Source organism: Dama dama, chromosome 2 (assembly GCF_033118175.1).
Source record: "Dama dama isolate Ldn47 chromosome 2, ASM3311817v1, whole genome shotgun sequence".
NCBI classification, from domain to species: Eukaryota; Metazoa; Chordata; class Mammalia; order Artiodactyla; family Cervidae; genus Dama; species Dama dama.
Genome location: NC_083682.1, coordinates 23,761,723 through 23,833,811, shown reverse-complemented (window position 1 = coordinate 23,833,811; position 72,089 = coordinate 23,761,723). Strand labels below are relative to the sequence as shown.

The window sequence follows — 72,089 nt, the reverse complement described above, 5'->3', positions numbered from 1 at the left end:
CTATCCCATGCTTGAGGGTGGTTTCTTGTGTGGGAATGTCCCTATGCAGTCTGTGAATGTCCAGTGGCTTTGCTGGGAGAACTGGATCTGAAGTGAGCATGGACTATGTCTTCTCCTGGACTGTGATGGCAGCCACTGTATTGGTGGGATGTAGGATGGAGTTGGTGGGACAAGAGCCAGAGCCAGGAGTGAGCAAGGGCTTCTCCAGTTCTCAATGGCTGTCACTACCCTATCAGGTTCAGAGCTGTAGCCTAAGGAGGTGGTACAGGAACCTTGAGAAACTGAGTTTCTCCTGCATTTGATGGCAGTCAGTATTTGGGAGAGGACCAAGGCCTGAGAGATTGGGTCTATATTTCTATGCTGGTTTTTCCCCAGTGTGCATGCCTTGGTTAGCAATTTTTTCCCCCAGTGTGGTGAGTGACTTGTTAGTGACTTTTTGCCAATTTCCCCCAGTGTGCATGCCTTGGGTGGTGACTTGTTAGCGACTTTTCCCCCCACTTTTCCCCCCAATGTGCTTGCCTTGATTACTGACTGAGTCATGGTGGAGGGGTTGGGGCCACAGCACAGAACTGATGGAAAAGGATGTGCACTCTGGTGACAGTATTCTCTTTCCTGGACCCAACTTCATTCCTCCTGGAATGCCTGCAGAGACATGAGCTGACAGTGGCTCAGTTGCAGCCTCAGTGTCCAAGTCACCTCCCACCCCTCCAAGTGTGCACACTTGTTAGCTATGGTATCCTCCCCTTTAGTGGGCAGCAACCACAGGAGCATGAGAGGCTGGGGCAGGAGCTCAGTTAGGGCTGGGTAGAGGGGATGCTGGGGTGGTCCTTGCCAGCTGGATGGAGTCTCAGGTAGTTTTCAATCTGCTGCCTCCATGCTGTGATTGGGAGTGAGCAGATCTGTCACATGCTCTTCAAGAGCAGGGTGTCAGTTACTTGCAGCATTCACGTAAATCTCCACTAGTTTTCAAGCCAGAAAGGGGGCTTATTTCCTGTTGTTAAACCCCAGGGCAGGTGTGCCTAAACTCTGGCCCCAAATCCTTGCTCCTCCAGGAGGATTCCCCAGCCTGTGATATGCCTTTCCTCTTCTCTGCCCCAGGTGAGACGTATAGGTCCCAACCATATTGCTTCTCTCCCCTTCCTGGAAGACTCCATATGGATCATTCTTTATACCCTTCATTATAGAACAGCTGTTCTGTTCTTGCCCACATGGATTTCAGCAAGAGTTTCTCTTATATAGTTGTAATGTGTTGTGTTTCCTGAAGCAGGGTGAGCTTTGCATCCTGCCAACCTGTCATCTAGAACTCCCTCCTCATTTTTGTAGTTTAGATTGCTTTAGGAAATCTCTGTGCAGAGGATAAGGCTCAGGTGAAAATTTAAAAATTTGGTCTTTTTGAGCATGTATCATTCCAAGTACACACACAGGGACTTTCTCCTTATCTCTATATATGCTTCTTATTTTTTTAAAAGTCCTATCTTTTTAATAGCAGAGTTATATTCCATGTGTATATGTATCACAGCTTCCATTCATCTGCCGATTACATCTAGGTTGCTTCCATGTCCTAGCTATTGTAAACAATGTTGCGATGAACTTTGGGGTACATGTGTCTCTTTCAACTCTGGTTTCCTTGGTGTATATGCCTGGCAGTGAATTGCTGGGTCGTATGGCAGATCTATTTTGAGTTTTTTTAAAGGAATCTCCACACTGCTCTCCATAGTGGCTGTACAGTTTGCAATTCCACCAACAGTGTAAGCGGTTTCCCTTTTCTCTGCACTCTATCCAGCATTTATTGTCTGTAGATTTTTTGATAGTGGCTATTCTGACTGGCGTGCGATGGTATCTCATTGTGGTTTTGATTTGCATTTCTCGGATAATAAGTGATGTTGAGCATCTTTTCATGTATTTGTTAGCCATCTGTATGTTTTCTTTGGAGAAATGTCTGTTTAGTTTTTTGGCACATTTTTTGATTGTCATATATTTTTTGGGAATTGAGCTGCATGAGCTACTTGTATATGTTTTAGATGAATTCTTTGTCAGCTGCTTCATTTGCTATGATTTTCTCCCATTCTGAAGGCAGTCTTCTTACCTTGCTTAGAGTTCCCATTGTCGTACAAGAGCTTTTGAGTTGAATTAGGTCCCATTTGTTTATTTTTAGTTTTATTTCCATTACTCTGAGAGGTGGGTCATAGAGGATCCTGCTGTGATTTATGTCAGAGAGTGTTTTGCCTAAGTTTTCCTCTAGGGGTTTTATAGCTTCTTTCCTTGCCTTTAGATCTTTCATCCATTTCGAGTTTATTTTTGTGTATGGTGTTAGAAAGTGTTCTCATTTCATTCTTTTACAGGTGGTTAACCAGTTTTCCCAGCACCACTTGTTAAAGAGATTGTCTTTTCTCCATTGTATATTCTTGCCTCCTTTGTCAAAGATAAGGTGTCAATAGGTGCGTGGATTTACCTCTGGGCTTTCTATTTTGTTCCATTTATCTATATTTCTGTCTTTGGGCCAGTATCATACTGTCTTAATGACTGTAGCTTTGTAGTAGAGTCTGAAGTCAGGTAGGTTGATTCCATCAGTTCCATTCTTCTTTCTCAAGATTCCTTTGGCTATTCAAGGTTTTTTGTATTTCCATACAAATTGTGAAATTATATATTTTAGTTCTCTGAAAAATACCATTGGTAGTGTGATAGGGATTGCATTGAATCTATTGATTACTTTGGGTAGTAAACTCATTTTCACTAAACTCATTCTTCTGATCCAATAACATGCTATATAGTTCTCCATCTATTTTTGTCATCTTTGATTTCTTTCATCAGTGTTTTATAGTTTTCTATATATAGCTTTTTTTTTCTTTAGGTAGATTTATTCATAAGTATTTTATTCTTTTTGTCTCAATGGTGAATGGAATTGTTTCCTTAATTTCTCTTTCTGTTTTCTCTTGGCATATAGGAATGCAAGGGATTTATGTGTTAATTTTATATCCTATAAATTTACTATATTCATTGACTAGCTCTAGTAATTTTCTGGTGGTGTCTTTAGGGTTTTCTATGTAGAGGATCATGTCATTAGCAAACAATGAGAGTTTTACTTCTTTTCCAATCTGGATTCCTTTTATTTCTTTTTCTTCTCTGATAGCTGTGGCTAAAACTTCCAAAGCTATGCTGAATAGTAGTCGTGAGAGTGGGCACCCTTGTCTTGTTCCTGACTTTACGGGAAATGCTTTCAGTTTTTCACCATTGAGGAAAATGTTTGCTGTGGGTTGATCATATATGGCTTTTATTATGTTAAGGCATGTTCCTTCTATTCCTGCTTTCTGGAGGGCTTTTATCATAAATGGATGTTGAATTTTGACAAAGGCATTCTTTGCATCTATTGAGATAATCATATGCTTTTTATCTTTAAATTTGTTAATGTGGTGTATCACTTTGATTGATTTGCAAATATTGAAAAATTTTTATATCCCTGTTATAAAGCCCACTTGGTCATGATGTATGATCTTTTTAATATGTTGTTGGATTCTGTTTGCTAGAATTTTGTTGAGGATTTTTGCATCTATGTTTATCAGTGATATTGGCCTGTAGTTTTCCTTTTTTGTGTTATTTTGTCTGGTTTTGGTATTAGGGTGATGGTGGCCTCATAGAATGAGTTTGAAAGTTAGCTTTTCTCTGCAGTTTTCTGGAAGAGTTTGACTAGGATAGGTGTTAACTCTTTTCTAAAATTTTGGTAGAATTCACCTGTGAAGCCATCTGGTCCTTGTCCTTTGTTGGATTTTTTTTTTTTTACACTTTCAATTTCCATGTGTGTGATGGATCTGTTTTGATTTTTTATTTCTTCCTGGCTCAATATTGGAAGGTTACACTTTTCTAAGAATGCATCTATTTCTTCCAAGTTGACCATTTTATTGGCATATAGTTGCTGATAGTAGTCTCTTATGATCCTTTGTATTTCTGTGTTGTCTGTTGTGATTTCTCCATTTTCATTTCTAATTTTGTTGATTTGATTCTTTTCCCTTTTTTCTTGATGAGTCTGGCTAATGGTTTGTCTATTTTATTTATCTTCTCAAAGAACCAGCTTTTAGTTTTGTTGATTTTTTCTATAGTCTTTGTTTCTTTTTCATTTATTTATGCATTAATTTTTATGATTTTTCCTTCTGCTAACCCTGGGGTTCTTCATTTCTTCTTTTTCTATTTGCTTTATGTGTAAAGTTAGATTATTTATTTGATTTTTCTCTTGTTTCTTGAGGTAAGCTTGTATTGCTATGATCCTTCCCCTTAGCACTGCTTTTACTGAATCACATAGGTTTTGGGTTGCCTTGTTTTCATTTTCATTGATTTCTATGCATATTTGGATTTCTTTTTTGATTTCTTCTGTGATTTGTTGGTTATTCAGAGGTGTGTTGTTTAGTCTCTATATGTTTGTATTTTTAATATTTTTTTTCCCAGTAGTTGACATCTAATCTTACCACATTTTGATCAGAAACGATACTTGAAATGACTTCAATTTTTTTTAAAAAATTTACCAAGGCTAGATTTATGGCCCAGGATGTGATCTATACTGGAGAATGTTCCGTGTGCACTTGAGAAAAAGGTGAAATTCATTCTTTTGGGGTGAAATGACCTATAGATATTAATTAGGTCTAACTGGTCCATTGTATCATTTAAAGTTTGTGTTTCCTTGCTAATTTTCTGTTTAGTTGATCTATCCATAGGTGTAAGTGGCGTGTTAAAGTTTTCCACTATTATTGTGTTACTGTTAACTTCCCCTTTCATGCTTGTTACCATTGGCCTTACACATTGCAGTGCTCCTATGTTGGGTGCATATAATTTATAATTGTTATATCTTCTTGGATTGATCCTTTGATCATTATGTAGTGCCCTTCTTTGTGTCTTTTCATGGGCTTTATTTCAAGGTCTATTTTATCTGATATGAGCAATGCTACTCCTGCTTTCTTTCAGTGTCTATTTGCTTGAAATATCTTTCCCCAGCCCTTCACTTTCAGTCTGTATGTGTCCCTTGTTTTAAGATGGGTCTCTTGTAGACAGCATATATAGGGGTCTTGTTTTTGTATCCATTTAGCCAGTCTTTGTCTTTTGGTTGGGGCATTCAACATATTTACATTTAGGGTAATTATTGATAAATATGATCCTGTTGTCATTTACTTTATTGTTCTGGATTCGAGTTTATAAACCTTTTCTGTGTTTCCTGTCTAGAGAAGATCCTTTAGCATTTGTTGAAGAGCTGGTTTGGTGGTGCTGAATCCTCTCAGCTTTTGCTTGTTTGTGAAGCTTTTGATTTCTCCTTCATATTTAAATGAGATCCTTGCGGGGTATAATAATCTAAGTTGTAGGCTTTTCTCTTTCATCCTCAAGTATGTCCTGCCATTCCCTTCTGGCCTAAAGAGTTTCTGTTGAAAAATCTGCAGTTATCCTTATGGGGATCCCCTTGTGTGTTATTTGTTGCTTTTCCCTTGTTGCTGTTAATATTTTCTCTTTGTGTTTGATCTTTGTTAATTTGACTAATCTGTGTCTTGGGGTGTTTCACCTTGGGTTTATCCTGTTTGGGACCCTTTGGTTTCTTGCACTTGAGTGGATTCCCCATTTTAGGGGTGTTTTCAACTATTATCTCCTCAACTATTTTCTCATGGCCTTTCTTTCTGTATTCTTCTTTTGGGATTTCTATGATTTGAAAGTTGAGGCATTTAACATTGTCCCAGAGGTCTCTGAGGTTGCCCTCATTTCTTTTACTTCCTTTTTCTTTTTTCTTCTCTGCTTCATTTATTTCCACCATTTCTATTTCTATCTTCTACCTCACTTATCCTATCTTCTGCCTCTGTTTTTCTACTGTAGGTTTCCTCCAGAGTGCTTTTGATCTCAGTTATTGTATTATTCATTATTCATTGACTTTTAAAAATTTCTTCTAGGTCCTTGTTAAACATTTCTTGCATCTTCTAAATCCCTGTCTCTAGTCTATTTAGCTGTAACCCCATTTTGTTTTCAAGATTTTGGATCATCTTTACTATCATTATTCTGAATTCTTTTTCAGGTAGACTCCCTATCTCCTCTTCTTTTGTTTGGTTTGGTGGGCATTTATCACATTCTTTTACCTGCTTAATATTTCTCTGCCTTTTCATTTTGTTTACATTGCTATGTTTGGGGTGGCCTTTCTGTATGCTGGAAGTTTGTGGTTCCTTTTTATTGTGGAGGTTGCTCCCTGTGGGTGGGGTTGGACTAGTGGCTTGTCAAGGTTTCCTGGTTGGGGAAGCTTGTGTCAGTGTTCTGGTGGGTGGGCCTGGATCTCTTCTTTCTGGAGTGAAGTGAAGTGTCCAGTAGTGAGTTTTGAGGTGTCTATTGGTTTTGTGTGACTTTGGGCAGCATGTATTTTAATGCTCACGGCTATGTTCCTGCATTGCTGGAGAATTAGCACAGTATATCTTGCTCTGGAACTTGTTGGCTCTTGGGTGGAGCTTGGTTTCAGTGTAGGTATGGAGGCTTTTGGATGAGCTCTTGTCGATTAATGTGCCCTGGAGTCAGGCGTTCTCTGGTGTTCTCAAGTTTGGATTTAAGCCTCCTGCCTCTGGCTTTCAGTCTTATTCTTACAGTAACCTCAAGACTTCTCCATCCATACAGCACTGATGATAAAACATCTAGGTTAATGGTGAAAAGATTCTCCACAGTGAGGGACACCCAGAGAGGTTCACAGAGTTACATGGACAAGAGAAGAGGGAAGAGGGATATAGAGGTGATCAGGAGGAGAAGAGGGGAAATCAAAAAGGGAGAGAGCAATCTAGCCAGTAATCAATTTCCTGTGTGCTCTCCACAGTCTGGAACACCCAGAGAGGTTCATGGAGTTACATAGAGAATAGAAGAGGGAGAAAGGAGATGGAGGTGACCAGGAGGAGAATAGGGGCAATCAAAAGGGGAGAGACCAATCTAGCAAGTAATCAGTACCTTAAATATTCTCCACAGCCCAGAACACTCAGAGAGTCACAGAGTTAAGTAGAGAAGAGAAGGGGGAGGGAGGAGATAGAGGTGACCTCTCTCTATAGGGGGGAGAAAAGCGAGAGTCAAAAGGGGAGAGAGAAATTAAGCCAGTAATCACACCTCAAAGTAAAAATGGGTACTGAAAATTAGATTCTTAAAGGTACAAAATTGATAATACATACAAAAAAGCAAAAATTAAAAGTCTAGAGTAGAGGTTAGATTCTCAAAAATACAAAGTTAAAAATACAAAAAAAAAAAAAAAAATCAATCACAAAAATTATAAACTAACTCCGGCGGGGGGATGGGCTGGGCCGCAGCCAGCTAGCTCTCCTTTGGTTTTTGCTCAATCCTTTGTTCTGTGAGCCAGCCAGGCTGTGCCTTGTTAGAGCTTTTTTTGCGGGAAAGTTCTCTCTCTCTCTCTCTCTCTCTCTCTCTCTCTCTTTTCTCTTGAGCTATCCTGCAGTTTGGATTGCTATCTCACAGTTAGCTCCTTCAGATTGTCCTCAGGGCATTCAGGCCTGGTCCTTACCCTAAGCATGCACCCCGCACCTCCCCCGCTTGCTGGTGACAAACATGAGAGTCTGGACTATTTCTCCGCTGGGAGCTGTGGTTAAGGGACGTATTCTGTGGGTTTTTTTTTTTTTTTTTTCTTCCCTCCAGGTTATGTTGCCCTCTGAGATTCCAAAACTCCCCACACACGCACTGTTGAGAGGGTTTCCTGGTGTTTGGAAACTTCTCCTCCCTCATAACTGTCTCCTTGGAATGGGTCTCTGTCCCTAACTCTTTTGTCTCTCTTTTGTCTTTTATATTTTGTCCTACCTCCTTTCGAAGAGAATGGGCTGTCTTTCTGGGTGCCTGGTGTCCTCCACCAGCATTCAGAAGTTGTTTTGTGGAAGTTGCTCAGCATTCAAATGATCTTTTGATGAATTTGTGGGAGAGAAAGTTGTCTCCCTGTCCTATTCCTCTGCCATCTTAGGGCCGCCCCCATGCCTTTTTCAATTATGCTTTTTTCAGGGTACATTCCCAGTCGTTGGACTGCTGAGTCGGTGGTAAAGAACCTGCCTGCCTGCCAATGCAGGAGACATAGATGTAGGTTCAATCCCTGGGTCTGGGAGATACCCTGAGGAGGACATAGTAACCCGTTCCAGTGTTTTTGCCTGGTGAATCCCATGGACAGAGGGATCTGGTGGGCTACAGTTCATAGGGTCACAGAGAGTCAGACACAACTGAAGCGACTTAGCATCCATGCATCCACTAGGTTGTTTTTTCCCCAGTTTTAAAAGAAATCTGCATACTGTTCTCCATAGTGGCTATATCAATTCATGTTGCCACCAACTGCGCAAGAGATTTTCCTTTTCTCCACATCCTTTCCAGCAATTATTGTTTGTAGATTTTGATGATGGCCATTCTGATTGGTGTGAGGTGATACCTCACTGTAGTTTTGATGTTCATATCTCTAATAATGATCTATGTTGAGTATTTTTTTCATGTGTTTATTGGCCATCTGTATGTCTTCTTTGGAGGAATGTCTGTTTAGGTTTCCTGCCCATATTTTGGTTAGGTTGTCTATTTTTCTGACGGTGAGCTGCATGAGCTGCTTATGTATTTTGAAGATTAATCTTTTGTCACTTGTCTCATTTGCAGTATTATTTCCCATTCTGAGGGTTGTCTTTTCATTTTGTTTATAGTTTTCTTTGCTGTTCAAAAGCTTTTAAGCTTAATTAAATCACATTAAAAAATTTGTTTTAATTTCCACTAATCTAGGAGGTGGGTAAAAGAGGATCTTGTTGTGATTTATGTCAAAGTGTTCTGCCTACATTTTCCGAGTTTTATAGTTTCTGACCTTAAATTTAGGTCTTTAATTTGGTTTTCTTTTTGTGTATGGTGTTAGGAAGTGTTCTCATTTCACTTTTACATGTAGCTGTACAGTTTTCCCAGTACCACTTATTGAAGAAACTGTCTTTTCTCCACTGTATATTATATGCTTGCCTCTTTTGTCAAAGATAAGGTGCCCATAGGTGTGTCAGTTTATCTCTGGGTTTTCTAGCTTGATTTGCTGTTCTATATTTCTGTTTTTGTACCAGTATCATACTGTCTTGATGACTGTGACTTTGTAGTATGTTATGAAGGGAGGAAGTTTGATTCCTCCAGTTCTACTTTTCTTTCTTGAGATTGCTTTGGCCATTTGAGGTCTTAGGGAGGAAGGTTGATTCCTCCAGTTCTACTTTTCTTTCTCGAGATTGTTTGGGCTGTTTGAGGTCTTTTGTGTTTCCATAAAATTGTGAAATTTTTTGCTCTAGTTCTGTGAAAAATGTCATTGGTAATTTGACAGGATTTCATTGACTCTATAGACCGTTTTAGGTAGTATATTAATTTTCACAATATTGATTCTTCCAATCCAAGAACATGATATATCTCTTCTTCTTCTTTGTGTTGTCTTTCATCGATATCTTATAGTTTTCTGCATACAGGTCTTTTGTATCCTTAGGTAGGTTTATTCCTAGGTATTTTATTCTTTTTGTTGCAATGGTGAGTGGGATTTTTCCTTAATTTTTCTTTCTGATTTTTTGTCATTAGTGTATAGATGCAGGGGATTTCTGTGTATTGATTTTGTATCCTGTGACTTTACTAAATTCATTGATTAGCTCTAGCAATTTTCTGATGGTATCTTATTTGCAAAGAGTGAGAGGTTTACTTGTTTTCCAATGTAGATCCATTTTATTTATTTATTTTTCTTCCCTGATTGCCATGTATAGGACTTCCAAAACTTTGTTGAATAATAGTGGTTAAAGTGGCTACTAATTGTAATTGTCTTCTCTTGTTCCTGATCTTAGAAGAAATGTTTTCAGTTTTTTACTATTGAGAATAATGTTTGTTGTTTTTTACATATTGCATTTTAAAGAACTTTATGAAGTCATTTTAACAGAGAAAAGCAAATCAAAGGGAAAATCCATTATCCCTCCACCACCACCAAAAAAGAAAAGAAAAACCCTCAACACTAAAATAATAAATGTGTATGTATTATTAGATATTTCAGATATAACAGAAGCATTTGGGAAAGTCCCCAGTTTCAAAAGTTGTTTACTAGTAAACAAACTCTGCTGGACCTTCCCCATTGGCTCCTTCAGATCCCCACTCCTTTCCTCTGCAACTTTCTTTGGACCCCTCCCTGAAGGTTGGCTTTTGTGGGCTACATCAGTGGCTTCCTGGTTACCTGGTGTCTACTTGGGAAGTGTCAGGGGAGGCACGAGCTGAGAGGGAAAGAGGGAGGGGCAAATTACATTCATGGGACTAAGACATAGAAACCACTAGATAAAACAGACAAGGAACAAGAATATATTGTATAGTAATATATGAATATTTAAGAAATCAGGATGGTGAAACTGGGTACTGTGATGTCAGTACTCATGACAATGAGAACTACCACCTCATTGACATAGGTGCTGGTACAAGAGAGTTGGAGGAGTGGGAGGATTTCACACAAGTAATGGTTGGTGACATTAACACTGCAGAAGGTTAGTCTAAGGATGCACCCTGTGTGGGCAAACACTCCAGCAAATCCTATCACATATGCAGCCAAACAGAGCACCAAAGAGACCTGATGGGACATGGACCTTATACAGCAAGGGATTACAGATGGCCACATAGCAATCATAGGCCATTGAGATCAACATATAGCTCTGAGAGATGACAAAAAAGAGAAAGAAAAACAGCTGAGTCATGCACCCCACATAAGAGATGGTATTCTTCCTGAAGACAAAGTTCATCAGCATCTTGGGGGTGAAAACAGAAGAGTAACAGAGATCAGTGAAGGACAGGTTGAAAAGGAAATAGTACATGGGGGTGTGAAGGTGAGAATTTAGACCAATAAGAAGGATCAAGCCTAGGTTGCCAACCATGGCGACAACATAGATCATTTGAAACAGGTAATAGAGGGGTTGCTGGATGGTCTGTTAATCCAGCAAGAATAAATTCAATCACTAAGGAGTCCTTTATAGCCAGCTTTCTAGTCTCAACTTTGGAAATCTGTGAGAAGAGAAGAAAATTTCATTAGTAGGGAACACAGCTCTGTCCTTACAAACTAGCTTTTATATGAGCTTTATTTATGAGAAAAAGTCTCAGACTGGCAGAAATCATGTAAGTCCTCCTCTGCTTCATAGTGTCTGAAGGCACACACATCTCAACATTTAAATCACTGTCTTTTTATTAAATTTATTTTTAATTGAAGGATAATTGCTTTACAGTATTGCATTGGTATCTACCAAACATCAACATGAATCAGCCATAGGTTTGCCCATGCCTTCTCCAATGTCTTTTGTTTTCATGAGTTGTATGGGACAAATAATAGCTCTAACTTTACTAAAAAGATAGAGGGATGGGATAGCTGAGGAATAAACCTAACTGTTGATGAGTTTCAGTAGTAGGAATGTATCCCCATCACTCCAACCAACACATCTGACCAGTCACTTTTTCCCTACTCAAGTTTCCATCACTCTAATAGATATCTCAGTTTCCCTGTGGTGACCTTCAAGAAAGAGAGAATTCATATAGAGCAGAGGTCACACCAATATTCTGCTTCCTGGAAGGAAGTTTTTAACAGTCAATATGATTTACAGATACTCTACTACAAGATATCATGAAGTCAATAATTGATAACAGATCTGGAGGAGAGCCTTGGTGGCCTAAACTTTATACTTAACCATATACTCCATTGCTTCTACACTTTCTCCTGCTCTATTTCATCCTAGAAGAACAGAGGATGAATAAAACAAGGTGGATATACTTTACCATGTTTTACAAAATGGCATGAAAAAGAAATAAATTAATTTGGGTGCTAATTAAATTAGCTGTTAAATTAGTGAAAGCATACCAAGCTGTATTCTTATAATGACATGTAAAGTTGTATAATACATACATTTCAACAAAAGAATTTTAGGAAAAAAACAAATATTTTCTTCCTCTGATATTGCTATGTTCTAGATTTGCCACTTGGAACTGCTATAGTTCCCCTGCTACCAGAGTGAGGACAAGGCTAACACAGAGGATATGCTCAGAGCAGTACAAGCAGTCATGCTGGAGATCCAGACCTTGGAGTTTCTTGTTATTCAGTAGAAATGCTTTTCCTCATTTTTTAGCGACGAGAGAAAAAGAAACCTGGTTAACTCACATTCCTTCCATTGAGGGAACTCAGTGTCGAGGGAACTTCATATGTGTTTCACCTCCACTTTTCTGGAAGAACTGGCTTTGGAGATATTGACACTGAGCAGATGCAGTCACAGAATCTTCTCCCTGTGTTGGCAAGAGTCAGAGCACTGATATGACAGTCTGAACGTTACAGGAGTTAGTCTAAGGTTCAGTTTAAGTTGTACCTATAAATCTTTTAGGAGATTGTAAAGGGAAACCACAGACTTGGCAGCTCCACCACCATGGTGTAGATTTCATGGCATTTGCTTAAGGCTTGTAATTTTTTTTATACCTGATTAGAAATCCAGGGGTAAGTGTCCCTTAAGACTTTCCCATCATGATAAGCTCTGCAGGCAAGAAATTGGTGTCTGTTTTCACAGCCTAATCATTTCCTTCAGGGAATGTACATCCCTGAAGCATAGAAAAAGTTCCTCTCTGTTCTTCATAAAAATGAAAATAATTAATGTCACTGAGAATTTCATTAACTGTCATTCCAGGTAACATATTAATCTTAGTAAAATTTATCAACACTTCGGTAAAGGTTATTTATTTTGCTTTATAAAATAGTTTGAGTATCTTTAAATATTTATGAACATTTTATAGACATATAGAGAAAAGGATATTTTATTGCTTTTAGACATTATTGCTTCAGTAAAATGCTATTAGATATAATTCTAATCCAACATTCCATGAAAATTTACTTTGGGCTATTCTGATTCAATATGTCTTTGCTTTTAATAAATTAAGTCTATAAGAAAATCAAGGGCTTCCCTGGTAGATCAGCTGGTAAAGAATCTGTCTGCAATGCAGGAGACCCCTGTTCAATTCCTAGGTCTGAAAGATCCCCTGGAGAAGGGATAGGCTACCCACTCCAATATTCTTGGGCTTCCTTGGTGGCTCAGACAGTAAAGAATCCACCTGCAATGCAAGAGATCTGGGTTCAATCCCTGAGTTGGGAAGATCCCCTGGAGGAGGTCATGACAACCCATACCAGTATTCTTTTTTTTTTTTTTCCATTTATTTTTATTGGTTGGAAGCTAATTACTTTACAATATTGTAGTGGTTTTTGTCATACATTGACATGAATCAGCCATGGATTTACATGTGTTCCCCATCCCGATCTCCCCTCCCGCCTCCCTCTTCATCCCATCCCTCTGGGTCTTCCCAGTGCACCAGGCCCAAGCACTTGTCTCATGCATCCCACCTGGGCTGGTGATCTGTTTCACCCTTGATAATATACACCCTCTCCCTCTCCCTCAGAGTCTAAAAGTCTGTTCTGTACATCTGTGTCTCTTTTTCTGTTTTGCATATAGGGTTTTCATTACCATCTTTTTAAATTCCATATATATGTGTTAGTATACTGTATTGGTCTGTATCTTTCTGGCTTACTTCACTCTGTATAATGGGCTCCAGTTTCATCCATCTCATTAGAACTGATTCAAATGAATTCTTTTTAATGGCTGAGTAATATTCCATGGTGTATATGTATCACAGCTTCTTTATCCATTCATCTGCTGATGGGCATCTAGGTTGCTTCCATGTCCTGGCTATTATAAACAGTGCTGCGATGAACATTGGGGTGCACGTGTCTCTTTCAGATCTGGTATCCTTGGTGTGTATGGCCAGAAGAGGGATTGCTGAGTCATATGGCAGTTTTATTTCCAGTTTTTTAAGAAATCTCCATACTGTTCTCCATAGTGGCTGTACTAGTTTGCATTCCCACCAACAGTGTAAGAGGGTTCCCTTTTCTCCACACCCTCTCCAGCATTTATTGCTTGTAGACTTTTGGATAGCAGCCATCCTGACTGGTGTGTACCTCATTTTGGTTTTGATTTGCATTTCTCTGATAATGAGTGATGTTGAGCATCTTTTCATGTGTTTGTTAGCCATCTGTATGTCTTCTTTGGAGAAATGTCTGTTTAGTTCTTTGGCCCATTTTTTGATTGGGTCATTTATTTTTCTGAAATTAAGCTGCAGGAGTTGCTTGTATATTTTTGAGGTTAATCCCTTGTCTGTTGCTTCGTTTGCTATTATTTTCTCCCATTCTGAAGGCTGTCTTTTCACCTTGCTTATAGTTTCCTTTGTTGTGCAAAAGCTTTTAAGTTTCATTAGGTCCCATTTGTTTATTTTTGCTCTTATTTCCAATATTTTTGGAGGTGGGTTATAGAGGATCCTGCTGTGATTTATGTCGGAGAGTGTTTTGCTTATGTTCTCCTCTAGTAGTTTTATAGTTTCTGGTCTTACATTTAGATCTTTAATCCATTTTGAGTTTATTTTTGTGTATGGTGTTAGAAAGTGTCCTAGTTTCATTCTTTTACAAGTGGTTGACCAATTTTCCCAGCACCATTTGTTAAAGAGATTGTCTTTTTCTCCATTGTATATTCTTGCCTCTTTTGTTGAAGAGAAGTTGTCCATAGATTCGTGGATTTATCTCTGGGCTTTCTATTTTGTTCCATTGATCTATATTTCTGTTTTTGTGCCAGTATCATACTGTCTTGATGACTGTGGCTTTGCAGTAGAGCCTGAAGTCAGGCAATTTGATTCCTCCAGTTCCATTCTTCTTTCTCAAGATTCCTTTGGCTATTCGAGGTTTTTTGTATTTCCATACAAATTGTGAAATTATTTGTTCTAGTTCTGTGAAGAATACTGTTGGTAGCTTGATAAGGATTGCATTGAATCTATAGATTCCTTTGGGTAGTATAGCCATTTTGACAATATTGATTCTTCCAATCCATGAACATGGTATATTTCTCCATCTGTTTGTGTCTTCTTTGATTTCTTTCATGAGTGTTTTATAGCTTTCTATGTATAGGTCTTTTTTTTCCTTAGGTAGATATACTCCTAAGTATTTTATTCTTTTTGTTGCAATGGTGAATGGTATTGTTTCTTTAATTTCTCTTTCTGTTTTCTCATTGTTAGTGTATAGGAATGCAAGAGATGTCTCTGTGTTAATTTTATATCCTGCAACTTTATTATATTCATTGATTAGCTCTAGTAATTTTCTGGTAGAATCCTTAGGGTTTTCTATGTAGAGGATCATGTCATCTGCAAACAGCAAGAGTTTCACTTCCTATCTGGATTCCTCTTATTTCTTTTTCTGTTCTGATTGCTGTGGCCAAAACTTCCAAAACTATGTTGAATAGTAGTGGTGAGAGTGGGCACCCCTGTCCTGTTCCTGATTTTAGGGGAAATGCTTTCAATTTTTCACCATTGAGGGTGATGCTTGCTGTGGGTTTGCCATATATAGCTTTTATTATGTTGAGGTATGTTCCTTCTATTCCTGCTTTCTGGAGAGTTTTAATCATAAATGGATGTTGAATTTGTCAAAGGCTTTTTCTGCATCATTTGAGATAATCATGTGGTTTTATCTTTCAATTTGTTAATGTGGTGTATTACATTGATTGATTTGCAGATGTTAAAGAATCCTTGCATTCCTGGGATAAAGCCCACTTGGTCATGGTGTATGATTTTTTTTTTTTTTAAATATGTTGTTGGATTCTGTTTGCTAGAATTTTGTTAAGGATTTTTGCATCTATGTTCATCAGTGATATTGGCCTGTAGTTTTCTTTTTTTGTGGCATCCTTGTCTGGTTTTGGAATTAGGGTGATGGTGGCCTCATAGAATGAATTTGGAAGTTAACCTTCTTCTGCAATTTTCTGGAAGAGTTTGAGTAAGATAGGTGTTAGCTCTTCTCTAAATTTTTGGTAGAATTCAGCTGTGAAGCCACCTGGTCCTGGGCTTTTGTTTGCTGGAAGATTTTTGATGACAGTTTCAATTTCCTAGCTTGTGATGGGTCTTTTAAGATTTTCTATTTCTTTCTGGTTCATTTTTGGAAAGTTATATTTTTCTAAGAATTCATCCATTTCTTCCAAGTTGTCCATTTTATTGGCATAGAGCTGCTGGTAGTAGTCTCTTATGATCCTTTGTATTTCAGTGTTGTCTGTCGTGATCTCTCCATTTTCATTTCTAATTTTGTTAATTTGGTTCTTCTCCCTTTGTTTCTTAATGAGTCTTGCTAATGGTTTGTCAATTTTGTTTATTTTTTCAAAAACCCAGCTTTTAACTTTGTTGATTTTTGCTATGGTCTCTTTAGTTTCTTTTGCATTTATTTCTGCCCTGATTTTTAAGATTTCTTTCCTTCTGCTAACCCTGGTGTTCTTCATTTCTTCCTTCTCTAATTGCTTTAGGTGTAGAGTTAGGTTATTTATTTGACTTTTTTCTTGTTTATTGATGTAAGCCTGTAATGCTATGAACCTTCCCCTTAGCATTGCTTTTACAGTGTCCCATAGGTTTTGGGTTGTTGTGTTTTCATTTTCATTCGTTTCTATGCATATTTTCATTTCTTTTTTTATTTCTTCTATGATTATTCAGAAGCGTGTTATTTAACCTCCATATGTTTGAATTTTTAGCAATTTTTTTCCTGTAATTGAGATCCAATCTTATTGCACTGTGGTCAGAAAAGATGACTGGAATGATTTCAATTTTCTTTTTTTATTTCCCAAGGCTAGATTTATGGCCCAGGATGTGATCTATTCTGGAGAAGGTTCCGTGTGCACTTGAGAAAAAGGTGAAATTGATTGTTTTGGGTGAAATGTCCTATAGATATCAATTAGGCCTAGCTGGTTCATTGTGTCATTTAAAGTTTGCATTTCCTTGTTAATTTTCTGTTTAGTTGATCTATCCATAGTTGTGAGTGGGGTATTAAAGTCTCCCACTATTATTGTGTTACTGTTAATTTCCCCTTTCATACTCATTAGCATTTGCCTTACCTATGTTGGGTGCATATTTATTTATAATTGTTATATCTTCTTCTTGGATTGATCTTTTGATCATTATGTAGTGTCCTTCTTTGTCTCTTTTCATAGCCTTTAAAGTCTACTTTATCTGATATGAGTATTGCGACTCCTGCTTTCTTTTGGTCTCCATTTGCATGAAATATTTTTTTCCAGCCTTTCACTTTCAGCCTGTATGTGTCTCTTGTTTTGAGGTGGGTCTCTTGTAGACAGCATATATAGGGGTCTTGTTTTTGTATCCATTCAGCCAGTCTTTGTCTTTTGGTTGGGGAATTCAACCCACTTATATTGAAGGTAATTATTGATAAGAATGGTCCCACTTCCATTTATTTTGTTGTTTTGGGTTCATGTTTATACATCCTTTCTGTGTTTCCTGTCTAGAGAAGATCCTTTAGCATTTGTTGAAGAGCTGGTTTGGTGGTGCTGAATTCTCTCAGCTTTTGCTTATCTGTAAAGCTTTTAATTCTCCTTCATATCTGAATGAGATTCTTGCTGGGTACAGTAATATAGGTTGTAGGTTATTCTCTTTCATCACTTTAATTATGTCCTGTCATTCCCTTCTGGCCTGAAGGGTTTCTATTGATAGGTCAGCTGTTATCCTTATGGGAATCCCTTTGTATGTTATTTGTTGTTTCTCCCTTGCTGCTTTTAATATTTGTTCTTTGTGTTTGATCTTTGTTAATTTGATTAATATGTGTCTTGGGGTGTTTCCCCTTGGGTTTATCCTGTTTGGGACTCTCTGGATTTCTTGGACTTGGGTGGCTATTTCCTTCCCCATTTTAGGGAAGTTTTCAGCTATTATCTCCTCAAGTATTTTCTCATGGTCTTTCTTTTTGTCTTCTTCTTCTGGGACTCCTATGATTCGAATGTTGGGGCGTTTCACATTGTCCCAGAGGTCCCTGAGGTTGTCCTCATTTCTTTTGATCCTTTTTTCTTTTTTCCTCTCTGCTTCATTTATTTCCACCATTTTATCTTCTACCTCACTTATCCTATCTTCTGCCTCCGTTATTCTACTCTTGGTTCCCTCCAGAGTGTTTTTGATCTCATTTATTGCATTATTCATTTTTAATTGACTCTTTTTTATTTCTTCTAGGTCCTTATTAAACATTTCTTGCATCTTCTCAATCTTTGTCTCCAGGCTATTTATCTGTACCTCCATTTTGTTTTCAAGATTTTGGATCATTTTTATTATCGTTATTCTAAATTCTTTTTCAGGTAGATTCCCTATCGCCTCCTCTTTTGTTCACTTGGTGGGCATTTTTTATGTTCCTTTACCTGCTGGGTATTTCTCTGCCTTTTCATCTTGTTTAGATTGCTGTGTCTGGAATGGCCTTTCTGTATTCTGGTGGTCTGTGGTTCCTTTTTATTGTCGAGGTTTTACCCAGTGGGTGGGTTTGGACGATTGGCTTGTCAAGGTTTCCTGGTTAGGGAAGCTTGCGTCAGTGTTCTGGTGCATAGAACTGGATTTCTTCTCTCTGGAGTGCAATGGAGTGTCCAGTTATGAGTTTTGAGATGGGTCTATGTGTTAGGTGTGACTTTGGGCAGCCTGTATGTTGATGCTCAGGGCTATGTTCCTGCATTGCTGGAGAATTTGCGTGGTATGTCTTGCTCTGAAACTTACTGGCTCTTCGGTGGTGGTTGGTTTCAGTGTAGGTATGGAGGCTTTTGGATGATCTCTTATTACTTAATGTTCCCTGTGGTCAGGAGTTTTCTGGTGTTCTCAGGTTTTGGGCTTAAGTCTCCTGCCTCTGGATTTCAGTCTTAGTCTTCCAGTAGCCTCAAGACTTCTCCAACTATACAGTACTGATAATAAAACTTCTAGGTTAATGGTGAAAAGATTCTCCACAGTGAGGGACACCCAAAGAGGCTCACAGAGTTACATGAAGAAGAGGAGTGGGAGGAGGGAGATAGAGATGAGCAGGAGGAGAAAAAGGGGGGCACAAGAGGAGAGAGAGAGATCTACGCAGTACTCTGTTCCCTAAGTGTTTTCCATAGCCCAGATACCCACAGAGAATCACAGAATTGGATTGGGAAGAGAAGCGGGAGGGAGGAAATAGAGGTGATCTGAGGGAGAAAACGGAGTGTAAAAAGTGGGAGAGAGTAATCAACACACTCCTGAGTAAAAATGGGTACTGAATATTGGATTGTTAAATGTCCAAAATTGATATCAAATACTGAAAAACAAAGATTAAAAATCTAGAGTAGAGGTTAGACTCTTAAAAATACAATATTAAAAACAAAACCAAAAACACAAAAAAGTTTAAGAAGTATATATGAATTTCAGTTTAAAAATAGTGCCTTTTTTTTTTTTTGCAAGGTTATAGTGAAATGAAAATGAAAATTAAGGAGTAATAGAACAGTAATAGAGGACTTTAAGAGAAAATAAGAGAAAAAAATAAAAAAAGAAAAAAAAATTTAAATAAAAAATAGTAAAAATATATGAAAATGAAAGTGAAAGTTAAGGAGTAATAGAGGAGTAATAGGGAATTTTAAAAGAAAATAAAAGAGAAAAAATAAAGAAAAGAAAAGAAAAAAATTTTTTAATTAAAAAAGCAAAACAACAACAACAACAACAAAAGTAAAAATATATCTAGGAATTTCTCTGGAGCTGTTGCGGTCAGTGTGGGTTTGGTTCAGTTTCAGATAGCTCCTCAGTTCCAGCTTACACTTCTCAATATCTATAGGCCCCTTCCGGTGTAGTCGGTGTTACCTACAGGGATTTTAATCTGTTGCACCGGTCACTTTTGGAGCGGTTCCCTTTGTTTATTTGGCTTCTGTTTGCTGGTCTCTTCAGTGTCTACTTCCTGCCCTGACACAAGCGGGTGGAGGTGGTCTCTTGTTCAGGTTCGCTGGTTCAGTCTTACTGTGGGGAGGGAGGGGCGCTGCAGACAAATGTCACTGACCTGTGTGGGGAGCACTCTCAGTGTTCCGGCCACACTGCGTTTGCCCCCACTCATGGGTGTGTGCTTTCCCCGTCTACACTGCTCAGGCTCCAGGGTGCTCTATAAGGAACGGGCCCTGCAGGGAGTGCGGTTCCAGTTTTCCAGTCCTCCACAAAAGCGCGGACTCGGTTGGGCCTGCGTTTTGTGCCTTCCCCGGCCCGAGCGGCTCAGGCAGCTAGGAGCTTGATGGGCACACTCTCCCCGGGTGCGGTGCGCCTTATGCCCTCGGTGGTCCCAGCCTCAGTTTCCGCACACGCCTTGTGTCTGTTCTCGGGAGCTGGCCTCTAGCCACGACCCTCCCAGCGGATGTCGACCATCCAGAATCTCAGGAAGTCTTTGGTTAGAAACTGGGAGCCTGTTTGCAGTTTGGTAGGGGTGCCATCTCTGGGGTCGAGTTTGCCCCTTTCCCCTCCCCTCTGCCTCCTGCCTCTGGTCCACTGCTGGCTAGCTCTTCTCTGGAATTGCTCAATCCCTTTGTTTTGTGAATGGCCGGCAGTGTGTTCGGGCCGGTTAATTTTCTCTCTCTTTCTCTCTCTCTCTCACTGTCCTACAGTTTAAGTTGCCCTCCAATTGCCCTCAGGGCATTCAGGCCCCGTCCTTGCCCTAAGCAATGCCGCCCACTCCTCTCCATTCCGCCCCCACTTGCTGGTGGCGGATCCCAGGCGTCTGGGGTACTTTTCTGCTGGGAGTTGCTTTTAGGCATGTAATCTGTGGGTTTTATTTCTTTTTCCTCCCAGTTAGGTTGACCTCCAAGATTTGAAAACTTCCCCCAGACCCACCAGTGAGAGGGTTTCCTGGTGTTTGGAAACTTCCTCTATTATGACTCCCTTCCCGGGACGAATCTCCGTCCCTAGCTCTTTTGTCTCTCTTTTTATCTTTTATATTTTGTCCTACCTTCTTTCGAAGATGATGGGCAGCTTTTCTGGGCGCCTGATGTCTTCTGCTAGCAGTCAGAAGTTGTTTTGTGAAGTTTGCTCAGCGTTCAAATGTTCTTTCGATGAATTTGTAGGGGAGAAAGTGGTCTCCCCGTCCTATTCCTCTGCCATTTTAGTTCCTCTCCCCACTCCAGTATTCTTGCTTGGAGAATCCCCATGGACAGAAAAGCCTGAAGGGCTACAGTCCATGAGGTCACAAAGAGTTGGACATGTCTGAGTGACTCAGCATAGAGCACATAAGAAAATCACTATTCTTAGACTTCTATTTCAAGAAAATATGACTTTAGAATTCCTCAGTTCGGTTCAGTTCAGTTCAGTTCAGTCACTCAGTTGTATCTGACTACAATTCCTAGATATGTATTAACTAGTACTTGTGCTTATGAGATTGAAGCTAACATTTATTTTGAAATAAGTATAGATTCACATGGAGTTGCTAAAATAATGCATAGAGTCCCTTGAACTCCATCTAGCTTCCTATCACGATGACATCTTTCACAATTGCTGTGGAACAGTGAAACCAGGAAATTGACACTGGTTTAGTAATAGTAACAAGACTTCAGGACTGCAGACAGTGAGATTTTAGCAGCCTTATAAGCACTGAGTGTTTCCATTGTGTGTATGTACATGTGTGTAGGTCTATGCAATTTGATCCTTTGTATATATTAAGGTAGCAACACCATGACTGGATACAGAACTGTTTCAATAGGGAATCTACCTGAAAAAGAATTTAGAATAATGATAATAAAAATGATCCAAAATCTTGAAAACAAAATGGAGTTACAGATAAATAGCCTGGAAACAAAGATTGAAAAGATACAAGAAATGATTAATAAAGACATAGAAGAAATAAAAAAGAGTCAATTAAAAATGAATAATGCAATAAATGAGATCAAAAACACTTTGGAGGGAACCAAGAGTAGAATAACAGAGGCAGAAGATAGGATAAGTGAGGTAGAAGATAAAATGGTGGAAATAAATGAAGCAGAGAGGAAAAAAGAAAAAAGGATCAAAAGAAATGAGGACAACCTCAGGGACCTCTGGGACAATGTGAAACGCCCCAACATTCGAATCATAGGAGTTCCAGAAGAAGAAGACAAAAAGAAAGACCATGAGAAAATACTTGAGGAGATAATAGCTGAAAACTTCCCTAAAATGGGGAAGGAAATAGCCACCCAAGTCCAAGAAACCCAGAGAGTCCCAAACAGGATAAACCCAAGGCGAAACACTCCAAGACACATATTAATCAAATTAACAAAGATCAAACACAAAGAACAAATATTAAAAGCAGCAAGGGAGAAACAACAAATAACATACAAAGGGATTCCCATAAGGATAACAGCTGATCTATCAATAGAAACCCTCCAGGCCAGAAGGGAATGGCAGGACGTACTGAAAGTAATGAAAGAGAATAACCTACAACCTAGATTACTGTATCTAGCAAGGATCTCATTCAGATATGAAGGAGAATTCAAAAGCTTTACAGATAAGCAAAAGCTGAGAGAATTCAGCACCACCAAACCAGCTCTTCAACAAATGCTAAAGGATCTTCTCTAGACAGGAAATGCAGAAAGGTTGTATAAATGTGAACCCAAAACAACAAAGTAAATGGCAATGGGACCACACCTATCAATAATTACCCTAAATGTAAATGGGTTGAATGCCTCAACCAAAAGACAAAGACTGGCTGAATGAATACAAAAACAGGACCCCTATATATGCTGTCTACAAGAGACCCACCTCAAAACAAGAGACACATACAGACTAAAAGTGAAGGGCTGGAAAAAAATATTTCATGCAAATGGAGACCAAAGAAAGCAGGAGTCGCAATATTCATATCAGATAAAATAGACTTTCAAATAAAGGATGTGAAAAGAGACAAAGAAGGACACTACATAATGATCAAAGGATCAATCCAAGAAGAAGATATAACAATTATAAATATATATGCACCCAACATAGGAGCACCGTAATATGTATGGCAAACACTAACGAGTATGAAAGAGGAAATTAATAGTAACACAATAATAGTGGGAGACTTTAATACCCCACTCACAACTATGGATAGATCAACTAAACAGAAAATTAACAAGGAAACACAAACCTTAAATGACACAATGGACCAGCTAGACCTAATTGATATCTATAGGACATTTCACCCCGAAACAATCAATTTCACCTTTTTCTCAAGTGCACACGGAACCTTCTCCAGAATAGATCACATCCTGGGCCATAAATCTGGTCTTGGAAAATTCAAAAAAATTGAAATCATTCCAGTCATCTTTTCTGACCACAGTGCAGTAAGATTAGATCTCAATTACAGGGAAAAAATTGTTAAAACTTCAAACATATGGAGGCTAAATAACACGCTTCTGAATAACCAACAAATCATAGAAGAAATCAAAAAAGAAATCAAAATATGTATAGAAATGAATGAAAATGAAAACACAACAACCCAAAACCTATGGGACACTGTAAAAGCAGTGCTAAGGCATGGTTCATAGAATTACAGGCTTACATCAAAAACAAGAAAAAAGCCAAATAAATAACCTAACTCTACACCTAAAGCAATTAGAGAAGGAAGAAATGAAGAACCCCAGGGTTGGCAGAAGGAAAGAAAACTTAAAAATCAGGGCAGAAATAAATGCAAAAGAAACTAAAGAGACCATAGCAAAAATCAACAAAGCTAAAAGCTGGGTTTTTGAAAAAATAAACAAAATTGACAAACCATTAGCAAGACTCATTAAGAAACAAAGGGAGAAGAACCAAATTAACAAAATTAGAAATGAAAATGGAGAGATCACGACAGACAACACTGAAATACAAAGGATCATAAGAGACTACTACCAGCAGCTCTATGCCAATAAAATGGACAACTTGGATGACATGGACGAATTCTTAGAAAAGTATAACTTTCCAAAATTGAGCCAGGAAGAAATAGAAGATCTTAACAGACCCATCACAAGCAAGGAAATCGAAACTGTCATCAAAAATCTTCCAGCAAACAAAAGCCCAGGACCAGGTGGCTTCACAGCTGAATTCTACCAAAAATTTAGAGAAGAGCTAACACCTATCTTACTCAAACTCTTCCAGAAAATTGCAGATGAAGGTAAGCTTCCAAACTCATTCTATGAGGCCACCATCACCCTAATTCCCAAACCAGACAAAGATGCCACAAAAAAAGAAAACTACAGGCCAGTATCACTGATGAACATAGATGCAAAAATCCTTAACAAAATTCTAGCAAACAGAATCCAACAACATATTAAAAAAATCATACACCATGACCAAGTGGGCTTTATCCCAGGAATGCAAGGATTCGTTAATATCCACAAATCAATCAATGTAATACACCACATTAACAAATTGAAAGATAAAAACCATATGATTATCTCAATAGATGCAGAGAAAGGCTTTGACAAAATTCAACACTCATTTATGATTAAAACTCTCCAGAAAGCAGGAATAGAAGGAACATACCTCAACATAATAAAAGCTATATATGACAAACCCACAGCAAGCATCACCCTCAATGGTGAAAAATTGAAAGCATTTCCCCTAAAATCAGGAACAGGACAGGGATGCCCACTCTCACCACTACTATTCAACATAGTTTTGGAAGTTTTGGCCACAGCAATCAGAGCAGAAAAAGAAGTAGAAGGAATCCAGATAGGAAAAGAAGAAGTGAAACTCTTGCTATTTGCAGATGACATGATCCTCTACATAGGAAACCATAAAGACTCTTTCAGAGAATGACTAGAGCTAATCAATGAATATAGTAAAGTTGCAGGATATATAATTAACACACAGAAATCTCTTGCATTCCTATATACTAACAATGAAAAACAAAAAGAGAAATTAAGGAAACAATACCATTCACCATTGCAACAAAAAGAATAAAATACTTAGGAGTATATCTACCTAAAGAAACAAAAAACCTATACTTAGAAAACTATAAAACACTGATGAAAGAAATCAGAGAGGACACAAACAGATGGAGAAACATACCGTGTTCATGGCTTGGAAGAATCAATATTGTCAAAATGGCTAGTCTACCCAAAGCAATCTATAGATTCAATGCAATCCCTATCAAGCTACCAACGGTATTTTTCACAGAACTAGACCAGAGAATTTCACAATTTGTATGGAAATACAAAAAACCTCGAATAGCCAAAGGAATCTTGAGAAAGAAGAATGGAACTGGAGGAATCAACCTGTCTGACTTCAGACTCTACTACAAAGCCACAGTCATCAAGACAGTATGGTACTGGCACAAAGACAGAAATATAGATCAATGGAACAGAATAGAAAGCCCAGAGATAAATCCACCAACCTGTGGACACCTTGCCTTCGACAAAGGAGGCAAGGATATACAATGAAGAAAAGACAACCTCTTTAACAAGTGGTGCTGGGAAAACTGGTCAACCACTTGTAAAAGAATGAAACTAGAACACTTTCTAACACCATACACAAAAATAAACTCAAAATGGATTAAAGATCTAAATGTAAAACCAGAAACTATAAAACTCCTAGAGGAGAACATAGGCAAAACACTCTCCGACATAAATCACAGCAGGATCCTCTATAACCCACCTCCAAAAATATTGGAAATAAGAGCAAAAATAAACAAATGGGACCTAATGAAACTTAAAAGCTTTTGCACAACAAAGGAAACTATAAGCAAGGTGAAAAGACAGCCTTCAGAATGGGAGAAAATAATAGCAAACGAAGAAACAGACAAGGGATTAACCTCAAAAATATACAAGCAACTCCTGCAGCTTAATTCCAGAAAAATAAATGACCCAATCAAAAAATGGGCCAAAGAACTAAACAGACATTTCTCCAAAGAAGACATACAGATGGCTAACAAACACATGAAAAGATGCTCAACATCACTCATTATCAGAGAAATGCAAATCAAAACCACAATGAGGTACCATTACACACCAGTCAGGATGGTTGCTATCCAAAAGTCTACAAGCAATAAATACTGGAGAGGGTGTGGAGAAAAGGGAACCCTCTTACACTGTTTGTGGGAATGCAAACTAGTATAGCCACTATGGAGAACAGTATGGAGATTTCTTAAAAAACTGGAAATAAAACTGCCATATGACTCAGCAATCCCCCTTCTGGCCATACACACCAAGGATACCAGATCTGAGAGAGACACGTGCACCCCAATGCTCATCGCAGCACTATTTATAATAGCCAGGACATGGAAGCAACCTAGATGCCCATCAGCAGATGAATGGATAAGGAAGCTGTGGTACATATACACCATGGAACATTACTCAGCCATTAAAAAGAATTCATTTGAATCAGTTCTAATGAGATGGATGAAACTGGAGCCCATTATACAGAGTGAAGTAAGCCAGAAAGATAAAGACCAATACGGTATACTAACACATAGATATGGAATTTAGAAAGATGGTAATGATAACCCTATATGCAAAACAGAAAAAGAGACACAGATGTACAGAACAGAATTTTGGACTCTGTGGGAGAAGGCGAGGATGGGATGTTTCAAGAGAACAGCATTGAAACATGTATATTATCTATAGTGAAACAGATCACCAGCCCAGGTTGGATGCATGAGACAAGTGCTTGGGCCTGGTGCACTGGGAAGACCCAGAGGAATCGGGTAGAGAGGGAGGTGGGAGGGGGGATGGGGTTGGGGAATACATGTAAATCCATGGCTGATTCATGTCAATGTACGACAAAAACCACTACAATATTGTAAAGTAATTAGCCTCCAACTAATAAAAACAAATGAAGAAAAAAAAAATAAAATGAGTACCCTGCTCTCTCCACCCAACCCACTCTAATGAGAGAGACCCAGAATGCGAGAAGGAACCCCAGCTCACCCCTCTGTGCTTTTGTTTTCTCTTCCGTGTAAAGCCTGAGGTATTTTTAAAAATTTGTATCAAAAAACACTAACAGGCAATTCTGCAGGGATAAGATTCAGTGACCCTGAACCTCATGACAGCAGCCTCTCTGCTCCACTTCTACTCTGACAGTTTACCAGGCCCTCCCAATTAATAGTGATCATCTCAGCAGAGAGAGGGTACATCATTTCAGAGAGTCCATTGCTTCTATAGATGAGGTTTGGAAGACGAGTAACAGGACAGATAAAATTCAACACTCACCCTTCAGCACAGAGACTTCAATGTTGGGACTTGCTACCTCTGCTTCGTTATTCTCAAGGAAAAGCAAGTGGTTATGATGAACTTTAGAAACAAACAACCCAGAACAAAGATTCTTCTTCTTCTTCTTTGCTACTGTTTTTGTTGTGAGTGCATTTTGGACTGAGAGAATCAGAGCACAGACTTCGGTACACCAGGCTCTGAGGTGCCATGAGTTACAGGTCATGATTTCTGATGGTGGCTCTGCCAGAGTGTTCTCTCCAGCCTAGGGGGTGGAAATAACATCTGCTGGTGCCCAGGGAGCACCTGCTAATATGACCCAGAGGTTATTGAATTGGGAAATCCTAGAGACCTGATTAAAACTTAGAAGTCTTAGGTTTTCATTGTGTTTTCCCCAGACATCATGATTTGTAGCAAAGAGAAATTACCTACCCTGCATTTAAGCTGAGTTCACTATAACAATGATATTTTGGAAGTAACCCATTTTGCATACATTTTGGTTTGTTGCCAAATGGGGCACATCCTCAAATAGAAAAGCAGGTGACCTTTCCTGAATACATAGCACCTACCCCTCTATGAAATACTAACCACTTATTTGTTTATTTAGTTTGTTTTACCACAACACATGCTTATTCATATGCTTATTTGCATTTGAATCTAAGTTCCATAAGGGCAGAGATTTTGTCTATTTTGTTCAGTGTTATTTTTGTAGCAACTTAGAGTAACACCTGGCATATGCAGTAGGTATTGATTAAATATATGCTTAACAAACACTGAAGAAATGAGAGTCCCTTTCCCCCATGTTTCTTGGGACCAATTGTAGATATTACAATAGAATTGTTACCCCCCTGGCAAAAGCTTATATAGTTTAAATCAATGTTTTTCTTTGTAGACCTGAGTGTGGTGCAGGAAAAACATCATTAAGGTATGCCTGGAGGTTTCAGTAGACTGGCCCAACCCTTTTGTGGGTTTCTGATAGGTACTATTTCAGATACTGAGGAATTATTAGGAGACAATCCTATGCCTTCTAGGAGCTTATGGTTTAAGAGAAGTACACATATAAAAAGAAACATTTTAGCATTTGTTACAAATAAGACTCAACATAGAAGAAATGATGCTTTCCAGTTGTGGTGCTGTAGAGGACTCTTGAGAGTCCCTTGGATTGCAAGGAGATCAAACGAGTCAATTCTAAAGGAATTCAACCCTGACAATTCATTGGAAGAACAGAGGCTGAAGCTGAAGCTCAATACTTTGGCCACCTGATGTGAAGAACCAACTCATTGGAAAACACCGTGATGCTGGGAAAGATTGAAGGCAAAAGGATAAGGGGGAGGCAGAGGATGAGATAGTTAGATAGCATCACTGACTCAGTGGACACGAGTTCAAGCAAACTCTGGGAGATAGTGAAATACACGGATACTGATGTGCTGCAGTCTATGGGGTCGCAAAGAGTCGGGCACAACTTAGTAACTGAACAAACAGCAACACAGGTAGTTATCATATTGAAACCACTCTCTGATACAGCTGGTCTAGTCCTAAACACCCAAAACTCTAGCTCATGGGCAGAGGGAACTGTGTGTAAGAATATTCATAGCAGCACCATTTGTAACAAAATAAAGAAACGGGGTTGCCCTGGTGGCTCAGTGGTAAAGAATCTGCCTGCCGATGCAGGAGACATGGGTTCAATCCCTGGGTCAGGAAGATCCCCTAGAAAAGGGAATGCAACCTGGGAAATCCCATGGCCAGAGGAGACTGGTGGGCTACGGTCCCTGGGGTCACAAAAGAGTTGCATACAACTTAGTGAAAAAACAGCAACAATAAAAGAAAACAGCTAGCTTTTCATCAGCTGGAAAATGAGTATTTCACATTATATCCCTAAAGGGGAAAACTTAACAGTAGTGTGAATGAATGAAGTAAAACAAAATTTATCAATAAATCACAAAACCATAGAGTTGAGTGAAAAAAGTGAGTTGCTAAAAATAATCCATACACTATGACATTTAATGATCTTTGGACACTTAGATAGCTACTCTCTACAAATTTACAGATGCATAAAGTTGTAAGAAAAATGACATGAATGTAAAATTATCAACAATGCATCATTAAAGGTATTTTGCAGTGAAACAAATGAGGGAATTGAGATTAAAAAAAGAATTAGGGGAATATGAGTTATGCCTATAATGTAAAAGTTGGGTGATGTATATACAGGTGTTTATTATGTTCTTTGTATTTTTTCTGAAGGGTTGAAATATTTAACAATAAACTCAGTGAGACTAAAGGTAGGACACATTATTGTAAAACACCTTGATAGAGTTAACAATATAGCAAGTATCAGTTATATGATGATATTTATTATATTAATAGCATGTTATTAAATGGTGAGAACAAATAAAAGCTGGTCAGGGTAAAAAAAAAATTTTTTTTAAGGCTTCTGGATCTTCTTATAGACCCCAACCCAGTTTTAGTCTTTTATATAATGCCAAATCAGACCATACAGCTGGACCTTCACACACCACATATGCACAAGCTGTTGCCATTAAGATGATCATATACTGAAAAATAAATTGTCAAATCATAGAGCCCAGGTTACACGACGCGCTTGGGCATTCAGTCTTTCTGGAGAATCTTCTTTCATGTGGGCAGAGTGTACCCGGACAATACTACGAGGCATTGCAGTACCTGCTGGTAATGAGAGAACTTTGATAGAAACCCCATGTTGCTCCATAACTTGACTTTCTCTGGCAGATTTGCAGATGGTGATCAGGCTGCCGGAACCATTGATGGACTGCTTGTACTGTAAGAGAGAGAGGAATCCTGGAAAAAAGAGAAGCCAGGAGAGGGTGATGAAGGAACAATAGAAAAGTCACAGAAACACATCCCTCCCTATGATCCATGAGGCCCAGATCTAAAGCCTAATGTCTCCCTTTGAACTGGCCCAAGACATTCAGGAGGGGGATGCTTTAGCAGGAGAGTTTAGAAATGTGTGCAGAATAGCTTAAATACAGCCCCACTACAGTCCCCGGGGTCACAAAGAGTCAGACTTGACTGAGCACACATGCACAAGATTTGGGGCTTCCCTGATGGCTCACAGGTAAAGAATCTACCTGCAATGCAGGAGATGCAGGATACTTGGGTTCAATCCCTAGGTTGGGAAGATCCCCTGGAGGAGGAAATAGCAACCCACTCCAGTACTCTTGCCTGAAAATCTCATGGCCAGAGGAACCTGGCAGTCCATGGGGTCTTGGAAGAGCTGGACATGACTGAGTGCCTGAGCACACACAGGCAGTGCTCAACTCAACACAGTTGAGAATTCTTCCTGACAGAGGCCGTGCTTCTGAGTTAGGAAGTTTAATTCCAAGGGAAACTTTAAAGGCTTCTTAGAAGAGTCCCTGGTGTTTGTAGGTGGTCACTGGGCACCGGACACTGATTCTGTCTGCCCTCAGGCAGTCCTGGCCTGACACTCTGCCCCCAGGGCTACTGCCTCCACAAGAGTGAACATTCCCTATCAGTTACTCTCTTTAGCCTTGAAGTTAGCAGTTATCTCCACTCTGAATGGGGCAGGTATGAAAGAAAAGGTGGAAAGGAAGGGTTCCCTTGGAGGCAAGCGGATTGAACAACTCACTCAGCCCACATCCTTGCAGGAACCATCCTCAGAGTGAGTCTAACTCCCCCACTGGCCCTTTAAAATGCAAAGGTTGGTAACTTTCCCTCTATCTTCTTTCCCATCCTCTCACTCTCCTGCCTATCAGAGATGGATTGGTTCTTAGCTCCCATCAAGGGCCCTGAAGACACTCACCAGAGGCGAATAACAATAAAGCGTTTAAGTATGCAGTGAAATTGATCCAGCAGATCTTGTAACTCAAGTAGTACACGAATTTACCTTGATTTAGCAAGTGGTGATACAGGAGGAGTGCACTGAGGAGAAGGATGCCTGATGTCCGGACAAAAGGAGAAAGAAAAGTCTCTTCTGATGGACCCTGGCTCTCGTACTTAAGTCTTAACCTGAGATATGCTTGACTTCCAAATCCCTAGCACGCACAACTGAACCTTCTCCAAAGGCCAATGCCACTTGAATGGTGGATCCAATTTGGCAGCTATGTATCTAAGCCAAAGAACTGGGAGGGCTGAGTTAGTCAGAGACCACAGCCTGGACCTACAAACCAAGTATGCCTCCAATCCTATGTTAGGGAAGACAGGAAGTTACTTGTGACTGAAGACAGGAAGTTACCTGTGAGGAAAGCGAGGCAGGCAGTCATAATGAGAGTATATTTGGTTTGAGGAATCATATAGGTGAATTCAAAACCCAGGAGCAAGTTATGCATGAAGGAAAGGCTGACCACCACAATCAGAATGTTCCTGACCACTTCCAGGCCATCTGTTGAAAAGAAGAAGCTGTATTGAGAGGAGGACAGATATTTCTTCTAGGGTCATTTCTACCTGGGGCACACAAATCTCTAGGTAAACATGAATGAGGTGAAACATTTGATTAAATAATAAAGAGCAGAGATAGGGCAAGAAAGAGGCAGGGGTCTTAAGCTAAATGGGAGATGGAACCAAAAGAAATTATTCTCTGTCTTTGTATCTCTGTAAACTTCTTCCTCTTCTATTTTTTCAAAATGTATTTCTTGCTAAACACTTTTGTCTTCCTCTAGTGTAACAAGTTTTCTTTGCTGCCAGTCACCTTTCTTTTATATCCTCACATTCTAGATGTGCTAGATACCCTGTTGCTACTGTCAGGGCTTCTCAGAGATCCATCAGTTAAGTCTGTGAGCTTCTAAGCCTTTCTCCAAAACATGCTAATACTGAGCTTTTGGGGTAGGCCTTGACTGTATTGATTATGGAAGTGGGCACACTGCAACCACACTAGAGGATAATGGTGAGATGAATGGAAGTCGAGGAAAGATGAACCCTCATTCTCCACTTGATCTTAGCCAAAAGGCCGAGAAGCGATTGAACCCTCATTCTCTACCCATCTCTTTCCATAGTATAACTCTGACCTGCTGGCCACAGGGAAGTACAACATATCCACGGACTGTGGCTTATTATAGGGTCTTGGGGTCCCAACTTCAGTACAGTCCATTCCTCTATGGTGATTCCTACAGCCAAGAAGACTAAGATCCAGGAGGAGAAGAACAGGTTGGTGGCCTCCACCTTTCTGACAAGTGTGTACACCATTGAGATTGGAGATTTTAAGCAGAGACCATCACCAATATCTCACGTGCTTCTTCTCAGATATGATTAGTCACAAGAAAGAGGGCAAAAATCTAACTTTTAGTGGTTGCTGACACATTGGCAGTGGCAGAAGCTGAAGTAACTTATGAAACAGAAACAATAAATCCCACTGTTCCCCACTCCTCCACTTGGGGTAGTCTGTTGTCACGGCTGCCAACTGCCGTGGAATCATCTTGGTCTGACCCTTGACCCTGAGACCTACTGCTGTGGAAGCACCTAGGGCCTAGAGGCCTTGAAAGAGGATCCAGATACAGAAGGAGGTATGATGTCACACACAGAGGACACTATCAGATATAGGAGCAACTAGAGGATCTGAAAGAAGTTAGACAAGTATGATGGAAGACATTAGGATTATATGTTCCAGGATTGATGAACATTAGATAGGGATCAATGAAATGCACAAGGTATTTGGATCATTATGTGAGATGTCAGCTAGCCAACATCACAAAAAAGAATGCCCACTCATAATTTGGGGTGTTTTGAAGATAGGTGAGGGATTAGTGAGACACAGGTCAGAGAAGAAATGATATATGTAGTTAGGGAAAACAGGAGTCAAGATAAATCACCATAGATGGTGATTGCAGCCATAAAATTAAAAGACGCTCACTCTTTGGAAGGAAAGTTATGACCAACCTAGATAGCATATTAAAAAGCAGAGACATTACTTTGCCAACAAAGGTCTATCTAGTCAAAGCTATGTTTTTTCCAGTGGTTGTGTATGGATGTGAAAGGTGGACTGTGAAGAAAGCTGAGCGCAGAAAAATTGATGCTTTTGAACTATGGTGTTGAAGAAGACTTTTGAGAGTCCCTTGGACTGCAAGGAGATCCAACCAGTCCATCCTAAAGGAGATCAGTCCTGGGTGTTCACTGGAAGGACTGATGCTGAGGCTGAAACTCCAATACTTTGGCCACCTCATGCGAATAGTTGACTCATTGGAAAAGACCCTGATGCTGGGAGGGATTGGCAGCAGTAGGAGAAGGGGCCGACAGAAGATGAGATGGTTGATGGTTGGATGGCATCACTGACTTGATGGACATGAGTTTGAGTAAACTCCAGGAGCTGGTGATGGACAGGGAAGCCTGGTGTGCTGCGATTCATGGAGTCGCAAAGAGTCGGACACGACTAAGCTACTGAACTGAACTGAACTGAAACCATGGGAGCAAGCACAAGCCTGCTTACGAGAAAGAATTTAGTAGGTACAGGTTTTGGTTAAGTTTAAGGTGCCTCGAGGGCATAGGATAGAATTAGTCTTGAAACTTAATTGTAAGTTAAGGCTTATCAACCTAGGAATGGCAGTTGAAACATAGGTGTGCATATCACCATCAGAGGATATCACACAGAAGGTGACAAGAGGCAGTGAAGGAAATTCTGATTAACATCATCATTTATGAGAAAGAGCAAGGAATGAGAGGTCAGAGCAAGGCTGCGTGTGTGTGAGGGCGTGCTAAGTCACTTCAGTCATGTCCGACTCTTTGCGACCCCATGGACTGTAGCCCGCCAGGCTCCTATGTCCATGGGATTCTCCAGGCAAGAACACTGGAGTGGGTTGCCATGCCTTACTCCAGAGGATCTTCCCCACCCTGGGTCGAACTCCTGTCTCTTATGTCTCATGCATTGGCAAGCGGGTTCTTTACCACTACCGCCAGCTACAAGAATACAAATGCTGCTGAATAATTAAAGAAGCTTGAGTTTTGAGGAGACATTAGATTCCTAATGCAGAGAAATCTAATTCGGGGGAAGCTGAACATATGCCACTTGATTTGATTATTATAATGTCACTGGTGGTTTTGGGCATGACATTCTCTGCAGAACAATGGGAGAAGTGAAAGTAGAAAGGAGATTGTTAGGTTTTATGGGTTTTTTTTTTGTTGTTGTTCTTTTGTTTTTTAATAAGCAACTAGATTAAAGATAGAACAATAAATGGAAAAAGAAAATCAGAATTTTAGTTTCAAAAGGGAAGTGTGCGATTTTGAAAAAGTAGAGACTGATAGGATAGTTCCCATGTACCCTTTACCCTGCTTCAGTGCTCATCCCTGACTTATTCTGAAACAAACCCAGAGAATTTCATCCTTAAATATTTGTTGGTGTCACTAAAAGATGAGGACTAATTATTCCCCGTAGATTTACTTATTCTCCCTCTTTGTTTTCTTAATCTGGTTTATTAGAAGGCCATCAGTTTGTTGATATTTTCAAGATCCCTTTACATATTTATCCATATGAAAATATTATTTTAATTAGATTTTATTACTTTAAGTTTTTACCTCATTATTTCTCTTTCCAATTAGTTTTTTATCTCTCGAATTTCTAAAAACAGTTAAAACTTCTTTAATATGCCAGGATTTAAGGTGACCCATGTTTATCTGTGCACAGAGTTTGCTATATCTCACATACTTTTTCCTACTTAAACAAGTTTAAAAATAATATTTTAAAGAGCAGTTATGTTTTTCCAGCAAAATTGAGCAGAAGAAAACAACTGAGCAGAAGATGCAGAGATGTTTTTATGTACTCCCTGTATATCCCACACAGGGACAACCTTCTCTGTTCTCAACATTCCCACCAAAGTGGTACATTTGTTACATTTATAAACCTACAATTAAGTATTATTATCGTCCAAAGTCCATGGTTTATGTTAGGGTTCACTCTTGGCTTATGTCTCATATATTTTCACATTAGACAGATCTTAATGTTAATGTTGACTTCACCATTGAAATCTATTTGGGACTGTGTTCACACATACAAATGTTTTCCACTGGAATGTAAAGATACATTGTAACGTATCTTTACATTCCAGTGAAACTATAATATTGTAGCATTCATGATTGCAAGATTCACTAGTAAATAATTGAACATAGTCCCATCTGGGACAATTAAAGCTTTTCCTGGGACTTACCTGGTGGTACAGTGTATAAGAATCCACTAGTCAATGCAGGGGATATGGGTTTGATCCCTGATCTGGGAAGATCCCACATGCTGAGGAGCAACTAAGCCTGTGAGCCACAACTACTGAGGCTGCCCTCGAGAGCCTGTGAGCTGCAAGTACTGAGCCAGTGCAGCACAACCACTGAAGCCCGTGCACCCGGAGCCCTTGCTCTGAAGCAAGAGAAGCCATTTCAATGAGAAGCTCGTCCACTGCAATGAAGAGTAGCCCCCACTAGCCGCAACTAGAGGAAGCCCGCGTGCAGCAACAAAGACCCAGAACAGCCGTAAATAAAGTAAATGAATTATTTTTAAAAAGAAAGAAAGGAACCAGCTCCTCTCACACACCTGAGGGCAGGAATGAACGCAGGTTCTCAGCGGGACAAGAAGGTCAGTGCCCAGACAACCTGGGCCTCCCTTCTCTGCCCATCTCTGCGTCCCTCGCCCCCATCTCCCTGGAGCCCAGCTCCCCTCCCACTTCTCCTCAAAAAGCAGAATCTTTTACTAAACACTAGGAACTCTGGAGACCAAAAAGAAAAATGGAATAATTATTCATCTAAAGCAGTGTCTGTGTCACTTATGAGCTTGATTAGGTGCTTCTGTGATCCCATTTCAAGACGAGAGTACCCACTAAGACTTTATCCGCTGGGTTGGGGTGTCATGGACAAGTGTGGAACTGTGTTGTTTCTGGGTCTCTTTCCTGGATATTTGTTTTCCTTTATTTCAAAATGAAAGTATGATAGCTACCTTCCTCTGCTCTACTTGGAATACCCTTCCGCTTGGGAGTGAGAGACCATAGGCTAATACTCCTCACTATCTGAGACATGGATGGTCTGATTCCTGCCCGTGGGATATGTATTCTAGGCAACACTTTATCATGATCCCAGGAGCTGAAACAGCTCCTCCTGACATCTTGAAGAGAAAGTCACAGAGGGTCAACCCGAACCCTGGGGCTCAATACATGGGCAGAAGATCCCCTTCTGCTTGTTGGAAGTTAGTGGAGGTGATGACTACAGTGTTTACGGGTGGGGAGTGTCTATACAGCACCTCTGTGGTCTATGTCTGTACTTGCACTCAGATACTTTTCACATCACTTGGCTTCCCCATCCCCTTTTTCATCAGATGTCTTTCTGAGGTGTGGACTTTGACCTTCAGGACAGACTCATGTGCAGAACTGGATGGTGGCATTTCGCTACATTCTAGTCCAGGATTTTTTTGATTATGTACTTTTCTGGAATGCTACTGAAATAAAAAATTTCATTTTCCCACCCCATATTTGCATAATCAGACAACTGGGGTTAGAGAGAGCCACTTTAGCTCTATCTCCCCTCTGACAGATAAAACCTGAGGACAGTGTGAAGCTCTCACTGAGAATGGACTCTGAACCATTTCCTTTTGCATTTTCACAGGGATCTAAAAACCCACATTTGATTTTGGTAGAAATCTCTACAAGATGTTGCTTCACATTACCATTTGTTGGATAAACATCAGCAAAGCATAACAGTCATGCAGACCAAGTGTAAGAACACGCCTTCACTCCACTGACCACGGCTCCCCTTAGCCTGAAGGCTAAAGCAGCCGTGTCTGGTGGAGCAGCAGCAAGCCCAGCGTGCCCACGGGGGCTGCCAGGCGCTGTGGGTGGGGGTGGAGCGGGGACTCTCCCTGGTGGCTTGTACTTAGGACAGTGAGAGCAGGGTTTGAAGGGAGTAGTGGTTCTTTCCAAACCTGAATGCCCCGACAGAAAGCTTCAGAAGGTCATAGCTTAAAAAGAGCTAAAAAATTAAAAAACAAGATGAAAAGACAAAGCTACCACTCTAGTGTCCAGGCTTTTCACTAGCTCACATGACTTTAAACATTCTCCTTTCCTCTGCCTTGAGACAGCACCTAAATCATGGCTTTTGGATAAAGGATAAGAGGAAGAAGAGAGATGGCAGCCAAATCATTCTCTGTGTTTACACTTAATGCTTGTCTCTCTGTGTAACTTCTTGGTCTCTAAGATTTATTCCATTCCAGAAGCTTTCCCCAAGGAAGCAAAGGAGAGTGACAGGTATGAGTCAATAAAATCTTCTATATTGATATCCCCAAAGCAGCCGAGTTAATTTTCACATGTTATTTCACGTAATCCTAATAATCCAAATTGTATATTATTTTCTGTTTAAGGATTAAAGAAAAATATCTCCTAGAAGTATATGTACCCTTTAGTATTTTTTGGGATGACTACACCATGCCAGTGGTGGAAAATAAATTATGTAATCTGTATGAGAATAAGATCAATGATTTGCTGTGCACCACGGAGAAGGATTTGATAAATTTTAAATTATCATTTTATGTCAGAAAACTTGTTGACAATTATGTATCGGGACTCAGCTCACTTTAATTCAACAGACATAAGTTAGCACAGAGAGCAAGTCACCTTGATTATCTCCTTCCACATTGAGAGGGATACCTGGCATAACTGTGAAGACATTGCTTTAGCTCATTTAACTTTGACTTATCCTCAACAAAAAGCATATGAGATAGTTCGAATATTTGCCCTTGCCTTTGAATTACATTTATTGATTTTTGCAATTTTATAGCAAAAATTGCAATTTTGTAGCAAATTGCAAATAAATTTTAGTTCCAAACAAACTACTTGTGTGATGAGACAGTCACACACACACACACAAACACACACTCACACTCACACACACAGAATCATAATAGTCTGACTTGAGATTTATTTAACTAAACATTATTCATGATATGTGTGATTCATGGGCTGGTAGAAGGCATATATAGGTATTGGGTATACTTGAAGTTTTGTGTTTAAAATACCTAACTCCAATTTTTTAAATAATAAATAAAATAAAAAATAAAATATTGGCTCCAGTAGACCTTATGCAATAATTTTGCTAGAACATATATAAGGAGAACAGATGCATATCTGCAATACTTTATTTTCAGGATAAGTGAGAATCCTGTGTCAAATATCAACTCTTCTAATACCATAAATCATATCTTTGAGGACTCATTTCCTTTCATTGAGAGATGACCTCTTAGCAAAATTCAAGTATACAAAATAGTATTATGAACTAGATTCACATGCTGTACATTAGATTCCAGGAATTTATAACTGAAAGCTTTAAAAAATAGTCACCATATAAAGTGGTGATGTGTTAGCTTGTTGTGATAATCATCTCACAATATATCAAATCATCAGTTGTACACTTTAAGTGTGTGTGTGTGTGTGTATGTGTGTGTGTGTGTGTGTGTGTGTGCTCAATTGCCCAGTCATGTCCAACTCTCTGAGATCCCATAGACCATAGCCCAACAGGCTCCTCTGTCCATGGAATTCTCCAGGCAAGAATACTGAAGTGGGTTGCCATTTCCTTCTCCAGGTGATCTTCCTAACTTGTAGACTGAACTCTCGACTCTTGCACTTCTTGCATTGGCAAGTGGATACTTTCAAACTATGACCACCTGGGAAGCTTACACTTTAAGTATACACAATATTTATTTGTCAGTTATATCTCAAAAATCTGCGGGGAGGGGGGGGGAGGGGCGGGGACCGAATCTTACTTTGTGATTTTTCTTCCAGGAAATGAAAATCTTCTTGTATAAATTAGCATATCTTCCCTCTTTTTCAGACCACGAGTCTGTAAATTGGAGAAAAACAAAGTATTCTGATTGAATTAAGTATCTGGTGGTGATTAGCTTATCTTACATCTGAATAGCCCTTTGTGTCCTTCAGCCTAAGTGAATTCTCCCTACTTCTGAAGACAGTTTAAAATCTACCCTTCCCTAAAGACTGCTATTATCGCTATAGACAGTAGTGTTCTGCCTCATCTCTGAAACTCAACCAGTTCCTCCCACTTTTTATAATGACTTGCTGGTCTCCTCAGGGATGGGTTTGATATATGAGGAGTGACAGTTCTAAGCCAAAGAGAGCACTGGATACGGTGCTTCATTCATTCAGCAGTCGGTCAGGATGAGGCGCGTGTTGGCCCCTCCGCTCCTCACTGGACTGCGAGGCAGTGAAGGGACTGACGCTGCGTCATCTTTCCGTGTGCTCATCTGTACTAGAAACCCTCAGTGCTTGTTACGCCCATGTTCTGTGACTTGTGGGAGCTTAGTTCCTCAACCAGGGATTGAAACCAAAAGTCACATCAGTAAAAGCACTGAGTCCTAATCACTGGATTGTGAGAAAACTCCCAAAAATACTTAATAAATAAACTTAAAAGATTCCATCATTTTTCACTTAAAGTTATATGACCGAATTTTTTCCATTCCTGGACATATATTCAGAAAAGACAAAAACTAATTTGAAAAGATATGTGCACCCCCCATGTTCATAACAATACTATTAACAATATCCAAGACATAGCTCTGTGGTAAAGAATTTGACTGCCAAGCAGGAGACATGGGTTTGATCTCTGGGTCAGGAAGATCCTCTGGAGGAGGAAAGGACATCCCACTCCAAAATTCCTGCCTGGGAAATTCCATGTACAGAGGATCCTGGCGGGCTACAGTCCAAGGAATCACAAAAGACTTGGACATGATTTAGTGACCAAAAAACAGCAACAAAAAGACATGGAAGCAACTTAAATGTCCACTTTTGGATGGATATATGAAGAAGATGTGATATATATAACATATACAATGGAATATTGCTCAGCCATTAAAAAAGAGTGAGAAAATGCCATTTGCAGCAACATGGATGATCCTAGAAATTATTACACTAAGTGAAATGTCAGATAGAGAAAGACAAAAATGATATCAGCTATATGTGAAGTCTAAAAAAAACTATACAAATGAATTTAGTTACAAAATAGAAGAGATAGAAAACAAACTTGAGGTTACCAAAGGTTTGAAAAAGGAGGGAGGGATAGATTAGGTGTTTGGGATTAACAGATACCCACTACTACATATAAAATAGATAAACAATAAGGACCTACCATATAACACAGGGAATTATATTTGATATTCAATATTTTGTAATGGTTTATAAAGGAAAAGATTCTAAAAGAATACATATAAGCAGACATATATATAACTGAGTAACTTTGCTTTACACTTGAAACCGATACAACATTATAAATCAACTATATGTCAATAAAAATTTTTAAGGGAAAAAGATTTTGGAGTAGGAATAAATTTATGTAATATTTGAATTATTCTTTTTTTTTAAATTAAAGCTTTATCCACATCTTATTTAAAAATATGACTGGAAATCTACCACTATAGTTTTAAAATAATTCCTATAAGAATATTACACTCTTTTCTTTACATATTTCATCATTGTGTTCTAAATATATATCTGATATGGGGATATGTTAATTGCATTGTTCTGGAAATGTGATGATATTATGCAAGTTTCTGCATGTAAAAAGAATATTTATAGGATATATTCTTACAAATATTCAGCCCACTAAACCCCAGAGGTCAGAATGTCTTGAGGAACACTTGGTTTTATATTTCTGTGCATAAAATACTTGAACTGAGAACAGAAATCACATTCATTTAAACCTGCTTTTTCTTAGCTTAAAGAAAAAAGGAACAATTGACATCTTTCCTCTTAAAGCGATGAGAACAGGGTAAGAAAAGTTACTCAGCTAGTTTCAGAGGAGGAAGGTGAGTTTCACAGTCACAATGTTCATGTTGTATAGGAGTTAAAACAAACAGGTTCTAAATTAATTCCTGATTTTCCCGTAAGCTAGAGGTTCTGATGTTTGCAGGCCATCAAGCCACAGGAGTGGAGAGAAGAACCTGTGGACACCTATCTTAGACTCAGATGTGTAGTGTCCACTTTGCTTATTTAAGTCACTTAGTGTCTAATGTGTGAATTAGTCTATGACATCATTGGCCTCTAAAACAGGAATTTTAATACTAGAAATATTTTTATACACAATGGACAATGCACAAAATGTCTTATTTAATTTGCATGATGATTTTTAGAAGTATTTTTTTTTTTTTACAGGTTAAAACATGAGCTCAGAGATCCTCTTTGATGGATCAGATGGTACACTGTGTTAGACCTGGCAATGAAACAAAATGTATTTGACTCGTGATTCAGTGCTCTTTCTGCCACTTTTGTGTTAATGGCGCCCTTCTTTAAAAGGGGGCAATCATTTGACAGTCAACTTTGATTTTTTAAAAAAAATTATATTCTAGACCCGTCTGTCCAATACTACAGTCACTAGCCTTGTGTGGTCACTGAGCACTTGAAATGTAGTATGATTTGAGGTGTACTCTAAATATAAATACTTTATTAATTTCAAAGATTTGTACAAAAAAGCACAAATTGCTTCATAAGGATTTTTACATCATTATATGTTAAAATGTAAGTTTTTGTATATACCAAATTAAATACAGTATTAAATTGATTACAGAAAACAATGAGCTTCTAGGACATTAATCACTCATGTGATTGTATTATCTTTCCTTTTCTAAATTTTTGGTTCTTTTTAATTTTTTGACCGTGTGGCATGTGGGATCTCTTTTCCTCAACCAGTGGTGAAGTCTGCACCCCTTACACTGGTGGTGTCTTAACAACTGGACCACCAGGAAAGACCCTGCATTATCTTTCTATTGAGAAATGCTGATCTAGACCTTACCTTTGAAAAAATACTTTCAATTCTCATAGTTTTGATAGTAGTAGGTAGTGCACAGAAATATTTAAAAACTTAGCTTTTAAATTGCTAAATTGTTTTTGAATTCCAAAATGCACCTAAGTGTAAGGCGAGTGCAGAGGAAAAGAGAGCAAGCCGGGAAGTCAGGCAAGAAAAGGGAAATTTATTAGAGGGAAACAAGACAGTGACTGGCCCTTAAGGATAACAAGCATCCTCCCTTTCTGATGAGGTCTTTCTTATACCACACCAATGAAAAATTCTCTGAAAGGATTGCTAACTTTTAGCCTGTAGTTGAGACCTGTGGTCATGTAAGCAGAGGTCTGGAATCTGGTGGTCTCGTAGTTTTGAGTAGGTAAGCACCAGTGAGAAAACAGAATGTCATTTGGGCAATTTGGTTAGTCTCAAGGATCACTGTGGTTTTATTCTTTGTTTGCAAGGTCAATATAATGAGCCATCTTAACAATGAGACCCCATGAGGGCCCTGTCATTCCAACCTTTTTGATTCAGGATAAGGGCCAAAGGTCAATCTTCCATAATTGCTTTCTGTGGGACAGGGGCATTATGGGGTGAGATAAGAAAAGGGCTGGATGTGGGTCAAAGGGATTTGTGTGGGGTTGAAGCTTCTGATAATCTGAGTGAGTCAGAAGTAGTTTGTGGATAGTTCGGTTGGTGAAGACTTGTAAGGGGTGCTGAAGAAATTTTGAAAAAAGAGCATTAAACATGGGTCATAAGTTAAAATAAGGGTAAGGAGAAGAAGAGAGCCTGGAAAAGGCAGGACTCAGAGTATCCAATTCCAATAGCTTAACCAGTTTTCCCATGAGTTACTGAGGTGTTGAGGTATTCTCGAGGACCTCTGTCATTTTGGCTGCTGCCTTTCCATTCAGTTCAGTTGCCGAGTCGAGAACAACTCTTTGCGACCCCATGGGTTGCAGCATGCCAGGCTTTCCTGTCCATCGTCAACTCCCGGAGCCTACTCAAACTCATGTCCATTGTGAGATGACATCCAACCATCTCACCCTCTGTTGTCCCCTTCTCTTCCCACCTTCAATCTTTCCCAGCATCAGGGTCTTTTCCAATGAGTCCATTTTTTTGCATCAGGTGGCCAAAGTTTTGTAGTTTCAGCTTCAGAATATTCAGGACTAATTCTTTTAGGATTGACTGGTTGGATCTCCTTCCAGTCCAAGGAACTCTCAACAGTCTTCTCCAACAACACAGTTAAAAAGCATCAGTTCTTCAGCGCTCAGCTTTCTTTATAATCCAACTCTCACATCCATACTTGACTACTAGAAAAACCAAAACTTTGACTAGATGGACCTTTATTGGTAAAGTAATGTTTCTGCTTTTAAATATGCTGTCTAAGTTGATCATAGCTTTTTCTTCAGGGGGCAAGAGTCTTTTAATATCATAGCTGCAGTAACCATCTGCAGTGATTTTGGAGCCCCCCAAAATAAAGTCTGTCACTGTTTCTATTGATTCCCCATCTATTTGCCTTGAAGTGATGAGACCAGGTGCCCTGACATTAGTTTTCTGAATATTGAATTTTAAGCCAACTTTTTCACTCTTCTCTTTCACTTTCATCAAGAGGCTCTTTAGTTCTTCTTCACTTTCTGCCATAATGGTGGTGTCATCTCGAAAGGTTGTTGCTGAACCACAAAAAGATGCTGGGACTCTTGGCCTCTGGAGGAGAAGGATTCAATCTGGGGCCAGAGACAAGGCTTGATCACTCAGAGGTTTTGTATAATAAAGTTTTATTAAAGTGTACAGGAGATAGAGAAAGCTTCTGACATAGGCATCAGAAGGGGGCAGAAAGAGTACCCCCTTGCTAGTGTTAGCAGTGGAGTTATATACTACCCAATTGGTTATTATGTTGAATCAAAAGAATGTCTGGAAGTTGTAAAGACCTCACTAGATCTACTCCCATAATTTATATTTTAAGATAACAGGATTAGCCAGAAGGTAGTTTCCAGAGACTGTTCTCAAGTACGATGCATTACTGTTATATGATCCTAAGGAATGTAGAGGGGAAAAGTTTGTCCTTTCTTCCTCTTTGAGAATTCCAGACCCCTCTCTCCTTGGGGACCCCTAGACTTCTTATCAACCTGCCTAGGAAAGGACTCTCTCAATCTGCATATCTGAGATTATTGATATTTCTTCCAGCAATCTTGATTCCAGCTTGTGCTTCATCAAACCTGGCATTTCACATGATATACTCTGCATATAAATTTAAAAAGCAGGGTGATAATATACTGCCTTGACATAGTCCTTTCCCAATTTGGAACCAGTCTGTTCCATGTCCAGTTCTAACTTTTGCTTCTTGACTTGCATACAGATTTCTCAAGAGGCAGGTCAGGTGGTCTGGTATTCCCATCTCTTTAAGAGTTTTCCATAGTTTGTTGTGATCCACACAGTCAAAGGCTTTGGTGTGGTCAGTAAAGCAAAAGTAGACGTTTTTCTGGAACTCTCTTGCTTTTTCCATAACCCAGCAGATGTTGGCAATTTGATCTCTGGTTCCTCTGCCTTTTCTAAATCCAGCTTGATTCTTGATTCTTAAATCCTGCTTCCTTTACAATGCCTGATTTACTGGCATAGAAGCAGCAAGCTTCCTCCAAAAATAGGCATAAGCCTCCTTTTCCTGCTGTGAGGAGGTCTAATTCTCTTCTGTTTTCAAGGACCACTGCTGCCAGGGAATCTAGCTGGTTATGAATAGTAATAAAGCTGGTAGTTTTTTTCTTCTAGGCTCTCAGTGAGGTCCTTAGAAAGGCTTTGATAGTATTTTAAAGAAGTTGTGGGTCCTGTGGTCCTTGTCCCAATTCTAGCAACTATTCCTAAACTGATTAACAAAGAATTGAATTGCCCCTCTGGTTCAGTTATTGCTGCGGCCAGAGTAGCAGGTAGCGATCGAAAGTGATTGACACACAGTTTGGGAAAAAGAAACTAGAGACAGAACTAAGGTTTTAAAGATGGGACCAGGGGACTCAACACCTCTTGGATCAAGAGCCCTGTTCCTCGGATCCACATTCTTGTTATTTAGTGTTTTGGCAAACAGAAAGTATTTGTCGTGCTACGATAAAGTCAGGCTCCTCTGTCCCTGGTCACGTCTCCCATTTTATTGGTTACTTCAAACTGTCTTTATTATTGTCTTGTACAAGGGATATCACCTAGCTGGAGGTCATAAACCTGCATATGCCTTGGGAAAACATCTTGGTGTGTGCACAAGCAGCGTTCTGAACTTGAGCTGACCCAGATCCACACTATGTTTTCCCTTAATTTAGCAGGGCATGATGACCCCAACTAATCAACCCAATGTACTTTTATTTGGGTTATGCTTTATTGTTGTATTTTGCTTTCATTCTTTCCCCATGGTGATTTTCTCATGGCTTAGCCAGAGCAACAGGTGTCTATTAACCCCTGCAGATTTTGAGTTAGTGAGACAGGGAGTGTCTGAATGTTAAGAGCAATAGAAATATCTGGGGCCAGATATACCAGGGTGCATGTTCCTGTCCAGTTAGCGGGAAGACATAAATAGGTAGTGATTCCACATAAGAAAAATATTCCAAGAGTAACAAGACAAAAGCTGAAATTGATAGTAAATAGGAGCCTTTCTGGGAACTTGTGAATAGTCTCTGAAAATGACAGTGAACTCGCCAGTGTAGCCGCTACAAGAGGCGTATTTATGCCATATGCAGAAGGGAATCTTCCTGAGAAAGTAAGAGAATGTCCTGCAATTCCGAGACATGGTAGATGGATCATCCTGAAGGGAAGGAGAGATATGAAATGTGATTACAGAGGTGTGGTGGTATAGTTCCTAGTTTGGGGTAAGAATTGTTTATAGAATTTTGTCTGGAAAAACAGAAAGGAACTTGTTGTTGTAGATGAATGTCAGGAGTGGTAGGTCCTCCTCTAGCTGGTTCTTTATGAGTAGAAGTGATATCTTTAAGGAGAGAGGTCAGTATCTTGTCCAGATTGTGAATTTGATCAATTGAATATAAATAACACATGTATGATATAAAAAGAGATTCTCCTCCATATGTATGATAAAGAGAAGTGTTTATGTGAGTCCACTTATCTGTGGAAATGGGGAGTGCCAATACTCTGGGTGAGGAGATGGATAAGCAAATCCAACAATCACTGGCAGGGTTGGGTTTGAGGTACTGGGTAAACAATGGGTCAGATATAGAGTTCTGAATAGGTAGCAAGGTTTGGGGCAGGGTGAGTTATAGACAGGGTATTAATGTGAAGTTTGGACTATAAAAGAAGAGGGGTAAAAGTAAAATCATGAAGTGACGTCCCATGTCTAAGGGCAGAAAATGATAAAAATAAGAATCCAGGTGTAGAAATCAATTTGGGTTGGTGTGAACCCTATGAAATCTCCTTGAAGACAAAGATTGTTTATGATGTCAAGGAGTAAAGGGAGATCAATAAGAGTAGTGTTTCCAGGAAAGGTAAGGGTTTGTTTTACTATGTGAAGGAAAGTGGATAATGAATTCATCTAGGCTGATCATAGTAAGAAGAGGGCCATGACCCAAAAAACAAGAATTATGAAGGACTGATGCTAAAGCTGAAACTCCAATACTTTGGTCACCTGATGCGAAGAACTGACTCGTTGGAAAAGACCCTGATGCTGCGAAAGATTGAAGGTGGGAGGAGAGGGGACAACAGAGGATAAGATGGTTGGATGGCATCACCAACTCCATGGACATGAGTTTCAGCAAGCTCTTGGAATCAGTGATGGACAGGAAAGCCTGGTGTGCTGCAGTCCATGGGGTCACAAAAAGTTGGACATGACTGAGCAACTGAACTGAACTGAATGGAGAAGTAAGTAAAACAGAAGGAAAGCTTTTGATTGATAGTCCACTCATTGGGAGACACAGAGTAAACTCCTATTATGAATAGGATAAGTAGGGGAAATCCTAGTCCAATTAGTAACCGATACATCTGTTTTTGTTTTACTTATCAATATTTGTTTCTGGCTGTTCTGTTTCTTCAGGAATTTGATCCAGCCAAAGCCTGGTGGGTCTCAGAACAGTGCTGGTGTAGCAAGGAGCGTTTGAGTGGCGAATGTTTCTTAGCAGAGATGGAGAGTCTCCTGGGGTCAACTTTAACCTAGAGATATGAAACCGAGAGGAATGACCCGCTAGTTTAGCAGCTGTTAGTGTGGTTAGAATGACCTCAAGTGGACATCATTATGGTGTAAGGTTTTAAGCAGGACTTGTCCCCCAGGTATGAGTGTTAAGTCAGCTTAATTTGATGTTAATTTGAGTTAATTTGATAAGGCTTTGGGAGAGAGCAATCTGCTTGTTCTCTCATGAGGTGTCTAATAAGGTTAAGGGTGGGAGGATAATCTCCCTGCAAGGGGCTGGTAGCAGGAAACTGACTTAAGAGAAAGGGCATCCATACATGAGGTCAAAAGGACTGTGGAAAGATGGGGCCTGTGGAGTAGCCCTAATGTTAGTGTAAGCCATGGGAAGGAGTTTGGTCTGTGGCCTTTGCAGTTCTAGAGAATTTGGTTAGGTATGTTTAAGAATAGAATTTGCCTTTTCTACTTTTCCCAAGGATTGGGATCTGTAAGGAATATGTAGTGTCCAAGTTATGTCAAGGGATTGGCCTACTTGTTGAACGATTTGGGAGATAAAAGCTGGCTCATTATCGGATTGGAGAGAGAGTGGGAGGCCAAAGCGAGGGATGATTTCTTGTATGAGAAACTGTCACCTCTGAGGCAGTTTCTGATCTCGTAGGAAAAGCCTCATCCACCCTAAAAAAGTGTCTACTAGAGTAAGCATGAGTTTTATTTTTCATTTTGGAGGCATGTGAGTGAAGTCAATTTGCCAGTCCTCTCCTGGGATATGTCCTGGAGCCTCGTGTTGGTCATGAGGGAACAGGCTTTAGGGCTCCCTGTGGTGAGACTGAGGAGCAGATAATGCAAGAGTGAGTGATTTGTTGTAGGAGTGAAAAGAAGGTTTGGATAGGTGAAAACAGGTTTTAAGAGATGACAAAGAAATTTAGTGCCTATGTGTAGGGCCTGATGAATGTAAGAATCCTTGCGGTCTGAGAGTGGGGAAGGACATAGCAGCCCTGTTTTTGTAACCAGTCTCCTTGTGGTTGTGCTCCCTGTTGTAATAATCATGTTTTTTCTTTGGGGAGATAAAGGGGCTTTATGTTGCGGATTAGTGTATGTTGTTGAGCTAGTGATTGGAGTGAGGCTTGTTTTGTTTCTCAGTCTGCGGCTTAGCTGCCTCATGAAATGGAGCCTGAGGCTAACTGGTGACCTCAGCAATGTATGATGCCTACTGCAGTTGGCATGTTAGCTACTTTTAAAAGTTGGAGTATAAGCTGGGTATTAGTTATGGGAAAGCCTTTAGTAGACAGGCGCCCTCGTTCCTTCCAGATGGCAGCATGTGAGTGTATGACGTGGAAAGTATATTTAAAATCAGTGTATATGTTTACTCTCTTGTTAGCTGCGAGGGTAAGGGCTCTAGTTAGTGCAATAAGTTCTGCATTTGGGGAAGAGTTTCCCAAGGGGAGAGGTTGGGATTCAATAATTTTGGTGTCAGAGACAATTGAATATCTAGCTACTTTTTTTCCTTCTGATGTTGTAGACGAGCTGCCATCACTATACTAAGTAAAGTCAGGGTTATTTAAAGGGGTTGAGGAAATGTGGGAGAAATGGAACATCAGGTCTTCTAATGCTCTTTGCAAGTATGGGTGGGGGGCTCAGAAGAATTAGGGGTAAGGGTGGCAGGGTTGAGAGTAGGACAGCATTCAAAGGAGAACTTGGGAGATTCAAGAGGGATGGCCTGAATTAGTTGGATGCATGAAGGAGATAGAAGGGTCATGGATTTGTGAGAAAGTAAGTCTTTAAAGTCATGTGGTGAAAAATGACAGTGGGTGCTCCAAAAGAAATTTTTTTTACTTTCTGAGCGAGGAATGTAGCAGCTGCCAGAGCACATAGGCAGGCTGGCCATCCTTGAACTGTTGTATCTAATTGCTTTGATAGATAAGCAACAAGGCTGAAGGAGGGACCCTGATTTTGTCCCAAAATTCCTAGGGCAATTTTGTGTCTCTCAGTATTGAAGAGTACTAAGGGGCAAGAAAGGTTAGGCAGTGTTAGAGATGAGACTGAGAGAATGGCTTGCTTAAGGGTGTTAAAGGCTGAATAGATATTTGATTTTAGCTCTAGGGGTTCTGAAAGACCTCCTCGGATGGCTTGATATAGGGGTTGTGCCAAGAGGATGACATTAGGAATCTAGAGATGTAGATATCCAGCTAACCCCAAGAAGGACAGGATCTCTGTTTTTGATGTAGGGAGTGGTAGGGTGGATATAAGGGACTTTCTATCAGTAGTAATATATCTTTTTGTTGGTGTTAAAAGGACTCTGAGATGGGTGACTCTAGGAAGAGAGAGCTGAACCTTGGTGGGAGGTACTCTATAGCCTCGATCAACTAGATAATTGAGGAGTTGTATAGTGTATTGTTGAGAGTGTGTAAGCGAAGGACTACAAAGGAGGAGATCATCCACATATTGGAGGACAGTACTCGGAGTAAGGCCAAGAGAGGATAGGTCTGATGTTAGAAGAGGTTGGTCAAAGAAATGAGGGTTATCACAAAAGCCTTGTGGGAGGACTGTCCATGTCAGCTGTTGGGAGCAATGATTGTCTGGATCAGTCCAGGTAAAGGCAAAGAGGTCTTGAAAGTCTGGGTGTAAAAAGATAGTAAAGAAAGCATATTTGAGGTCTAGAACAGTGACGTGGGTAGTGGAAGAGGGAATGAGAGAGAAAAGAGTATAGGGATTTGGAACTACTGGGTGTATGGGGATAACAGCCACATTGATAATTCTCAGCTCCTGGACCAGGTGATAGGAGCCATTTGACTTTTTGCAGATAGGATAGGGGTGTTTTAGGGAGACTGAGTTGGGCATAAGAAGCCCTGACATAGGAGTTTAGTGATGATAGGTTTTAACCCTTGTTGATGCTCTTGGGAGATGGGGTATTGTGGTTGACTAGGGGATTTAGAGTAGTCTTTGAGATGGATATGAATTGGAGCATGGTGAGAGGCAACAGATAGGTTACATGTATCCCCAGCTATGGGGTTCACAGACTAGGAGGGCAATGGGGCAAGGGAAGAGGAGGTGGGGTTGAGGAGCAGTAGCCAGGCTAGATCAGAAGGTGGGCTTGGGATAGTAATAGAGGCTTTAAATTTTGAGACATGTTCTTTCTGAAGGATAGAAGTGGGGCATTTTGGGAGTATGAGAAAAGAATTGGAAAATGAGGTATCTTGAAGTATGCAAGGTAGAGGCTCAGTTATTCATGGCATAGATATTAAACTGTCAATCCCAATAACAGAGACCTGTGATACCTTGGTTTTACTGGAGCAGGTAAGCATAGCAGAGTAAGTGGCCCCCCTGTCAATGAGAAAGGAGATTGGCTTACCTGCAGCTGTAAGATTTACCCTGGGCTCCGTAGAGGTGATGAGAGTCAGGCCCTGGGGCCCTCGGCACCTTTAGTCTTCAGCAGTGAGTCCAAGGAGTCTGGGCAGAGCTGGATCAGAGGACTCCTGCTGGGGATCAGGAGAGGATGTCTGGATCCCTAGAGGGGGATCTGGGCATTTGACCTTACAATGTCTCTTTATGGAACAGCTGGGGCATGGATCTTGGCTTTAGGCATAAGCAGTGGCCTCCTTTGCCACATTTGAAGCACGGCCCAGGTGGCTTCCTTTCTTTGTTGGTTGATGGAGGCTTCAAGCCATGTAATGCTGTGCTGTGCTTAGTCACTCAGTCGTGTCTTACTCTTTACAACCTCATGGACTGTAGCCCACCAGGCTCCTCTGACCCTTGGGATTCTCCAGGCAAGAATACTGGAGTGAGTTGTCATGCCCTTCTCCAGGGGAATCTTCCCAACTCCAGGATTGAATCCAGTTCTCCTACATTGCAGGCAGATTCTTTACCAACTGAGCCACCAGGGAAGCCCAGGGCCATGTAGGGCACTGGCTGAAAAGTGCTATTTGACTTGATCTCATTGTGCCTTCTCTAGCATTGCCTGCTCTTCCCAGTTATTGAAAATGTTTAAGGTTAAATTTAAAAGGTCTCATTAAGGGGTTTGAGGGCCTTCTTCTGCCTTTTTTAGTTTCTTTCAGATATCTAGGGATGACTGTAAGATAAAATGGGTGTTAAGAACAATGGTGAACCATGAACTTCCAGATGTTCAAGCTGGATTTACAGAGCTGGAAAGAGAGAGGAACCAGACATCAAATTGCCAGCATGAATTGGATCATCAAAAAAGCAAGAGAGATCCAGAATAAAATCTATTTCTGCTTTATTTTTATGCCAAAGCCTTTGACTGTGTGGATCACAACAAACTGTGGAAAATTTTTCAAGAGATGGGAATACCAGACCATCTCACCTGCCTCCTGAGAAATCTGTACGCAGGTCAGAAAGCAACAGTTAGAACTGGATCTGGAACAACACACTGGTTCCAAATAGGAAGAGGAGTATGTCAAGGCTTTATATTGTCACCCTACTTATTTAACTTACATGCAGGGTACATCATGAGAAACGCTGGGTTGGATGAAGCACAAGCTGGAATCAAGATTGCTGGGAGAAATATCAATAACCTCAGATATGCAGATGACCCTACCATTATGGCACAAAGTGAAGAAGAACTAAAGAGCCTCTTGATGAAAGTAAAAGAAGAGAGTGAAAAAGTTGGCTTAAAACTCAGCATTCAGAAAACTAAGATCATGGCATCCCGTCCCATTGCTTCATGGCAAATAGATGGGGAAACAATGGAAACAGTGACAAGTTTCATTTTTTTTTTTTTTTTTTGGCTCCAAAATCATTGCAGATGGTAACTGCAGTCATGAAATTAAAAGATGCTTGCTCCTTGAAAGAAAAGTTATGACCAACCTAGACAGCATATTGAAAAGCAGAGACATTACTTTGCCAACAAAGGTCCATCTAGTCAAAGGTATGGTTTTTCCAATAGTCATGTATGGAAGTGAGAGTTGGACTATAAAGAAAGCTGAGTGCCAAAGAATTGATGCTTTTGAACTGTGTTAGAGAAGACTCTTGAGAGTCCCTTGGACTGCAAGGAGATCCAACCAGTCAACCCTAAAAGAATCAGTTCTGAATATTCTTTTATTTTTTAAATTTTTTCTTTTATTTACATGTGTTCCCCATCCTGATCCCTCCTCCCGCCTCTATCTCCATCCCATCCCTCTGGGTCTTCGCAGTGCACCAGCCCTGAGCACTTGTCTCATGCATCCAACCTGGGCTGGTGATCTGTTTCACCCTTGATAGATAAAGACCAATACAGTATACTAACACATATATATGGAATTTAAAAAGATGGTAACGATAACCCTATATGCAAAACAGAAAAAGAGACACAGATGTATAGAACAGTTCTGAATATTCTAAAACTGAAACTTCAATATTTTGGCCACCTGATGCGAAGAACTGTCTCATTGGAAAAAACCCTGATGCTGGGAAAAATTGAAGGTGGAAGGAGAAGGGGATGACAGAGGATGAGATGGTTGGATGGCATCACTGACTCAATGGACATGAATTTGAGCAAGCTCTGGGAGTTGGTGATGGATAGGGAAGCCTGGCATGCTGCAGTCCATGGGGTCACAAAGAATTGGACATGACTGAGCGCCTGAACTGAATCACTTACTAAGGTACTATACGACCCGAGGCTGGTTTATGAGAATGGAAGACTGATTGTAAAGTCACACCTGGATTTTCAACTGTTTGTGAGTCAGTATCCCGAACCTCTGTCATTGTGCAAGGGTCAACTATACTTTTGTCCAGTGAGTGGAATGTTGAATGCACGTGGCAAAGACTATAGAGCAGGAATTCTGGAAACTTCCCAATGTACAAATGTAACAAACTCCCTTAGAAACACAAAACAGAAACCATCAGTCAGTCCATTGCATCTAGGCAAGAAGACATTTTAGTTTCATATGCTGTATCAGAACCACCCCCTCCATACATTTTTCCCACTTCACTGTCAAGACAAATATAACTTGCCCTTGGAACTGCCCTTTTGGTCCAACTCTATCACCTGAGTGGTCACTTCTATGCAGGCAAATGCTTAAATGCTTGAGGCTGTCAATGACAGTCTCATAGCACCGTGGACTTATCTTCCTTATTGTTTTTATGGTTTTACATTTGATAAACCATTTCATCAACTTCTTCCTCTTCTACTGAACCAGCACCATCCAAGAGAATTTTTGGGAATAAGTCTGATGTTCAATATTTGCCTTCAATACAGTAAGCATTGGCTACATGTGACTATGGAGTACTTAAAATGTGTCAGTATTACAGAAAACAAATGGATTTTAAATTTGATGTATTTTAGTTACATTTTGAATGGCTCACAAGAATAGTGGCTACCATGTTGGAGAGCTCAGAAGAGCACTAGACAGCAATCCTTCCATATTTAATTTGCTCACCATAGTAATCTCAGCCTCAAATTTTTAATAATGTCTTCATGAAACTTTCTATTCAGTTTCCCCAGTGATAAAGAGAGAATAATTCCAGTATATACAAAACAAATGAGGATAAAGCAGAAGAGTACTTAAAATGCTATTTGACACAAAGTAAGTGATATGGGCTTCCTGGGTAGCTCAGCTGGTGAAGAATATGCCTGCAATGTAGGAGACCCCAGTTTGATTTCTGGGTCAGAAAGTTTCTCTGTAAAAGGGATAGCTACCCACTCCAGTATTTCTGAGCTTCAGTTGTGGCTCAGATGGTAAACAGTCCATCTGCAATGTGGGAGATCTTGGTTTGATCCCTGGGTTGGGAAGATCCCATAGAGGGGAGCAAGGCAACCCATTCCAGTATTCTTGCATGGAGAATCCCCATGGACAGAGAAGCCTGGTGGGCTACAGTTCATGGGTTAGCAAAGAGTTGGACAGGACTAAATGACTTAGCACAGCACAAGCACAATGCAAGTGTTATATAATTGTTTGCTATATATATGCATGAAGTTCTATGTAGACACATTTAAAAACATACAGTTTGCATCTCTTAGTTTTTGTCCCAACACCTATTATTGGTGTGTTGCATGTCGGCTGAGTGAATAAATTATTAGCTGCTTTAAAATATATGTAATACATCAAATGTGTTTTTTTAATGAATGAACTCACCTACAAGTTACTATTCAGATAAACGGGAAAATTAATTAATCTTTCTGTGCCTCAGCTTCTTTATTTTTTAAGTATTCCACATTTTTTAGGTTTAATCATATCAAATTACACCGATTCATCCTAATACTCAGGATTTCCATGGTGGTTCATGTGGTAAAGAATCTGCCTGCGATGCAGGAGACCCAGGTTCAATCCCTGGGTCAGGAAGATCCCCTGGAGAAGGGAATGGCTGCCCACCCCAGTATTCTTGCCTGGAGAATCCCATGGACGGAGGAGTCTGTCAGGCTACAGTCCAAGGGGTTGCAAAGAGTTGGACATGACTGAACAACTAACACTTCACTTTTCAGCCTAATATTATCTTCCACACTGAGCTATAGTGAGAATTGAATGAGTTAGCAAATGTAACAAGATTAATATTAAATGTAGTGCATAGTAAGTGCTCAGTAAATCCTGGCTATAAGAAATGGACTTAAGTACATAAAAATAAAATGTTTGAAGACTATATAGAGCAGCTACAACTAATAAGACTGACACATTACCTACTGCGCTAACAAGACATTTGCTACTAATAATTAGTTACAATTAAGTATTTCCCCAAACCTCAAGTAAACAGAAAAAGATTGAAATCATGGCTTCAAATATTTCAGAAATTATATTCATACAGGAAGTTTTTTTTCCAAAGAGTGTCTAGAGTGATGTCTGCAGGCTTTAATTTCTAGCCCTTAAATTAATGACCATCTACTGTCTCAATACTGAGAATATTATACACAAGAGCTAATGATATTATCAATAAAGAATGAGAAAAGAAAATTTTAATTGCTTCTATACTCCCATAGCTCATTCCTGGTGAAATGAAATCTCAAGGGAGTTTCCAATAGCTTCCAACATGTTTTTGATATTATTGATACCTCTTGTATATTGAAACCTTAGATAAAAGCATGTCACTTTGGCAAGCGTCTGGTAGAATTAAGAGGAAGCTACAATAAGGAGTCATGGCTCTTGATTCATAGTATTTCTACAAACAACTTGAATCAAGATCTGAATTTGAACACCGAGTAAAAGAGAGCATAGGAATTTCTATCTTGAACATCATCTTTAAGATTTCCTTTAGAGAGTACTTGCTCTAAAGCAGACATACAACCCAGTCTAAGTAAAGGGTGAATATCTGAACTCCATCTGTTCCAGAATTTTTTAATCTCAGTATATTAAGGGAGTCTAACCTCTGCAAGGAGAAGGAAATGGCAACCCACTCCTGTGTTCTTGCCTGGAAAATCCCATGGACGGAGGAGCCTGGGAGGCTATAGTCCATGGGGTCACTAAGAGTCGGACGTGACTGAGCAACTTCTACACACAGTCGGACACCACTGAAGCAACTTAGCAGCAGCAGCAGCAACCTCTGCAAACACCATTACAGAGATTTCCTAAAAATGGTTGCTATCTAAAAATGGTTATTCACTTCTCAGTGTACCACCTCTGAAGGCAGGAAACTATCTTTTTCATAATTCAACCTGTATTATATTTAGACCCATTTAATGATTAGACAGCCTTGCTATTGAAACAGGTATTTTATGGGCTGTAGCTCTGTCCTTTGAGGTAACATAGAATAAATCTAATTTAAATTCATGTTATTAATTGTGTAGGTACTTGGAGTAAATAATTTTGATCCAAATATTGTTGCCTTGGATAATTATAATTTGAAATTCTCCATCATAAATTATAGCCCTCAGATCGAAGCACAATTCACCAGATTTTTTTTTTTTTCTTGTGTGATTGTCACTCCCTTAACTTTGGATGTTATGTTCTTTTTAATGAAATCATTGGCAGATTGATGTGTTTTCTCTTGATCCAGATGTTTTGAACACAGATTCATTAGGCCAGTGCTACCAAATTTTGAATGTTTTTTGCAGACCTGGCTTATTCCTACTTATATCCTTCCAGATTCAGGTTTCTTTTGGAAGCTTTCATTGCCCCCTTCCCTGGGTTAGCACTATAGCCACCATGCCCTGAAGGATCTGTTCAATTATTTATCACATTGTTTAGTCTGCCCCCTCCACTCTCTCTAGACTGTAAAACTCTGAAGAGTAGGGATTCTGTCTTATTCATCTCTCTATCCTAAGTGTCTACAGCAAACTGTACTTACAGACTGTTAAATTCTTTATAATATCAAAGGCTATCAGATCCACAAGCTAACAATATCTTCTAGAATCATTATCATCATAAAAGTGTCTGTTACTCTTCTCTACATTAACATCTTCTACAAATTTCATAATGATTTATTTTATGGTATCGTCAGAGTTATTAGCATATTTTTTCAGTACAAGATTAAGTATAAGGTACCATGGAATACTCAAAATAATATCTCAAAGTGCAAGTTCCAATTTTTTTAAAAGTAAATTTGTGTTTTAAAAGGTGAACAGTTTTACCCGCTATTATCACTAAACTCTACAAAAATAGCTTTTTAAAAATTCACAACTTTGCAATGTCCTGCTAGCTAAAGACTAAGAGGACCTTACTTTGAAATGATAATCTTCATAATCACAACAGAAATTTATGCCTATGGATGAAAAGTGTCAATAACAAGAGGGTGGCAGAAAATAAATGTTGGTATCATGATTATAAATTTTTCCAGCTCTTATGCTCATTGCATGTAGTATATGTTTTATGCATGCTTTGATTTTGAGATAGTGTTTGCAGAAGACATCAGTGTTAGCTCAAGTCCTTAATTACCACTTTTGTTTCTTGTGGATATGTCAATTGCTTTTATCTGTACTATTAGGAAATCATTATCCATATTTATACTGAAAAACCAGTCACGGCTAACAAATCACTTAAGTCTCTGAATTTATTAATAGCTTCTTCATCTATATAATGGGAATAATATACTCATAAGGTTGCTAGGACACCACTTATAAAAGGCCTTGGACAGCACATGGTATACACTGAATAAATAGTAATCATTTCTGACACATTGATAATATCTGATGATACCTCTTGGGTCTCTTTCTTTTGAAGTCATCACACTGTGCTGTGCATGGAATCATCAGCTTTCTTCCAAACCCATATCCCAGAGATAGAAAGGTGCAAATAGTCTTTCTGCCTTGGTCTCTTGTGCCTATGGAAGAGTGCCTTGGTTTGAAGGTGAATTTGAAGGTGAGGACAAAGACACCAAGACCACACCCGTCCTGTTGTTATAGCCTTAGGATCATGCAAGATCCACACGCTGCAGCCCTGGTTTCCCAGAACCTAAGCCCAGGATCATAACAGGTCATGCAAAGTACTTAGCACATGGTGAGTATTCCATAAGAGATTTTAGGATGAATGAATTTAGGCTTTAATATTTCACACTTCTGAATTCTCCTCATTAAGAAACTCATGTCTTTCCTGGATGTGGAGTTCAAGTTGAATGATAGACTTATTGTTAGCCATCCAGTTGCTTTCTTGAGCTCTCTATTGGAATTTTTGAAAAGGTGACTGTAGTAGAGGTATTCACTGCAAAGGATCAGTTATTGATACACTACTGTCAGTACTTTATATTAATTTTTCCACTTACATTAATTACTGTGAATGGTTGCTCTGATATGACAATGAGATAGAAATAGAAGGGCAGATATGAGTAGCTAAAAGAAGAGATGGAAACTGAGACAGAAAGGCCTTATTTTGTATGCTTGATCACATACTTATTATACGCCTAACTGTGGGAAAATATCCAACCACTGTATTAGTTATCCAGCATGTAAGATAAGCATAGTAATATTTGCTCTGTAGAAGAGCTGAGAGGAATGAAAACAAATCATGGAAAGTTCTCATAATAAAGTTAACAGAATGGGGAATACATGTAAATTCATGGCTGATTCATGTCAATGTATGACAAAAACCACTACAATAAAAAAAAAAAATTTTCTTTGGCTGTCTAGGGACTGGGCAATACTGAGACCTACCAGGAGAGAGCTTTGGTTTGATAGCATAGAACAAACAAAGGAACCTTCTATCTTATATTCATTGTTTACACATCCTATGTTACTGAGATGCACTTTGACCACTAACGTAGATCAGGAACAGACAGAGAACTAGAGCTATCTGCTTGAAAAGTCTTGGTTTTTATATTACACATTATTGTGTTATAAGACAATAAATATCCACTTCAATTCTTCAATTCTTCCATAAATTCCCAGAGGGAAATAGCAGCAGGAAATCACTCCTCAGTGACTGAGTTCATCCTTGCTGGGCTAACAGAGCATCCAGGACTCCAGCTGCCCCTTTTCTTCCTCTTCCTAGGAGTCTATGTGGTCACGGTGGTGGGAAACCTGGTCATGATCGTATTGATTGGGCTCAGTTCTCGCCTGCACACCCCCATGTACTATTTCCTCAGCAGCTTGTCCTTCATTGACCTCTGTCAGTCCACTGTCATTACCCCCAAAATGCTGGTGAGCTTTGTGACAGAGAAGAATACTATCTCCTACCCAGCATGTATGACTCAACTCTTCTTCTTCCTTGTTTTTGTTATATCAGAATGTCATATGTTGGCTGTAATGGTGTATGATTGCTATGTTGCCATCTGTAACCCCTTGCTTTACAATGTCACCAGGTCTTACCAGCTCTGTTCTTGCATGGTGGCTGGGGTTTATATCATGGGCTTGACTGGTGCCACAGCTCACACAGGCTGCTTGCTAAGAGTGCTTTTCTGCAAGGCTGATGTGATCAACCACTACCTCTGTGATCTTTTTCCTCTATTGGAGCTCTCCTGTTCCAGTACTTACATCAATGAGGTGGTAGTTTTGTGTTTCAGTGCATTTAATATCCTCACCCCCATCCTGACCATCCTCAGCTCCTACATCTTCATCATCTCCAGCATCCTCCACATTCGTTCCACGGAGGGCAGGTCCAAAGCCTTCAGCACATGCAGCTCCCACATCTCAGCTGTTGTTATTTTCTTTGGATCTGCAGCATTCATGTACCTGCAGCCATCATCTGTCAGCTCCATGGACCAAGGGAAATTGTCCTCTGTGTTTTACACCATTATTGTGCCCATGCTGAATCCCCTGATCTACAGCCTAAGGAATAAAGATGTCAAAATTGCCTTCAATAAAATCCTTGAAAAAAGATGTTTTCTGTGAAAATGAGTGTTTTGCCTTGGCAAAAATTTATAATTTCTTGAGAAAGTTTGGTAAGGAAAGAGTCCAGACACAGGAATGTATGTCCACAAATAATGAGATCATTGCTACTATTAATACTTGATTATTTGGGATGAAAGTGGCAGGGAGAGGACTGAACTCATAGTGTTATCATATGGAGAGCAGCACTGTTTGAGGATGTGCCAGTGTCCACATGTTCATAAAACTCGGTATTACCTCTAAACATTAAAACAATATCCAAAGGCCTTCATGTGTATTATTTCATGTATGGAATATGGAACTCTTTTAGTCAAGACTTATTCATCTTTTAAAATTATTGTTTTAGGATTAAATTTTTTATTTTTTTGGCTGCACTGTGTGGCTTGGAAGATCTTAATCCCCCCAATGAAGAACTAAACCTGAGTCCGCTGCAGTGAAACTGCTGACTCCTAAACACTGGACTGCCTGGGAAATCCCAAGATTTATTTGTCTTAATTTAAGGAATAAATTCATTTTATCTGTATCCTTTGACTTTCTCAGTATCTTGTGTCCCTGGTGCTGTTTACTAATAAGACAAATATCTCCAAAGTGTGCTCTCTAAAGTAAACAATGTTTAGCCATTTGCAATCTATAAAATTCAATCTTTAATTCTTAGTTTGTGCACAGAAATGTGCTAGGAGGTACAAGGGCATATGATGGGTGATAAGACATAATTCCTATGTTATGGGACACACATGTGTTCCATACTATTGTGGAAGAAATTGACAGTAATAAACAGCCCTAAAGAATTATGTGTATTTTGACTTATATCTTTATGCAGGATTCTTTACTCCAGTGTTCTGAGATAATTCTACCACCTCCATTTCCCTGACCATCTTGTATCCATTTTCTCTTGTCTCTAAAATATATCTTATTTTTTTGCCATTCATATTTTAGAATCTTAGATTTAGAAGTGACATTCTTTTATTATTACAACGATATGGATAGTTCATGGACAAAGTTTAAAATTGAAAACATACTTTCTGATTAATGGTAAGCACCCTCTTATCCCCAAAGTATCTATTATGGAAAAGAAGCTGAGTTATTTTGAAGGGGAAAAGGGACTGTCTAAGCAATAAATTCCCTCTTTACCCTTCGACTCAGCATGAACTGTTAATACGTGATAAAAACCCCTGGTGGTTCAGATGGTAAAGAGTCTGTCTGCCAATGCAGGAGATATGGATTCAATCTCTGGGCCTGGAAGATCCTCTTAGGAGGAAATGGCAATCCCCTCCAGTATTCTTGCCTGGAAAAGTCCACGGACAGAGGAGCAAAGTGGGCTGTACTGACTCTAATGATATGAGAACTGGCAGAAGACATGTTACTAAAATATAGGAATAGATAGCAGACAGATTTCCAAAGCAAAGATGAAACTTTACCACAAAAATGAGAGATAAGGGACTTTGGATTCAAAAATTAACAAATATATAGGATTTTTTAGATACCAGTACAGAAGGGCACACTATTTTAATAATGGAAAAGAATATGATACAATAGATATATTCTAACACCAGGCACTATGATCAGTTTGGAACGGTCTCATACAGAGTTTGTCTTTCACTAATTCTCATACAAGCATATATTAACTTCTAAAAAAAATATACAGTTCCTCATGTACAACTAGCATTTTCAAGATGTCAAGGAGTGGATTTCAGAAAATTGCTTATCTTCTGTTTTAGTCACAATTAGGTGTGATTGTGCATCACACACACAGAAGTACACACATACCATGGTATGTAAATCTGAAGGTGACTCAGGATGGGTTCAGTGGCTTACTGGGGACATAAGCTGCTTTTCAATTGCGACTTTCTACAACATCTGGCTTCCATCCATTTTTTGGTCTCAGAGAGTAGTTCCAGATTGATCCTTCATCTCTATCTTCAGCCATCAGAACTAAAGATAGGGAAGGAGAGAGAATGTACCCTAACTTGAAGACAGCTGCGTGGAAGTGACAGACCTCACCTTCTCCTATTTCCCTTTCTGTGACCCAGTCATATGGTCCATGGTGGCAATAAGTGGGGCTAAGAAAAACCATGGTATCTATATAACCACCTACCCAACTACGAATCAGGGCATTTATTATTGAGGAAGAAAGGGAGAATTAGGAATAACTAACAGTGTCATCCACTCTTTTCAGTATTTGTATTTAGCCCTAGACAGCTGTATGTTGTTCTCTCTAGAGTTAATGTTTGAATTTGGCTTTGTATCTAAAATAATAATGTGAAATGTGATTGAAATGATATGCATAACATTTAAAATATATTAATATTTCATAACTATTAGGGTTTTCCAGAAAACTATTTGTCCCACTGGGTGGAATAGTTTCTGCAATATCTCAACAATGTGATTTATTCCTGTCACTTCATTCTTGCTGCTTTCTGGTCCTGACATAGCTTCTTGATTCCATTCTCCCTTTCCAGTTTTGAACACCTTCCAGTTATAAACACCTTTGAAGAACAAATGCAAGTTCTTAATTCTCCATTCATTTCTGACCACTCCACAGTATTATCAAACACATTTCTGGTTCCTCATACATACTATATAATGATGTCTTTTATGGTACTCCTTACTATTAAAGAATGCTTGTGGATATTCTACCAAAGTTATCAGAATGTTGAGAACACTTGTTTTGTGTTACATTGTACCATATTAATTGTTCTAAGTCTGATAATTATTGATGAGCAACATTTTTCTATGTGTTTATGGATTATTCTATTCTAGGTTTTACCCTTTTTCACAGCAATTTGCAAAAAAAAAAAAAAAAAAACCTTAAAAATCAGATTAAAATCTGATAACCAACAATAATTTAAAGCCTTTCAAAATTTGATTAGCTAAATTACAGAACCAGCCTAAGGCATGTGGGATATACATAATGGAATATTATTGAGCCATGAGAAAGAAATCAATCCTGTCATTTTGGACAACATGGAAAGACCCAGAGACATTAGGTTAAGTGCAATAAGTTAAACAGAGAAAGACAAATACAGTATAATATCACTTACATGTGAATAGGACAAATATGAACTCATAGAAACTGAAAGTAGAATAGTTTTTACCAGATGATCAAGTAGGGGATAAGGAGATGCAGGTCAAAGAGTACACACTGGTGCACTGGGAAGACCCAGAGGAATCAGGTGGAGAGGCAGGTGGGAGGGGGGATCAGGATGGGAAATACATGTAAATCCATGGCTGATTCATGTCACTGTATGACAAAAACCACTATAATATTGTAAAGTAATTAGCCTTCAACTAATAAAAATAAATGAAAAAAAAAAAAGAAAAACGAAGAGTACACACTTCCAGTTGTAAGATAAATAGCTCTGGGGATCTAATATACAGAATAATGACTGCAGTTAATAATATTGTATTATATGTTTCTTTTTTTAAAATTTAATCCTTTTTTTTTTTTGCCACATGGCATGTGGATATTAGTTCCCTAACTAGGGATTGAACCTGAGACCCCTGAAGTGGAAGTCCAGAGTCTTAACCACTGGACTGCCTGGGAAGTCCAATTCATATGTTTCTAAGAGAGTAAATCTTAAATGTTTTTACCATAAAAAGAAAATGGTAAATATGTGACATGATGGAGGTGTTAGCTAAAGCCATAGTGGAAACCAATTTGCAATATTAAATTGTATCAAATCAATTGTATATAGTAAGCTTATACAATGTTATATGTCAATTATATCTCAAAGCTGAAAAAAGGAAACTTTATTAACAAATTTCATAGTAATTTTTTTCTCAAAATGATATAAAATTTAACAAATACTTTGGATAAAAATGTTAAATACAATTTTTATTTCCAAGCAAATACATATTCTTCACACTTTACACATATTTTCATATGCTTCATATTTTTCACATATTTTCATACACTTCATATCTTTCACATATTTTCATACTCTTCATATTTTTCACATATTTTCATATTCTTCATATTTTTCACATATTTTCGTACTCTTCATATTTTTCACATATTTCCATACTCTTCATATTTTTCACATATTTTTATATTCTTCATATTTTTCACATATTTTTATATTCTTCATATCTTTCACATATTTTCATACTCTTCATATTTTTCACATATTTTTATATTCTTCATATTTTCACATATTTCCATACTCTTCATATTTTTCACATATTTTCATACTCTTCATATTTTTCACATATTTTTATATTCTTCATATTTTTCACATATTTTCATACACTTCATATTTTTCACATATTTTCATACTCTTCATATTTTTCACATATTTTCATACTCTTCATATTTTTCACATATTTTCATACTCTTCATATTTTTCACATATTTTCATACTCTTCTTATTTTTCACATATTTTCATACTCTTCAGATTTTTCACATATTTTCATATTCTTCATATTTTTCACATATTTTCATACTCTTCATATTTTTCACATATTTTCATACTCTTCATATTTTTAGAATATTATCATATTCTTCATATTTTTAAAATATTTTCATACACTTCATATTTTTCACATATTTTCAAACTCTTCATATTTTTCACATATTTTCATATTCTTCATATTTTTAGAAAAATTTCATACTCTTCATATTTTCCACATATTTTCATATTCTTCATATTTTGCACATATTTTCATATTTTTCACATATTTTCATACTCTTCATATTTTTCACATATTTTCATACTCTTCATATTTTTCACATATTTTCATATTCTTCATATTTTTAGAAAAATTTCATACTCTTCTTATTTTCCACATATTTTCATATTCTTCATATTTTGCACATATTTTCATATTTTTCATATTTTTCACATACTTCCATACTCTTCATATTTTTCACATATTTTTATACTCTTCATATTTTTCACATACTTCCATACTCTTCATATTTTTCACATATTTTCATACTCTTCATATTTTTCAGATATTTTCATACTCTTCATATTTTTCACATATTTTCATACACTTCATATTTTTCACATATTTTCATACTCTTCATATTTTTCACATATTTTCATATTATTCATATTTTAGAAGATTATCATATTCTTCATATTTTTGAAATATTTTCATATTCTTCATATTTTTACATATTATCATATTCTTCATATTTTAGAATATTATCATATTCTTCAAATTTTTCACATATTTTCATATTCCTCATATTTTAGAATATTATCATACACTTCATATTTTTCACATATTTTCATACTCTTCATATTTTTCACATATTTCCATACTCTTCATATTTTTCACATATTTTCATACTCTTCATATTTTTCACATATTTCCATACACTTCTTATTTTTCACATATTTTCATACTCTTCATATATTTAACATATTTTCATACTCTTCATATTTTTCACATATTTTCATACTCTTCATATTTTTCACATATTTTCATATTTTTCATATTATATAATATTTTCATACTCTTCATATTTTTCACATATTTTCATACTCTTCATATTTTAGAAGATTACCATATTCTTCATATTTTTCACATATTTTCATATTCCTCATAATTTAGAATATTATCATACTCTTCATATTTTTCACATACTTCCATACTCTTCATATTTTTCACATATTTTTATACTCTTCATATTTTTAAAATATTTTCATACACTTCATATTTTTCACATATTTTCATACTCTTCATATTTTTCAGATATTTTCATACTCTTCATATTTTTCACATATTTTCATACTCTTCATATTTTTCACATATTTTCATATTCTTCATATTTTTAAAATATTTTCATACACTTCATATTTTTCACATATTTTCATACTCTTCATATTTTTCACATATTTTCATATTATTCATATTTTAGAAGATTATCATATTCTTCATATTTTTTAAATATTTTCATATTCTTCATATTTTTATATTATCATATTCTTCATATTTTAGAATATTATCATACTCTTCATATTTTTCACATATTTTCATATTCTTCATATTTTTAAAATATTTTCATACACTTCATATTTTTCACATACTTTCATACTCTTCATATTTTTCACATATTTCCATACTCTTCATATTTTTCACATATTTTCATACTCTTCATATTTTCCACATATTTTCATATTCTTCACATTTTAGAATATTATCATGTTCTTCATATTTTTCACATATTTTCATATTCTTCATATTTTAGAATATTATCATATTCTTCATATTTTTCACATATTTTCATATTCTTCATATTTTAGAATATTATCTTATTCTTCATATTTTTCACATATTTTCATACACTTCATATTTTTCACATATTTTCATACTCTTCATATTTTTCACATATTTCCATACTCTTCATATTTTTAGAATAATTTCATACACTTCATATTTTTCACATATTTTCATACTCTTCATATTTTTCACATATTTCCATACTCTTCATATTTTTAGAATAATTTCATACTCTTCATATTTTCCACATATTTTCATATTCTTCATATTTTTCACATATTTCCATACACTTCATATTTTTCACATATTTTCATACTCTTCATATTTTCCACATATTTTCATATTCTTCACATTTTAGAATATTATCATGTTCTTCATATTTTTCACATATTTTCATACTCTTCATATTTTTCACATATTTCCATACTCTTCATATTTTTAGAATAATTTCATACACTTCATATTTTCCACATATTTTCATATTCTTCATATTTTTCACATATTTCCATACACTTCATATTTTTCACATATTTCCATACTCTTCATATTTTTAGAATAATTTCATACACTTCATATTTTCCACATATTTTCATACTCTTCATATTTTTCACATATTTCCATACACTTCATATTTTTCACATATTTTCATACTCTTCATATATTTAACATATTTTCATACTCTTCATATTTTTCACATATTTCCATACTCTTCATATTTTTAGAATAATTTCATACTCTTCATATTTTCCACATATTTTCATATTCTTCATATTTTTCACATATTTCCATACTCTTCATATTTTTCACATATTTTCATACACTTCATATTTTTCACATATTTTCATACTCTTCATATTTTTCACATATTTTCATATTCTTCATATTTTTAGAATAATTTCATAGTCTTCATATTTTTCACATATTTTCATACACTTCATATTTTTCACATATTTTCATACTCTTCATATTTTTCACATATTTTCATACTCTTCATATTTTTCAGATATTTTCATACACTTCATATTTTTCACATATTTTCATACTCTTCATATTTTTCACATATTTCCATGTTCTTCATATTTTTCACATATTTTCATACTCTTCATATTTTTCACATATTTTCATACTCTTCATATTTTTCACATATTTCCATACTCTTCATATTTTTAGAATAATTTCATACTCTTCATATTTTCCACATATTTTCATATTCTTCATATTTTTCACATATTTCCATACTCTTCATATTTTTCACATATTTTCATACTCTTCATATTTTTCACATATTTCCATACTCTTCATATTTTTAGAATAATTTCATACTCTTCATATTTTCCACATATTTTCATATTCTTCATATTTTTCACATATTTCCATACTCTTCATATTTTTCACATATTTTCATACTCTTCATATTTTTCACATATTTTCATATTCTTCATATTTTTAGAATAATTTCATAGTCTTCATATTTTTCACATATTTTCATACACTTCATATTTTTCACATATTTTCATACTCTTCATATTTTTCACATATTTTCATACTCTTCATATTTTTCACATATTTTCATACACTTCATATTTTTCACATATTTCCATGTTCTTCATATTTTTCACATATTTTCATACTCTTCATATTTTTCACATATTTCCATACTCTTCATATTTTTAGAATAATTTCATACTCTTCATATTTTCCACATATTTTCATATTCTTCATATTTTTCACATATTTCCATACTCTTCATATTTTTCACATATTTTCATACTCTTCATATTTTTCACATATTTCCATACTCTTCATATTTTTAGAATAATTTCATACTCTTCATATTTTCCACATATTTTCATATTCTTCATATTTTTCACATATTTCCATACTCTTCATATTTTTCACATATTTTCATACACTTCATATTTTTCACATATTTTCATACTCTTCATATTTTTCACATATTTCCATACTCTTCATATTTTTAGAATAATTTCATAGTCTTCATATTTTTCACATATTTTCATACACTTCATATTTTTCACATATTTTCATACTCTTCATATTTTTCACATATTTTCATACTCTTCATATTTTTCACATATTTTCATACACTTCATATTTTTCACATATTTTCATACTCTTCATATTTTTCACATATTTCCATGTTCTTCATATTTTTCACATATTTTCATACTCTTCATATTTTTCACATATTTTCATACTCTTCATATTTTTCACATATTTTCATACTTTTCATATTTTTCACATATTTTCATATTTTTCACATATTTTCATATTCTTCATATTTTTACATATTTTCATATTCTTCCTATTTTTAGAATATTTTCATACTCTTCATATTTTTCACTTATTTCCATACTCTTCATATTTTTCACATATTTTCATACTCTTCATATTTTTCACATATTTTCATATGCTTCATATTTTAGAATATTTTCATACTCTTCATATTTTTCACATATTTCCATACTCTTCATATTTTTAACATATTTCCATACTCTTCATTTTTTTAGAATATTTTCATATGCTTCATATTTTCATATTCCTCATATTTTCACATATTTTCATATCTTCATATTTTTCACATATTTTCATACTCTTATTTTTCACATTTTTTCATACTCTTCATATTTTTCACCTATTTTCATACTCCATATTTTTAGAAGATTTTCATACTCTTCATATTTTTAGAATACTTTCATAGTCTTCTTATTTTTAGAATACTTTCATATTCTTATTTTTAGAATATTTTCATATTCTTCATTTTTTTATAGAACTAAAATAATCTCAATAACACATGTATCTCTATATTGTTTCTCAAGATACTTTTTATAATATTACAGGATATAAGTCATTATTTTTTCTTGATAAACTTGTAAGGACTTGATTATGGCACTATCTAACAGATGCTTTCATTCAATCCCCAAGTTAAAATATTAAGAATATTTTTGTTTTATGGGTGTATCATGATAGCTAAATACAGTTAGCAGAGGAAATGAAAATGGAAGCTTTTAAAGCTCACATGTGAACGTTGTTCTCTGATTATATGTTATTCTCCTTGTGGAAAATCACTTTAGAAAATTCTTTTAGTGTATGTCTTTGTAATTTCCTGAAATTTTGAACTTAGAATTAACTTGACATGAAATTCACCAGAGCTGTAAAAAAATCTATCACATCCTGGCTTGCAATGTATAATCTCAGAGCAATGAACCACATTCATGTGACCATATTAAACATTTGAGATCCAATGGAGAAAACAGAGAAATTCTAATTGTTTATTTTCCCAGTAGTTGATACTTGTGGGATGTTTCCAAAGGGAAGTAAGAATCATTAATTATTCCACATCAGACTCTTGGCATCAATACCTAGAGTATAAAATCACCATTAATATCAACCATCTTTGCTAAGGATCATCAGCTTCAACAGAGGTCAGGACCACTGATTCAAAATCACAAAAACAGAGACTTTTAGACTATGACCCTCAACACCAAGAACTCCTGCAAGGTTACTACTCAGAACTATCCACCACCACCATCAGAATAATTTTTACCTTCAGAGTTTGGGGGATACACACATACCTCTGAAGTTTTGGGGAGGAGGTGGTGATGATGGTGGTTAGTCACTAAGTCGTGTCCAACTCTTCGTGACCCATGGGCTGCAGCACGCCAGATTCCTCTGTCCATGGGATTTCCCAGGCAAGAATACCAGAGTGGATTGCCATTTCCTTATCCAGGGTATCTTCCCCACGCAGGGATGAAACTGAGTCTCCTGCATTGCAGGTGGATTCTTTACCAGCTGAGCAACCAGAGAAAGTGTGGGGAGGAGTATTTATCCCAATCTTGAATTTAAAAATTTTAGGTCTTCTACCACATCAACACCCGACCCCACCCCCTGGTTCACTGACAGATGTGGGTAGTTATTTTTCTGTCTCTATCTGTCCTCAGTCTAATAGTCACACTCCCTGAGCAGCAAAGTTTCCTTTATCATACCTGTCCCCACTGGATAAAATTATGGCCAACATTTGATGAACATAGATGCAAAAATCCTTAACAAAATTCTAGCAAACAGAATCCAACAACATATTAAAAAAATCATACACCATGACCAAGTGGGCTTTATCCCAGGAATGCAAGGATTCGTTAATATCAGCAAATCAATCAATGTAATACACCACATTAACAAATTGAAAGATAAAAACCATATGATTATCTCAATAGATGCAGAGAAAGCCTTTGACAAAATTCAACACCCATTCATGATTAAAACTCTCCAGAAAGCAGGAATAGAAGGAACATACCTCAACATCATAAAAGCTAAATATGATAAACCCACTGCAAGTATCACCCTCAATGGTGAAAAATTGAAAGCATTTCCCCTGAAATCAGGAACAAGACAAGGGTGCCCACTCTCACCACTACTATTCAACATAGTGCTGGGAGTTTTGGCCACAGCAATCAGAGCAGAAAAAGAAGTAAAAGGAATCCAGATAGGAAAAGAAGAAGTGAAACTCTCACTGTTTGCAGATGACATGATCCTCTACATAGAAAAGCCTAAAGACTCTTCCGGAAAATTACTAGAGCTAACCAATGAATATAGTAAAGTTGCAATATATAAAATTAACACACAAAAATCCCTTGCATTCCTATATACTAACAATGAAAAAACAGAAAGAGACATTAAGGAAACAATACCATTCACCATTGCAACAAAAAGAATAAAATACTTAGGAGTATATCTACCTAAAGAAACAAAAGACCTATACATAGAAAACTATAAAACACTGATGAAAGAAATCAAAGAGGACACAAACAGATGGAGAAACATACCATGCTCATGGATTGGAAGAATCAATATTGTCAAAATGGCTAGTCTACCCAAAGCAATCTATAGATTCAATGCAATCCCTATCAAGCTACCAACGGTATTTTTCACAGAACTAGACCAAAGAATTTCACAATTTGTATGGAAATACAAAAAACCTCGAATAGCCAAAGGAATCTTGAGAAAGAAGAACGGAACTGGAGGAATCAACCTGCCTGACTTCAGACTCTACTACAAAGCCACAGTCATCAAGACAGTATGGTACTGGCACAAAGACAGAAATATAGATCAATGGAACAGAATATAAAGCCCAGAGATAAATCCACAAACATTTCTTTATTTAGTCACTTCAGCTCAGGCATTGTGAGAGCTTTGTTCACTTATGTGGTGGGGGTGGTGGTTTAGTCACTAGATCATGTCTGACTCTTGTGACCTCATGGACTGTAGCCTGCCAGACTCCTCTGTCCATGGGATTCTCCAGGCAAGAATACTAGATTGGGTTGACATTTCCTTCTCCAGGGAGTCTATGTTAACTTCTCACTAAACTTCTTTCAACAATTTTATTAAAATATCATACTTATTAATACTTTCTGTATGTGAGGCATGATACCAAACACTACCTAGTACAGAAGAATAACCATCATAAACTCTCAATAATTAATACAGATTTAGGTATGCATTAAATGCCACATGTTGTTGTCTAGTCACTCAGTTGTGTCTGACTCTTTGTAATTCCATGCACTGTAGTCTTCCAGGCTCCTCTGTCCTTGGGATTTCCCAGGCAAGAATACTGGAGTGGGTTGCCATTTTCGTCTCCTGGGGATCTTCCCAACCAGGAATCTAACCCGTGTTCTGGCATTGGCAGGTGAAATTTTTACCAGGTAAAAAATGTATTTCTGGACACATATAAAATGGTCTTATTAACTAGGGCTTCCATTATTTAAGTCTTTAACTGAAGGGTATTGACAGTTCACAGGATAAAGGGGATAGAGAGAAAAAAGCTAAAGGAATCTGATGAGTCAAAAATGACAGCGCACCATGCTTTTTTGTGAAATAATTAAATCATGTGATAGCTATTGGGGCATTAAAAAATTTTATTGTCAGATGACATACATCTTTAAATAAAAAAGAAATTGACTTGAATTTATTTAGAGACTATGGAAAATACTGTTAACTGATAAATAATATTGATAATTTAGAAAGCTAATAGCAAGTAAAATAATTAAAATTTCCATTTTTACCATATGTGCTAATGTATGTAGAAAGGAGCAAGAAAAAGACGTGCTAAGAAAAAGAAAATTTTAAATTCTGGTCGTGATTTAGAAATGAAAATGTTGGTCAAATGAAAGATATAACAGAGACAAACTCAATAGGTGGAAAAACATTGACATTTCTTACAAAGAACTGTTGACTGCACTAAGCTCCCTGTGGGAATCATTTAACTTAATTTTCGCATGAAATGAATATTGGTGATTTTGGTTTTTTAGAGTGTTGGAGAGTAGATGCAACTAACACAAGATCACATGGGGCATGAATCTTCTGTGAATTAATTATAGAAAGTGTACACCATTATTACTTAAATCTTATGCAAATTTATATGACTATGAGTAACATAGACATCTAGAATATGGCAAGAAAGAAAAGGTCCTCAGAAATAAAAATAGCAGCATTCATTCTGACTGATTTTAAAAATGCATAAATGGGTGTTTTCTCTTAAGAAGTGAGGAAGTCTTTGAATTCTAAGTATTGTGAAGTTTGTATGCCCATCTCTGGTTCAACCAGGATCATTGTTTTCCTCCAAGAAGCAGGAGAGACTCTTGAGTCCATCCTAAAGAAGATCAGTCCTGGGTATTCATTGGAAGGACTGATGTTGAAGCTGAAACTCCAATACTTTGGCCACCTGATGGGAAGAACTGACTCATTTGAAAAGACCCTGATGCTAGGAAAGATTGAGGGCAGGAGGAGAAAGTGATGACAGAGGATGAGATGGTTGGATGGCATCACCGACTCAACAGACAGGAGTTTGGGTGAACTCCG

General features: G+C 37.8%; 2 protein-coding genes across 2 annotated transcripts; one reads left to right on the top strand and one right to left on the bottom strand.

The window, feature by feature from the left end:
- Positions 1 to 29,541: 29,541 nt before the first annotated feature.
- Positions 29,542 to 32,144, bottom strand: LOC133066870 (transmembrane protein 225-like). The gene is made up of 4 exons (XM_061158266.1): positions 31,967 to 32,144; positions 31,198 to 31,344; positions 30,766 to 30,900; positions 29,542 to 29,783 (listed from the first exon to the last, which is right to left on the bottom strand). Exons 1-4 carry the CDS (start codon positions 32,142 to 32,144, stop codon positions 29,542 to 29,544), a joined length of 702 nt encoding a protein of 233 aa, XP_061014249.1.
- A 6,941-nt stretch (positions 32,145 to 39,085) lies between these two features.
- Positions 39,086 to 58,984, top strand: LOC133068177 (olfactory receptor 8G1-like). Its single transcript, XM_061159309.1, has 4 exons — positions 39,086 to 39,266; positions 44,543 to 44,617; positions 45,347 to 45,432; positions 58,043 to 58,984. Exons 1-4 carry the CDS (start codon positions 39,086 to 39,088, stop codon positions 58,982 to 58,984), a joined length of 1,284 nt encoding a protein of 427 aa, XP_061015292.1.
- Positions 58,985 to 72,089: the final 13,105 nt, after the last annotated feature.

What these genes read in the sequence shown, in the direction of transcription:
- LOC133066870 (XM_061158266.1), bottom strand. Translation starts at nt 32,144, where the DNA reads ATGGTGTACACACTTGTCAGAAAGGTGGAGGCCACCAACCTGTTCTTC. An exon ending in TACTTCCCTGTGGCCAGCAG is followed by an intron (nt 31,345 to 31,966) that starts GTCAGAGTTATA and finishes TCTTTTCAACAG; the next exon opens with ATGGCCTGGAAGTGGTCAGG. An exon ending in TTTATTGTTATTCGCCTCTG is followed by an intron (nt 29,784 to 30,765) that starts GTGAGTGTCTTC and finishes TCTTTTTTCCAG; the next exon opens with GATTCCTCTCTCTCTTACAG.
- LOC133068177 (XM_061159309.1), top strand. Translation starts at nt 39,086, where the DNA reads ATGAGGCGCGTGTTGGCCCCTCCGCTCCTCACTGGACTGCGAGGCAGT. An exon ending in TGCTGCGGCCAGAGTAGCAG is followed by an intron (nt 44,618 to 45,346) that starts GTAGCGATCGAA and finishes ACTTGTGAATAG; the next exon opens with TCTCTGAAAATGACAGTGAA. An exon ending in AAGGGAATCTTCCTGAGAAA is followed by an intron (nt 45,433 to 58,042) that starts GTAAGAGAATGT and finishes ATAAATTCCCAG; the next exon opens with AGGGAAATAGCAGCAGGAAA.